Source organism: Python bivittatus, unplaced genomic scaffold (assembly GCF_059951505.1).
Source record: "Python bivittatus isolate LINGU-HERP-01145 unplaced genomic scaffold, Pbiv_v1 ctg000020_np1212, whole genome shotgun sequence".
Lineage (NCBI taxonomy): Eukaryota > Metazoa > Chordata > Lepidosauria > Squamata > Pythonidae > Python > Python bivittatus.
This window is the reverse complement of record NW_028277030.1, coordinates 63,067-135,155: the sequence shown is the minus strand read 5'-3', so window position 1 is coordinate 135,155 and position 72,089 is coordinate 63,067. Positions and strand designations below refer to the sequence as shown.

At 39.3% G+C, this 72,089-nt stretch overlaps 1 protein-coding gene and 1 long non-coding RNA gene across 8 annotated transcripts; one reads left to right on the top strand and one right to left on the bottom strand.

Moving 5' to 3' along the window:
* Positions 1 to 13,220: 13,220 nt before the first annotated feature.
* LOC148216958 (uncharacterized) lies at positions 13,221 to 17,373 on the bottom strand. Its single transcript, XR_015794539.1, has 3 exons — positions 17,221 to 17,373; positions 16,947 to 17,130; positions 13,221 to 13,962 (listed from the first exon to the last, which is right to left on the bottom strand). It is a non-coding gene; the product is annotated as an uncharacterized LOC148216958 (long non-coding RNA).
* Positions 17,374 to 17,476: 103 nt separating this feature from the next.
* On the top strand, positions 17,477 to 63,540 carry SH3BP4 (SH3 domain binding protein 4). 7 transcript variants are annotated; one of them, XM_088132809.1, is made up of 8 exons: positions 17,477 to 17,599; positions 39,259 to 39,351; positions 43,571 to 43,720; positions 48,582 to 48,840; positions 52,016 to 52,299; positions 52,530 to 54,880; positions 60,456 to 60,644; positions 62,040 to 63,540. In XM_088132809.1, exons 5-8 carry the CDS (start codon positions 52,290 to 52,292, stop codon positions 62,265 to 62,267), a joined length of 2,778 nt encoding a protein of 925 aa, XP_087988935.1. In that variant the 5' UTR covers positions 17,477 to 17,599; positions 39,259 to 39,351; positions 43,571 to 43,720; positions 48,582 to 48,840; positions 52,016 to 52,289; the 3' UTR covers positions 62,268 to 63,540. The 7 variants fall into 7 exon arrangements, 6 of the variants coding, with proteins under 6 accessions (XP_087988935.1, XP_025030239.1, XP_007440392.1 ...); XR_015794538.1 differs by lacking the exon at positions 52,016 to 52,299 and having other exon boundaries at positions 60,526 to 60,644; positions 62,040 to 62,057; XM_025174471.2 differs by lacking the exon at positions 52,016 to 52,299.
* The last annotated feature ends 8,549 nt before the right edge of the window (positions 63,541 to 72,089 follow it).

Here is a 72,089-nt window from a genome sequence, read left to right as displayed (position 1 = left end):
GCAAAAGGAGAAGGGAACAGCAGAGGATGAGATAGTTAGATAGCATCACTGAAGCAATGAGCATGAAACTGAGCAGACTCAGAGAGGCAGTGAAGACCAGGAAGGCCTGGCGTGATATGGTTCATGGGGTCACGAAGAGTTGGACATGACTTAACGACTGAACAACAACAAATGTCATAATATTGCAGGGGGCCAGAACCACCAGTATGGAGATCTGACTGGGAATTAAGGCAAAAACCAACTACCTGTTCAGACGCAGATGCTAGCTGATAACATCTGAGACCCCTAGAGATGGAATGGGAAGAAAGGTCATCTCAAAGTGTTTCAAACATGAAAGAGTTAAAGGGAGACTTAAACCTGATCTATCAATCAAATTTAAATTGCCAATCTAGATAGTGGGCAAAGACAAACAAAGCCTGGGAAAATCAAATGCTAAAAGAGCCAATCAGGATCAGGAAAATTCTTCCCTTCAGATGGGTTCCTAAAAGGTCGAAGGGGCAACTCCATTTTATCTTTCTCTTTTGCTTTTTCTCACATAGGAGAAGTAGGAGAACATCTTTTGGCTGTTCAGAGCAAGGTATACAAAAGCCGTAATGCACAGATAAAAAACAAAACAAAACATAGCAATCTAGGAATTAGTAGAGCTAGATGCATATTTGAGTTTTGGAATTTTAGTTTCAGGAACATTATTTGAGCTATAGTTTGTTGCCATTCTTTCTCTCTCTCTCTTTATGCATATCTATAATATGTACAGAGAGATATGTACAGATAATGTGTATTCCTGGCTGGAAAGCAATCTGACTGCAATGAGACAAACGTTGCAGAAGTCATTGTTTCCCTTTCTCCTTTTGGATTTCCACTCTCATTTAATCCTACTTAATCTTCATATACATAGTAAAGGCTGCATTCTATTGAATCAGGATTTAATGTTAGCACATACTAAATTAAGTATAAAAAGGAAGGAAATTAAGCTATAAAAATTAAGCTATAAAAAGGAACGAAAGCAGGGGAACGAATAGAAAAACATTCCATTACAGACTAGTGCTATTATATCAAAGTGGGTATAATGGCTGGGAGGACATCAGAAATGAAACCCAAATGATACCAAATTCCTCATTGTGTTGGATAAAGCTATTGGGGAGGACTGGTATCTAAAGATAACTTTCCTGAGATCGGAAGAAAGCAATTTGTTCCAACATCTCCTTCCCAAAAAGGAAGTAAAATTAATAACATCCAGATCTGGGTTAAATGAAAATTGCTGGTCAAAAAACATTGTTTTGCTGAGTAATACGAGATGAGAGGTTCCCCCTCTCACCTCATATTACTAATTAGTAATATTAATAATAATAATTACCAATTAGTGTTATTATTAATAGTAATAGTAATAGAGAGCTAATTAATTCAGCTCTCTCTCCAATGGCAGACTTAGCTTTTAACATCTTCCTCTATCATTCACCCAAGCACCATGAGAGTAGAGCAACGCTGTATATGGAGGAAAGGCATGAAAAGATGTAAGATTGATGGTTGTCATTAAATAATTCTGCTTCACTAGTTATTCCGTGTTGACTTTTTGTGCTCACCTTCTGTACTAACATAACCTATCCTCTCTAGAATGGAAGGACAATGAAGTGATTCCTAATAGGGCTGCTTATCTTACTAAGATCAACTATGAATATTTCTGGGCACTGTGTGGTGGGACTGAAAAGTATACTACCAATTGTATTGGAACTTTGAATCCTATGCAATTCTTGTTGAAAAAGAGTTTGTTGCCTCCTTAGTGTACCTAATGAGGACAGAGATCTTAAACTGGCTTAAAATTAGTCAGCCCCAACATGCAGCATGTATTGTGGGGGAAGGGCTTAGGGACTCTGACTTGAGGAAGTCAGAGGGGCCAACCCACTACATCCTAGGCCTGTGTGTGCATGCATCCTATCACAGCTCATTTAAGCTACTAAATTCAACTCAGTGCAGGAAGCCAGTTAAAGCATCCCTGTTAATTAGTGGTCTAACCTCTATTAAATATATACAGGCGAGTAAAGAGGAGTCCACTACTTTTCTAGGTAACTGATTCCACTAGCAAACTGCCCTTTTTCTATTTTTTATTTTGTAATATTCAGTTGGGAACTGCTTTCTTGTAATGGTAAGAGCCAGTATAGTGTGGTGGTTAAGGTACTGGGGAGACTCAAATTCTACCATTCTAGTTCATGCTTAGCCACAGAAGCTCACTAGGTGATGTTGGGCCAGTCACTCTTTCAGCCCAACCTACTTCATAGGATTGTTGTGGAAGAAAAAAAATAGGAGTGAGCACCAATGTACCTTCAGCCCCTATATGAAAGATGATGTCAAATTAAGATCTAACTTCTTCTCAGGCCCCACTTTGGAGTGATGACTAAGGACCAGGGTATTCTGTGGATAAGTCACATACCAGACAGAATCCTTCAGGGTAAAAGCTTCCTGAGGCCTAGTGGGCTTTTGTTTCTACTTGCTTCAATGTATGGGACAGTTAATGCCCACACAGAGAAAAAAGTTGTGAGACAAAGTTCATGAGAGCGCGGAAAGAATTTTACTTCTTGTGAGAACTTCACAAAGTAAGGAAATAGTGTTTTGATACCACATACCTGTTGGGTAATAAGATTAAGAGAAGACAAGAAATATACATATCAACCTTTATATGTATTTCAAAATATACAAAAGAGAAAAATTAGGCATAAAATATATCTTCAACAGCATTGTTGAAGTACAATACATAAAAGTAACAATTCAATAGTATTGTTGAAGTACAATACATAAAAGTAACAACAAACAAATAATATAATACAAATATACCAAGACAGCAGGGAATTAAGCAGTGAGCCTAAAAGGAAAATCAGAAAGCAAAACAAGTAAAAAGAATACTTCTCTTATACAGAGTTCACCACCTGATTCAATTATGTTCACAGCCAAAAAGCAATCTCTTGTTAACTCTATAATTAATTCTATTAAAGCTGTAGATCTTGCAAATATCCAACAATACCAACTTATAAATTCCAAACCTTAAGCTTCAATATCCCACTCCCATAAATGCATAGTGTTACCTACTTTATGGTAAAACTGGGGGTGGGGGAGAGATTGCTACATTTCTCTCTGTGGTCCCTCAGTAGACCATTCATTCAGCAACCGTTTGAAGTTACAATGGTGCTGAAAAAATAACTTTATAGCCCATTTACAACCTTCGCAGCATCCCTCAGTCATGTGATCACCATTCCAGTCAGTACAGTATGCATTGTCCTGTGCCTGACCTGTTTTTTTTTTCTTTTTTCTTTTCCCCTTGCAGAACAGAGAGATTGGAGAGGGATTTCAAGAGAGTAAGCTGTTTGCTCTTCTACACATTAAAAGTGCAATCGGGCTGGCAGCTGGGAACTGCAGGCACACTACACAAAACAGTTTACAGTTCTCTTGAAATCTCTTCCTCTCCAATTTCTCTGCTCTGCAATTGGGGTGGGGAGAAAAAAACCAAGCAATTTCTGTAGGCAATCTCTCCTTTGCCTGACCCTTCTCTCCCCCCAACTCCCTGCAGAGCTGAGAGAAAGAGATTTCAAGAGAGTAAGATGTTAGCTCTTCTACACATTGAAAGGAATGCAATCATGCCAGTAGCGGGAAAGGATCAGGCAAGGAGACTGCCTACAGAAGTCATTTGCTTTCTTTGAACTGTGACATCCAGAACTGGAGATAGCACTCCAAATGGGTTCTGACTAGAGTGGAATAATTAGTTCCTGGGATTCAGAATCATTCGTCTTAATGTACCCAAGATAGCATTTGCTTTTTTAGCACCTCTATCACACTGATGGCTCATATTTAACTTTTTGTTGAAAGGTCATTCAGTTCCCTTTCACATATATTACTCTCTATCCCACATCTTACATCCTACTAATCTGAGCCCACTGCTCAAGTCTGTCTAGATGAGGGTCCCCAAACTCTTCAGCTCCTTCATGAAGTTTCAGATTGTTCATTGACCTCCAAACATTTATTACATGAAAATAATTTAATAAATACTACTTTAATAGTACTATGAATAATAATAAAACAACAACAATGGATAGTCCCATCGACCCTTGGGGGTCGGTACTGATCACTTTGGAAAACCCTGATCTAGATCCTTTCATCTAGATCTGTCTAGACCTCTTTCATGTAAATTCATATCTCCCAACTTTGTGCCAGCTGCAAACTTTATAAGTGTTCCCCAAATTCCCTCATCAAAGTCATGTTGAACACAAGGCCCAGGATGTTGGGGTTGTGAAATGTTAATACAAAAACCCCGAGGAGGAAAGAAGATTCATTCCAACCTCATGGAGAGCCATGAGGAGAAGAGAAGGAAAATTATGGAAACAGGAAAAAAGGCAAGCTCCAAGCCCCTCCCAAAGCAGCAAAGTTTGGCCGCAGTGAAGCCACCCCTCCCTTTGTGCTCGTATGAGACTGGTTTGGTTGAAACCCCATATTTTCCAACACCCCTTCTTTTCAACCTTGCATGTCTCTGTGTCCCACAATATTTAATTTTTCTCTTAGTTTCTGATAACTTGTTCTCAACAACAGCTTTATGAAGATGTTCGCTGTCATGTTTCCTGTGGGACAGTAGTCTAGTTTGATTAACCCTTGTTGTTGCAACTCTCTCACCACATGATGCTTTACCTCAATGTGCTTAGTTCTCCCACCTACTTTCTCTGACTGTAAAAGTCTGATGCAACTCTGATTGTCTTCAAAGATTTGTATAGGGGTTGGTTCGTCTATACCCATGTCTGCAAGCGATAATCTAAGCCACACAGTCTCATTACATGCGTCTGTTGCTGCCACATATTCTGCTTCTGCAGAGGACTGTGCTATTGGGCTTTGCTTGTGACTTCCCCAGCTCACTGTTCCACCCCCATAGAAAAATACATAGCCACTAGTGGACTAAACGGTCAGCAATGTTTTCTGCCCAGTTTCCATCTGTGAATCCCACTAGTCTACAATTCTCAGTGGCTGGCAGTTTTAGTTTTAGGTGCATGGTCCCCTTTAGGTACCTTCCCACCCTCTTGACACCAGTCCAGTCTCTCTGTGTGGGCATGCTTGTCTTTCTGCATATAATGCCCACTGCAGCTGCAATGTCTGGTCTAGTGGTGGTGGCTAGATACAACAATTTTCCTATGGCACTTCTATATTCATCATTCTCTGGTAGGAGATCGCTGGGTTCTTGTTGCTTATGGAAAGCTGTCTTCATCGGTGTAGGCACAGGATTGGCATTTTGCAATCCTAACTTTCCAACAGTTCTAGAATCTTTTGGTTCTGACTTAGAAGAAAGCTCCCATCTTCTCTTTCGATCTGTATTCCTAAGTAGTAGCTGGCATTGCCCAGATGCTTCACTTCTACTTCTCTATTTAGTTGAGAAACAGTATCATTAAAGTCCCTCTTGTTATTGTGGCAAATCATTAAATCATCCACATAACAAAGTATATACACATCCCTCCCATTTCTGTGTCTTGTGTATAGACAGGGATCAGCTTTTCCTTGAACGAAACCCTGGTCAGGAAGTATTTGGTTTAACTTCTTGTTCCACGCTCTGGCTGCCTGCTTCAGGCCATAAATCCCCTTCTGAAGCTTGCAAACGAGATGCTTGGTATTGGGATTAGTGAAGCCTGGAGGCTGTATCATGTAAAGTTCTTCTATCTCCCCATGTAAAAATGCAGTTTTAACATCTAAGTGTTCAATGTCAATGTTCCTGGATGCTGCTAGACTTAGAAGCATTCTAATTGTGGTGCGTTTCACAACAGGAGCAAAACATTCATCATAGTCCTGTCCATATTTCTGTGAGTAGCCTTCTGCTACCAATCTGGCCTTGTACTTCGCCATTCTTGTCTTGTTTTGCCTTGAACACCCACTTACAACCTATGGCCTTCTTGCTTTTGGTAGTTTAGTTAAAGTCCATGTTTTGTCTTTGTACAGAGCATCTAGCTCCTCCTGTGCTGCCCTTTTCCACTTACTTGCCTCATCTGCTGGCATTTGCAGCACCTCATCCCACGATGTGGGTTCACTTGGTAGCGATGACCTTGTGAGGTAAGTAAGTCTGTCAGCTGGAACTCCTTTGTTGGGTCTTGATGAGCGTCTCAGAGCAGGTTAAGGAGCAACGACTGGTGGTTCACCCTCTTCTGCATCCTCAGCCTCATCATCTGTCTCCGGTGGAGTCTCTTCTTGGACTTTCATCTCCCTCTGGGTTGGTGTGGTTGTATCTTCTGCTGTCAGGATGAACATCTCAGGCTGGTAACTGCTACTTCTGGTTTCTCCGCAGTCATTATCCACCTGAGTACAGCAGCTTCTCTCCCTCTCATCAAAGTATAGCACTCTGCATACGCTTACTCTTCCCGTCTTTGGGTTCAGGATTCTGTATCCCTTGCTTCCTGGAGCATAGCCAATCATGGCCCCTTCTTCAGCTCTAGGGTCTAGTTTGGATCTCCTTTCTTTTGGTACGTGGGCATAAGCCTTAGATCCAAACACTCTTAAACGTTTGACACTTGGTTTTCGCCCATGCCAAAGCTCAAAAGGCATTATCTTATTGGCTCTGGCTAGCAATCTATTTTGCAAGTATGTAGCTGTGATAACAGCATCTGCCCAATATTTGTCAGGTAGTTCTGCCTCTAACAGCATACACCTTAACATGTCCATCAATGATCTGTTCTGTCATTCTGTGACTCCATTACTCTCTGGCATGTAAGGAGTGGTTAATCTATGCTCTGTGCCTAGTTGTGTTAGGTATGTCTGCATGGTGTTAGAAATGAATTCACCACCTCTGTCGCTTTGAAGGGCTTGAGGGGTCCAGCTGAATTTATTCCTCACCATAGCAACATGCACCTTTAGCATATCCCCAGTTTGTGACTTTTCCTTCATCAGGTAGGTTACACAATACCTGGAAAAATCATCTATAAAACATATTATGTCTTTGTTTCCACCTGCTGACGTTTGAAGAGGTCCACATAAATCAGTGTGGATAATAAGTTCAAGAGGTTTAGTTGGACGCCTTTCCCTCTGTTTGGGTATGGCAGGCCTTGTAGCCTTTCCTCCGATGCACACTACACACTTTGACTGGTATTTTTTACAATTGCTTAGTTCAAGGTCTCTTACCATATTTTCCTTCTTCATTTTAAAAACTGCATCAAAGTCCCTGTGTGCAAACTACTTGTGCCATATGGTGGTGCTGATGTCCTCCTTTCTCTGCTACTGTTGGCAGGTGAGGCTGACATCTGGTGGTGGCTGTTCACAGTTCACCTGGTACACTCCATTTTTCTCAAAGCCTGTAACATAAATCTGCCTACAGCTGGTTACTTCACATGTTCTATTGGCTTTAAACATTACATTGAAACCTTTTCTGTTTAATGATTGCACTCTCAGCAAATTGGTTGTCAGTCATGGTATATAATATGCACCTGTCACTATGAGGTCTTTGTATTTTTCTCCATTAAAACATCCCAAGAGTATTTTGCCTTTTCCTCTTATTGAGATGGAATTCCCATCAGCAAGAGCAATATTCCCTTGTGGCTCTTCATTCAGTTCACTAAAGTTATCTCTGTTCCCACAAAGATGATGGCTTGCACCTGAATCTAAGATCCATTGACTTTTGGCTTCATTAGAATTAGCTCCAAGAACATTTTCTGCTCTGAAAACTGTATGCAGAGCTAATTTTTCCTTGGAATGCCTTCCTTTTGAGAAATCCTTTTTGTTTCTGTTTTTACAAAATCTAGCTATGTGCCCTGGCTTGTTGCAGGAATGACAAACAATGGGTTTATTGTTGTGCTGATGAGCAATTAATGGCTTCTGCTCACGTTTCCCTTTTTCTGCCAGGTAACCCATGTCTTTTGTTGACTTTTTATGGAAATACAAATAATTTGGAGCAATTAGAAGTGAAGCAAGGAGACAGAAAAATTGAGACAAATTCAACCCTTGTAAATTCTGCACTGCTACAAAAGGGTAATGTTTATTAGGTAATGAGCTTAGTAGAAAAGCCATTTTTAGTCTTTCATTCATGAGATTTTGAACTGTGCTCAGCCTTTCAAAGATAGACTGCATTCTCAATAAATGCTTGTTGATATCCTCATCTTCTAACAAACTAGATGCAATCAGTTCCCTCAGTAACAAAATAATCTTCTGATCATCATTTTCTAAATATAATGTCCTCGGGTTCTCAATCATTTCTTTGGCAGTGGGAAGATCTTTTATTTCTGCCAATCTGTGATCAGGTAGTGAACTAGAAATTAAAATCATGGCCCTTTTGTTTTTCTGTTCCCATAATCTCTTGGCTTCCTCAGAATCCCCTGGTTGTGGTTGAGGGGAATCTAAACAATCTAGGCTGTCCCGAAAGTCCAATCGTAGCCTTAGTCTGTATAGCCAAGCTGAAAAATTATCTTCATTCAACTTTGGGATGGGGGGAAGCCCCTCCTCCCTCTCCATTGTTAAAAGGAGAGAAAAAGAAAAAAAATCTGAACTGAGCCTGTTTTTTTTTTTAATGTGCAAGCAGTTTCTTGGCTGTAAGACCAAAGAAACCTCCTGGGCTGATACACTGGGCCCATAACCCTATGTTGGGGTTGTGAAATGTTAATACAAAACCCCTGAGGAGGAAAGAGGATTCATTACTACCTCGTGGAGAGCCATGAGGAGCAGAGAAGGAAAATGAGGGGAACAGGAAAAAAGGCAGGCTCCAAGCCCCTCCCATACAAAGCAGCAAACTAGGCTGCACCAAAGCCACACCTCCCTTTGTGCTCGTGTGAGGCAGGCTTGGTTGAAACCCCATATTTTCCAACACGGGAGAGGCACTCCACTTGATTCTTTCTTCTAAGCTGAAGTGGAATAATTGGTGAGATCTTGGGCATGATCAGTCAGTTAATCATGAGATCACCAGTACTGTTCAGCCCACATTTTGAAATTTTATTAAGGAGAACGTTATAAGCTTTATTGAGACCCAGGGACATTATGTCTGTGGCATTCCCTTGATCTCCTAAGCTAGTATGTCAATCAAACTATTCTGGCATGATATCATTGTAAAAAAACAAAAAGTCTGGCTTCTCAGTAATCCTAGCAGACTTTCTTGTTTTTATCACCTTCTCACAAATGAAGTTTTCAGCAAGAGAGGTCAGGCATTTGTTGGACCTCTGACTCTTGGCAGAGGTAGAGTCCCAGCAGAGGTCAGGATAATTGAAATCCCCAATTATCAATATTGCATGCCTCTTTGAAAGACTGGTCATCTAAAGCATAAAGTCCTCATCTGTATCTTCTGCCTGCCCAGCTGGTATTATGGGTAGTCCATAAATTCCATCAATGGTATTATTTTTGTATCTCTTCCCTTTTAACCCGCCTGCAGCTTCTGCCGACCCACCTAGGCCCTCCCATAGCCCCGGCTGACTCACCCACACTGAAGCACCTGCCCGCAGCACCCCCACCCTGCAATACCCCACACTCCTTTCCTTGAGCTCCTGCCTCTTCCCGCTTAACAACCTGAATGGTCCTGGGGTCACAATGCCAACCAGGACTGCCAAGATTGCCATTGTTAAGCAATGCAGTCATGTCACATCGCACTTTACAACTGCATTGCTTAGCAATGGCAATTCCAATCCTAATTGCCATCATAACCCAGGGCTATGTTCCAATAATGGATGTTCTCCCACCAAATTTCACTGATGCCTATAACATCCTATCTATGTTAGGATTTCAAGTTCTCATGTTTATTTCCCATACACTGTACTAGTGTTCTCCACCTGAATCTCTGAATAGTTCCCCCTATTGGCTTTACTATTAAAGTTTCATGTCAGTCACTAAGTATTTCCTCTATGTATTGTCGAAGGCTTTCATGGCTGGCATACAATGGCTGGTGTGGGTCTTCCAGGTTGTGTGGCCGTGTTCTGGAAGTTTTGTTTCCTAACATTTCGCCAGCATCTGTGACCGGCATCTTCAGAGGGCAGGAGCACAGACAGGAGCAGTTCTCTCTGTGCCCAGGATGATGTGACCCTTTTGTGGGTATTTATAGAGATCTGAAAAATACAGCCTGCAAAAGGTCAACGAATTCAGCTCAACCACCAGGACGTGTGAACAGTTCACACAATGAACATGCTAATCACCCTCAGCAGCCACTCGTTAACAACTCAATAGAAGAAAAAACCCTGCCTAACCCCCAGGAAGATACACACATATTCTGACACCAAAACAAGCAGCCACTTGTTAACCCAAACCAACCCTAACCCCCCAAATCCCCCCATCCCCCCCCCTTCAGATCTCTATAAATACCCACAAAAGAGTCACATCATCCTGGGCACAGAGAGAACTGCTCCTGTCGGTGCTCCTGCCCTCTGAAGATGCCGGTCACAGATGCTGGCGAAACATTAGGAAACAAAACTTCCAGAACACGGCCACACAGCCCGGAAGACCCACACCAGCTATCTCCTCTATCCTCATGGTTTGGTCTTTGTCTCCCACAATTCTTGGAAGCAGATTAGGTTTTGGGCTTTTTGCACGTTCCCCTTTTTTTCTCTAGTTATAACTGAATCCAAAGCATTGCATGGTCCTAAATTTTACAGCATGTTCACTCTATGATCTCATCCTCATCCTCATATGGGATGGTAATGAAAGCCATAATTAGGATCCATTCTTTGGGAATAAAAGATCCCTGATGTTGCTCCCCAAGCCTAATACTCTCTAGTTACCATCAATCCTTGGAATATACTTATTATTTATTTGTTACATTGTATTTTTAATTAATATTTATCTTTTCTGTAAACTGCCCAGAGTCACTTTTTAATGAGATGGGCAGTGACAAATAATTGCCAAAGAAGACCAATTTGTTTAAAAAAATCAGAAAAGAGAACAAAGCTAACAAACTGGTCTTATCTGGGCTAACATAACATGAAATGTAAAAAGCTTGGCTACAAGTGCTCTAAATTTATAGGAAAAAAAACCCATGAAATTTAATATTCTGAATAAAAAATGATAGTAACTATTTTTTTCCTAAATTATATGCCATGAAGTAGGGGAAGAAAGATATCAAAGGATAAGAATAAAGAGAGTAAAGTTCATTGCTCTTATTAATCAAGCAATATATTTACTATTGTCCATCAACAGTTTAAAACTCTATATTTCTCAATATTTATATTCATTTATATTTATTTATATTTCAAATTTGTCACCACCCATCTCACTGCAAAGTGACTCTGGGTGGTTTATAGTAAAAAGAATAAATATTAATTAAAATAGAATAAATATTAATTAAAATGCATTAAAATACAGCAAGATTCCTATATAAAAGAGAAATAAATAGCTTCCAAGGAACTGATGTTAACTAGAAGTTATTTGACTCAGTATACATTACTTCTTTTGTTCAAATTGGATTTATCTTGCACAAAGAGCAGAGCTTAAGAGCTACCAAGTTAACTTTAGTATCCTCAAATATATTACAGGGTTTTGAAGGAATGAAATGATTGTTTCTGCTAATAAGACTGAATATGAGAGATAAGCTCTAGAATCTATGTTACCACTTGTACAGTACTCAGATTCACAACCCTTTATTTCTACTAAAGAGGTTAATCTGAAGAATTCAAATGTGCCTGGAACAAAATGCGGCTACCTCTGCCATTACCACTGAGGTGATTCTGAACAAACATGAGCTAACATCAAAAGCACGTATAGTTGCAAGAAAAAGTATGTGAACCTTTTGGAATTTCATGGTGTTCTGCATTAATTTGTCATAAAATGTGATCTGACCATCATCTAAATCAACAGTATTGACAAATATAATGTGCCTAAAATAATAACACAAAAACAATTCTGATCCTTCATGTCTTTATTGAGAACAACCATAAAAACTTCATAGTGCTAGTGGAAAAAGTATGTGAACCCTTGAGTTGATCTCAGAAAAGCTAATTGGAGTCAGGTGTTAGCATACCTGGAGTCTTGTTAAGCCTTGGAGGTGTGGACTAGAGCTATATTGACTGATAAAAACCACTCAAACTTTTTGAGTTTGCTCCGCACAGGAAGAATACGCTTATGTGAGCCATGCCTCACCAAAAAGAGCTTTCAGAGGATCTACGATCAAGAATTGTTGATTTACATAAAGCTGGAAAGGGTTACAAAGTGATTTCAAAGACCTTAGAAATTCACCAGTCTACAATTAGGCAAACGATCTACAAATGGAGACACTTTGGGACTGTGGCTACTCTACCAAGAAGTGGGCACCCGGTCAAAATGACCCCAAGAGCACAACGAAGACTCATCAATGAGGTAAAGAAACAACCCTGAGTGACAGCCAAAGATTTGAAGGCATCATTGGACCTGGCTAACATCTGTGTTCATAAGTCTACAGTATGTAAAACATTGAACAAGCAGGGTGTCTATGGCAGGATACCACGAAGGAAGCTGCTGCTGACCACAAAGAACATTGCTGCACACCTGAAGTTTGCGAAAGAGCACATTGACACTCCACAGCAGTATTGGCAAAATGTTTTGTGGACTGATGAAACAAAGATTGACCTATTTGGAAAAAACACGTAGCACTACATCTGGCGTAAAATATCATCATGAAAACATCATCCCAGCTGTAAAGTATGGTGGAGGAAACTTCATGATTTGGGCCTGCTTTGCTGCATCAGGGCCTGGCCAGCTTGCAGTCATTGCGGGGAAGACGAATTCCCAAGTGTTTCAAAAAATTCTTCAGGATAATGTGAGAATGTCTGTACGTCAGCTGAAACCCTGTAGAAGTTGGGTGATGCAACAGGACAATGACCCAAAACACCGGAGCAAGTCCACAACAGAATGGCTTCAGAAAAACAAAATCCACCTTTTGGAGTGGCCAAGTCAGAGCCCAGACCTCAACCCAATAGAGATGCTATGGAATGACTTGAAGAGAGCCATACACATGAGATGTCCAAAGAATATGACAGAGCTAAAGCAGTTCTACCAAGAAGAATGGGCTAAAATCCCTTCCGAACGATGTGCAGGCCTGATCCACAGCTACAGGAAGCGCCTGGTTGAGGTTACTGCTGGCAAGGGGGGGGGGGGTGTCAACCAGTTATTGATTCCAAGGGTTCACTTACTGTTTCCTAGCATTTTGAATGTTGAATGAGTGTGTTCAATAAAGATATGAAGGATCAGAATTGTTTTCATGTTGTTATTTTAGGCACGTTATATTTGTCAATACTCTTGACTTAGATGACGGTCAGATTACATTTTATGACAAATTAATGCAGAACACCATGAAATTCCAAAAGGTTCACATACTTTTTCTTGCAACTGTATGTACAAATAAATAAAACAATTCACATTAGCAACATATATAATGTGCTGATACTTCTCAGAAATCCACAAGTCTTACTTGCCGTTCAGTAACTTTTTCTGAAGCTTCAAGAAGTTGATAAGATGGAAAGTTAATTATTAAACATCTAATCTCCACTATTCTACCATGTCGCTTACAAACCAATTGCACTCTGGATTGCAATTGAATTTAGGAGGTCTAAAGTGCTTACAATAATGGTAACTAAGAATCTCTAAAAACTTCTAAAATATATACTTAACCTTAGCCCAAAGGAAAATAATACTTACCCACTTGGGCAGAATAACAGCTCTTAAACTCTATCAACATTAATCTTCCTTTTCTATATAACAGCAATTATGATATAAAAGTCATAACATCCAACATCAAAGGGAAGGGGACAGAGATATTTCATATTTGGAGAAGTGGCAATAACAGCCTTTGAACTGGAATGAAAACAGATTGATAATACTCACTGTTCAGGACTGCTCCATTTTTTTATTTCTTACCCATCAATGTTTGAAGCAATAGAAAATTATAACTGGCCTGTAGACATGGAAAAGGTAATTCTGTCTCCTGACACAACTGGAACAGAACTTGAACAGATTTGTGAGATGGGGAAGAACCAACAGGACTTTTCTTTTCCTTTCCAGGAACATTTAGGCAAGAGACTGTGCAAAAGAAAGAGCTGTTTAGAGCTGCACAATCTTCTGGAGATTCATAGATATGGACAAGGGGGAAAATACTATGGTGACTTACAAGGGATGTGCCATGTTTGTGTTCCTGTCTGAAGAGAACTCCAGCTACAACTCCACCAAGTGCAAATTTATTATGCTGCTAGAGGAGAAAGTAGAGGAGCTGAGGTACATGTGGACATACTGAAACTGATCAGGGAAGACAAAGAGTTTCTGAATATCATAGAAGGGTGTCTCCAAAACTGACAGAGGAAGGAAAGCAAAGAAAGCAAAATCTCCAGAGGAAGCGGGCTGGCAGCATGTAACTCAGAGGACCAAGAGAACCAGGAGGCAGTCTCTGTTGCTAAAGCTGTGCTATCAATTTCAGGTGTGTTCTCTGGAGAGTGATTTGCAGGCTTCAGGAGAAGGATTTTCACCCGGTATCCCAGAGAAAGGAGGGAGAGAATCCCAGAGGTCTGGTAAGGAATCCAGCAACTGACCCAGACAAACAATCATATGGGGGTGACTCTCTGCTGAGAAGAACAGACAGCTCAGGGTTGAACTATGGAGTCTTTGGTGCTCTCTGAGGTAGGTTGGTTGGTTGGTTGCAGACATTTCATTACATGACTAGGTAACCTCATCAGTGTTAGTGAGTGTGGGGTTTTCTCCCTGTTTATATACAGTAGCATGCTCTGCCAGTGTGAGTGGGGGTGTGGTTTTCTCCTTGGTAGTTGCTTGATTAGGGTATTGTTTTCTGCTTGATTGTTTGTCTGGTGTTAATCCCTGCTTATCTGGGTGTAGGCTGCTGGAGAGTATGTGTTCTGGTCTTTTGTTTCTTTTTTATTGTCTCTTTTGGATATTGTGTAAATGTGGTTTATCTCTTTGTGTCTATTGATGGCTGATTTGTCTGAATGCCAAGCTTCCAGGAATTCCCTAGTGTTTTTGGATTTAGCTTGGTCTAGGAAGTTCAGTTTCCCAGTTGAAACTATGGTTGAGTCTGTCCATGTGTTGTGAGATTAAGGAGTTTTCATCTTGTCTTTTGACTGCTGGTTGGTGTTCATGGATACACTCTGCTAGTCTTCTGCCTGTCTGTCCTACATAGTGGCTGTTATAGTCCTTATATTGTACTGTATGTTGTAGATGACTCCTGTTTTTTCGTCTTCAGCTACTGGGTCTTTTGGTTTACTTAAGATGTTTTGGAGGGCTTTAGTTGTTTTGTGTCCTACAGTGATCCCATGTGGTTGCAATAGTCTGGTGTTTCTGAGACATTTTTGATGTATGGTAGTGTTATCCTTTTCATAGCTTGTGTTGATTATGCTGTAGTGGGTTGAGTGGTCAGGCCCTTTTTGATAATTGTCATAATTAAATTTATGAAGTACTGTGAGGACAGAGTTTACATGCTACTTTTGGGTGCAATGGAAGAGGTATTTGTATTTCCACAATGATAGATGAAGTAAGATTCAATTGGCAGTGTGCTTATTTTCTCTAAATGGAGAGGTGTGAATTAGAAATTCTACCGTGTCTTTCATCTGTGTACCAGGGTGAGTCCTGACTGATTGAAGTCCTACACATTTCTACTCAAAGTGAACCTCTTTGAGTTTGAAGGGATTCCTAGGTGAGGAGATTGTAGCACAATACAGCAAGCTAACCTATGTTGTTGGGAGGAGGGGCTGAACACATACTGGATTGTGCTGTGAAAAAAGACAAAGTGCATGGTTGATGTGAAAAGACAAAGCTAAGCCTGATTAGTCTATTTAGTGGTACCTGTGCAATTCAGTCCAACATGTGCTGCATGATGTGCAAGATAGACCCTAGAGATTCAACTGGGACTCACTTCTTTTCTGCTTGTTAAAGCAGCCGGGGTGAGGCAACCGTGCTATTTCCAAGGACCACAATATTGATGTTGTGGGGATGACAGCTATAGGATGGGACATGTAATTTAAAGCAACCACACCACACACTGGAGTGGAACCAGGAGATTTCAGACTTTTATATATTTGGTTATTTTAAAAAAAAATACTTTCGAATGTAATATGTTCATTTCATAGCCTAAACTATACTTTTGGTGTGTTTCATGGCTCAAAATGGCAGGAAATACACAGTATTTCTTTTCAGCTATTACAGTCTGAGCAAATGGGTGCAAAATGTACTGGGGGCTGTTTGCATCCTGAGGCAATTTTTTTTTTTACTTTAGACCAGCACTTGATAACTGCATAAATCCTTTTGATTTCTGCTCACACTTTTCGCCAGTAGAAGTTAAGTTCAACTTCTGTCACACCACTCTTAGCAAACAGGAAAGCTCAGCAGGCTGCATCCCCCACTTCTCCTATCACAGCTCCCCGACATGTTGTCATACAGCTTGACACACTAGGCGATAGAGAAGGATTCAGCATCTCCCTTTTTATAACCACACCCACACAGGGTTGTGTGGTGGAAGCTGGAAAAGGGGATCATAGGTGTGGGCAAGGGGGATGTTGAGCCACAGATGTGGCACAAGGAAGGTCAGCAGTAAAGACTGGCATGGGACAGACTAGATCCAGAGTTCTTCACACTAGTTTGGGTAGCACTAAGGCAAACAAACAAACAAACAAACAAATAAATAAATAGCTAGCATCAAAACTGGAAGCAGGAGATGGCAAGGAGAGAAGCAGTTGGCAAGGAACAAAAGGAACAGAGAGTAAAAACAGCAGCCAGAGAGACAGGTCAGAGGAAAAGGAACACTACACAGCAAACCTCCTTCCTTAAAGCTGACAGTAGGAGCCTGCCTGGCCTGACCAGGAGGTGGCTGAGACAGTCAAGGGTTTGAGCCCTGCAAAAGCTGGCTATAGGCTGAGAGGTGAGAAACTAATTGGATCCCCTCAAGCAGGCCAGGATTGTAAAAGTCAGTTGAGCCAATCTGTTCTTCTAAGTGGTGGAGAGGAACTACAAAAGACAGCTTACATGTGAGTAAATGTATTTCTCAGAGAAAGCAGAAAACTTACTTCCAAGAAGACCCGTTTGTTCAAACAGAGATAGTTAGGAAGGAAACCTTGAAACGTCCACGACAAAGAAAAGGAAGAGGCTGTGTAGGAGCGCTCATTTAGTCCAGACAGTGCAAACTTCGCAAGCCATCGCAAGTATTTTTTCCCAGATCCCATCCATGGTCGGGAGCATAGAGATAAGAAACTATAGAGAGAGGATGATGTAAGGCCGATCAGGACAAACAATAGGAAATAATTTCCCCTTGCCATACTCAGAGTCTGGAAAGTAACGTACTGTATGGTTGGTAGTGGAGCAGCCAACCGAAACTTCGTCTGTAGTCTGCATCCACCTAGATGAACCCTCACAGTCCCTTCCCCGCTTTCCTTGAGAATAGTCCCGCGAATTCCACCTTCCTCCGGTGTAGCCACTTCGACGGCCCTCCCTCCTGCGTTTCCCCTCAGTGACATCAGTAAAGTCGCTGGGCGGATGTCGACCGCTCGCCAATTCCTAGGAGGGCCTTGCCTTTTAGTTGGCTCCATTTCCTGCTGCAGCGGACGAGAGGGAGAGGTCTGCGAAGCTCGCTATTTGCGGTCAAGGACGTAGTTGGGGCTTCTGCTGGGATAGAGCTGTGCTGGCGTGGATGATGTGATAGAGGAGATAAGCTCTTAATACGGTAAGAAAGCCTCGGATTTCTGTGCTTTGCTAATAGACATCCACTGTGTTGGTCTCACAGGAAAGGCAACGTAAAACTCTCTGGAATGGGGGAAAGACTAGTTCGGAGCGGGCAGGTTGAAGGCAGACGCAACGTTTGAAGTGTGATGGAGGAAATGCGGAATGAGCAGAAATGCTACTGTATCTCGCGGTAGCGATTTAGGCATTCCAGCCTCTTCAGGAGCTACGCCTCTTCTCATGCATGTGGACTAAAAAGCCTGCCTGAACGAGGAGGAAAATAGCTGGTTAAGGATTCGGAAAAAGACTCCTCTTCCGGAGTTTTGTGACTGAAGTAGAAGTATCCGTTTATTGTGAAGCATCTACAAATCAAGTTGGATTGGATTGTGGATATGGGGCACAATTAGAATTCCTGTTATCTGTATATAGTAGTTGCTCCCGGTAAATCCGTACAGGTCGGATTAGAAAATATTGTAATTAGGTGTAGAAAGAGAAGGCAGATACAAAGACGAAGCTCCTGCATTCCCTCAAGAGAGCTCCAATAGCTTGCCTTGAATTTCTTCTTTTTTATGCGTTTCCGGTAACTAGCTGTTGTAAATGTTGCATTTTGTTTCTTCTCAAAGAAGAAATGAGAGCAATGACTTTCGTGCTTTGCCTTCTACTGAGGTCAATTCTTCCCAAAGGAAACGGAGTATTTGGTGTGTGTTGTGACTTTTTCTGTCTTTTTAAACCAGGAAGAGCAGCAGTGTGTAAAGCCTGATTGCAGCCCAAAGAATCTCTAGTATTACCATGTGGAAAGGATAGTATCCTTAAATTAAATTAGTAACAGTGTAATGCTTCTGGAATATACACATTATTATCATGGATTTGAATTTTTGATTGGTCTGTAGCGTTTTCAGTTCACTGAGGCAGCAACCAAGTAAGTCCAGTTGAAGCAGATGGGACCAAACATCAAGGTGTGAGCCTCTGAAAGAAAATCTACCTTCTTTATCTTGTTTTAAAATAAGGACGTTTTTTTAAAAAAATTGTTTTTCTAATCTTAACTATTTAATTAACCCTACTTCTGATGCTTTCTTGAGAAAATAGAGGGAAAGGATATTAAACTTAAACTATATAATAAATATATCCCAATTTTAATAAGAGATCTTTATTTACATCAAAATAAAAGATTATAAACTGCTTGCAAGCTTCTGATTTCAGGTACTGGAAATATTAGCTATTCATCCAAGATTAATACATAATATTGCATTCCTGATTTAAATTTTTCTGTAATAATAATTATTTATTCAAAATGATTACATATATTTCTGAATGTGTCATAACTACATTTGGTTTCAAATTTACAGCATTTTGAAAGGCCCAGAAAGCAATTACCAATATAATTGCTTTACCAATTACCAATGCATAAATTACAGCAACCTGCATAAGATTAAAAGTGAAGTCTCTTTGAATCAGATTTGACTTTTTGGATATATCCATGCAGTTTCCTTGTCAGCAGTATGGAAGTGGTTACTGTCCTCTCCTGAGAGATTTTGTTTGTTGTCTGTGGTTGTTTTTAGATTTTTTTATCTTGCCTTTATTTTTTATAAATAACTCAAGGCAGCAAACATACCTAATCTTCCTCCTCCCATTTTCCCCACAACAACAACCCTGTGAGGTGAGTTGGGCTGAGAGAGAGTGACTGGCCCAAGGTTACCCTGCTGGCATTCATGCCTAGGGCAGGACTAGAACTCACAGCCTCCTGCTTTCTAGCCTGGAGCCTTAACCAGTAGACCAAACTGGCTCTCAGTTTACTCTACAGTTCCAATATTCCTTGCTAGTTTCCTATCAAACTATTACAGCCAATTCTGCTTAACTTCCAAACCCCAACAAGGCTAACCAGGTGCTGCTGCCACCTCTTTTTTTTTTTACATTCCAAAATAAATCAAAAGCCTAAGAATTTAGAAGACATTGGACTTCTCATAGAAAGTAAGATGACAGTATGAGCCATGAGATGAACACATGGAGGGGAATCAGGAGGTAACATATCTATTCTTCTAGTGGGCAAATCATGGTTCAATTTCATCTTCCTATCTCTGCTAGCTCTCTCAATAGTAGACAGTATAGGAGAAGGTAAATTTCCTGCTCAGAGTAACTTCTGCGGTGTCTAATTTCAAATAGGATCACTTAAATTCTCTTTGCTCATTGAGGAAGTTGTCCAACATATAAAAATTAGATGATTTACAAATATGGGATGCTATTCTACAATACACCATTAACATATTGGAGAACACTGAGACTTACTCTTGAAATACATGCTATAAATGCCACCGTGGGTGAAAACTGTTAGGAATAGTACCCTTAAACATGGAGCAACTGAACACTTTTACATAAGAATTAATGTTGATAATATAAAAATAACATTCTGTTCCAACTGTATGGACAATTTGATAGTGAGAATTTTCCGATTAAAATGTTCTGATATGCTCTGTGGAAAGCAAAACATTTGCAATCCTACTTGTACTCATGAGAGAGTAAGCTTATATCTGAATAAGCATGTAACAGCACATTCTGTAAATGTTCAGTTATAGTCTCCTGATTTTAAAAATGGGACATGTTTTTTCATGCATTTTGGTAGATATGTAGATGTCAGGTTCAGCCCAAAGAACTCCACAAGACAGTGCAGTACAATTCTGTTGCGTTTATTAGCTTCACCTCAATACAGAAATCTCCCCAGACTGAACCTAAGTTCCCCAGCCAGCAAGCCACAATACCCTGAATTCCTTAGCATGGTGCCAGTCTCATCATCTTAAACTTACCACGCTCCTGTTGAGGGCTAAGGAAACGCTTATCTCCCTGAGCGTGGCCTTCATAACACCATTCCATCACATCAGAATACGATTCTGAGACCACTTCTCTGAGGAATCTCAAACAGAATCCTGGAAAATAGGGAAAGCAGTATTAACTAATACTAGTAATAAACTAATAACTTTATTGGGTGTGATAATTTATAGAAACCATAAAGATCTATTCTGAGTTCTAATAGTTTTGGATTTAAATAATATATTATGGGTAGTCCTCACTTAAAGACTGTTCATTTAATGATGGTTCAAAGTTTCAATAGCCTCAGAAAGGGTGCTTTCCTGCCTGTAAAGCACTTCCAGCTGTCGTACAACATCACGCTGCCCCCCCCCCACAGTCACATGGCTGCATTTCAGCCACTTGGCAACTGGCTCACATTTATGACTGATTGCCAAGTGCCCAGTGATCATGTGATTGCCAGGGAAGATTGCAAGTGGAGGGGGGTGTGGCAGTGCAGGAACGTAGTTCAAATCCTGAAGATTTGAGCTCCATTCCTCCAGCCCCACCAAGGATTTCCCCTCTGTTTGCAGAGGGGAGGAGAAACTCTTCAGTGGGCTTTAGGAATGTTTGAGAGCAAAAGGACTGCCTGCTGGGAGGATTTCAGCTCAATGCTCAGCTGAAATCCTTCAGCAGACAGCTTTTTCGCTCTGTCCACTTAATGACCTGGGAGATCCTTAATGACCACAACTGGGAGTGCCCAGATTGTGGTCGTTGAGTAAAGCAGTCACATGAGTATCTCACTTAACCGCTTCGCACAACAACCAATACCAATTGTGGTTGTTTGGCAAGGCCTATCTTTAGTTTCCTTTCATTACATTTACTTAGAAGCTCAATTAATGTTAGAATGTAATTGATGCTATATTTGTCTCTACAATTGTACCAAAGTTTTAGATATATGGGAAGAAGATTGCTTTAAAAGGGGCATATATTATATGGTATATATTTTTATGTTGGAAGCAGGAAACGTATAGAAAAGGAAGAGTGATGATGAATAATTATTATTAAATGAAACTTAATTTAAAGAAGATCAAATCAAATTTCGTTTGTATTCTGGCTACTAATTTGTATCCCTACTACTTTTTTGAATGTACAGCCTGGCACACCAGTCAAAGTATGACTGTTGGGCCTACATCCCCATCTTAGTTTCAGCTTTCTTTAATCTGTTTTGTAATCTGTTTAATCTGTTTTGTAACTCTGCTATTTATTTTTTTATTTTCAAGAAGTGATAACAGGTTCTGTACCTTTGGGATTTTTAAGAGGCAATATGGGCTTCAAGATTATCAAGGATTATGAAGGTATTATTTTCTACTCCTCTCTGGCCTGAGTTAGGCTTGAACCAGAATAGGAATAAAAGTAGATTTTGGAAAGATGATAATGGAACTGTTTGGCACTGATTGATTTATTGGCCATTATGTTTGGCCCACTTACAGTCCAGTTATCTAAATCAATATCAGTAGTTTGCATCTTAAATTCTTAATTATATTAAATAATTAATTATATAATTCTTAATTATATTTTAGTTGAAAATTAATCTGATCTCTCTGATGATGCTGCCTAATCTACTGGCAGGGCCAACATTGAAAGAAAGTACAGCTCATAATAAAGTTAGACAATATGGTACCCAGTGGCACCAGTATGTTCCCAGACATCTTCAGGCTCCTTGAGTTTTTTAAAAAAATAAATAATTCTTTTACTCAAAAAGTCAAATGGGAAACTGACACAATGAAATGCAAGTGATTAGAGTTTGGAGCAATCTAAGTTCTCTGGTTGACTTCTCTGATCAACCATGGAGCCTATAGATTGATTTGGGGCTATTGTTGTCTCAGAAAAACTGGTGTTTAACCCAATTAAAATGCAGGGTACCCCTTGTATGCTGCCTTGAATTCCTTAAAGTAGGATATAAATGTAAGAACAAATATAAAAAGAACCCACAGGGCTGATAGAAAGCATCTTGGCAGGCTACCTTGTCTTTGAAAAGAGTAATCTGTGACTAGCCATCCCAACTACCATTTTATGAATAAGCAAGTCTCCCATGTCAACCATTTTGTGAGTGCAGTCCACTAAATGTTCTAAAAATTCCATACGTGCTCTTGACACCAAAAGTTTGCCTATTCTGGCTTTCAAGGGCAAAAGATAAGATGGCAGACACACATGCACAATGATACATTAGTCACACCAGCAAGCTCTTCAGGTACCAGGCATCATCCCACATATCAATGAATCTCTCTCCTCCAAAACCCATCGAATAGACTACAATTAGGGAAAATAATTAGAAGAATTATTCTGATTTGAGGATGGATTCCTGTCAAACCCTGAAACAGTCACCCACTCTACTAAAATGTTATATGCACAAGCACCAGAAAGTACTTGAAAAAAGTGTTGATGCATTCCATGACACTCTTCCCTTTCCAACATGCTGATGCATTCCATGACACTCTACCCATTCCAACATTACCCTATATATCAGAGTTGAGGACACAAAAGAGAATTTTGTATCCAAAGCAATGGTGAGTTAGACATCTTGAGGTAGTACACAGCCTTATTTCCATCAGTTCAGAGGAGTTAGAGACCTCATTTGTAAATACATGTCTAGTTTAAATGAATTTCTACTAGACCAGAAATTTAGATAACTGAAAAAAATGAATGCCATGTTTAATTGAATGCTATGTTTTACTGATAGGGTGATCTTTCCCAGCTTTGAGATGCCTACTCAAATGATTGCTGATCATTGAGGACATGTGCTCACATCAGAACCTCCACCTTGGGACCAGCCTGCCACTAAGACAGGCTGAAGCTTGATTAAAGTAATCTGCGGGAAACTAGGGGTTTCCAGTGGAAAACAATACAGTCCTATCTTTATACGTATGAATTGTGCGAAGTCACCCATTGAGGGAGGTCAATGACCTTCTGAGCTCTCACTGGCCAGCTGTAGGGCTTCCTCTTCCTCTCCAGGCACGGGGCTCTTGGGCCCATTGAGGCTATTTCTTCTCTGGATGCTGGAGAGAACAGAACCTTGCCTGGCAGTCAACTTTTCCCCCTCCCCCTCCCTCCCTCCCTCCCTCCCTCCCTTCCTTCCTTCCACAAGGAAACCTCTGCCACCTCCCACCATAACAGTCCTTACCCTTACCTTCATGCTTGCTTGTTGTTCCTTAAAATGTGTAAATTAAATCCTTAATTGAATACTTAAAAATCTGTTTCAAGCCAAAAACAAATTACTAGAATTTTTTTTGCCTTGACTCAGAATAAAAAAATTATATTTATGACATTAACATTTTAATTAGTAACAAGCAATGAGAAATTTGAACCTCAGATCCCAACTATCTTGCCCAATAAATGAGCAGGAAGATGTCAGAAAATTAGCATTTCATGTAGGATTCACATGATTTTACAGCATAGCAAATTATAGGAAAAAAGTATCATTAAAATGTACCTTAGCTACTGCATTGCAAGAGAGGTGGAGTAAAACACTAAATCCAACAACTAAATTGATGGAAAGGTTAATTTTTAATCTGTAATAAAAGAAAAAGGAAACATATTTACAATAATAAATGATAATACAAAAAAAGCAGAACACAGATAAACAGAAAAAGGCAATAAAACAACTATGTAAAACAAAACTCAAGTTTTAAAACAACTTAAACCTTAGATCATACAGAATCATTTTGATCATACTTCCCATTATGTTGATAGAAAGTCAATTTATAGAAAGATTAGATGTGCTTGTGCTTGTGAAAAAATGCTATTGCCAATAAAAGGTATGAAAATATAAAGTGTTGTGAGGAATCTAAGCTATTTCACAGGCAAAATCCTCATTTGTGACTTAGAAGCTTTCTAATCCAGTTAGCAGAGTTGCCTTCTCCTGCAAGGCTTTCTTTTCTACAAAAAGGCAGGGAAACATTTTGCTGCGATTACTCACAATGCTAGCTGTCAACCTTTGCAAATTTGAAATATCTGCAGTATTTGAAATAATATATGGGTATTCACACAGGAGGTAATATATTGGGAGTCAGCTGAAATATTAGGTAAATATCAGTATTGCATTATAAACATCAATATGAGTTTCTTGAAAACAATTGATGGAAAAGTAAAAGCTCTAGATCCATCAGCAAATGCTCAGTTGATAAAAAGAGCACAGGGATATCTGGTGAGCACTACTGTAATGTAAAACTGGTAACAGGATTCAATAAGCAAATGTATTATCTTATATATCTTATATAAGATGTTAGCACATCTGCTCATTTTTAAAAAATGCTCTTTCCACAACAGTATAAAGAAAAGCTAGTTGGGCAAAATGCCAGGTCATTCTTTTAATATCTTGTCACCAGTCCTTTAGAACTATTCTTAATTATCTGTTACATAACATGGTTTCCCATGCTATTTTTTAATTATGAAAGGAAAAATAATTCATCTAAAGCTATATCCTGCAGCATTAAAAAACTTTGCAGGATACTGCAAACCAAACAATCCATTCTTGGTAAATGTTCTTGTTCGTTTTTAAAATACATTGTTAAATATTTCCTGTGGCAAATGAATAGCTGAAGATTAGACTAAGTGTAGTTACGACCTTTCTCTTCAGAGGTTTCAGACTGATACAGATTCCATGTCCTTTCCCTACTTTAAAAACTAAATCTCCTAAAGTGTGCTTGCACTCTTCTGAATTAGAACTGTGAGCTCAGTTGTTTGAGATGTATGTGTGTGTGTTTGTGGGGAAATTGCTAGAGAGAAGCAACTTACCTGTCTGAAACCCATCTACAAATACGTATTTGACGTACAGGATTTTTGTTGCCCAACTCCTTGAGATCATCTTTCAAATAAATAATGATTGGAAGAAGTAAAACTTCATTTCACAACAAATTAAAAAAAAATAAAAAGATGGTTCAGAAACTTCCCTTAGCACAAAATATTGTAGCAAGAGTACTAACTGAAGCTGAGCGTGATAAACATGTTATGCCAGAGTAAGGGAAAGGAAGAAGCAAGGAGATTGAGGGAGATGCAAGTATGCAGGCCTTGTGGAGGAGAGGGAAGAAGAAAAGAGCGAGATGAGCAACTCTGCCTTTCTTGAACTTATAAGACCTTTCCAGATTTATCTTGGTCAAAACCACCAAGATAATAACTTCCACTAGACAACAACACCATCCAATATTGTTCTGCAAAACTCCTGAACTTCTGTGTTTTCCCCAGAACAAAACACATTTTTGTAATCCCTCCATTAGAGATTAATAACAACACTTTGAATTGGGATGAGAAGCAAACTGGGTGAAGATCATTTACAACTGGCATAACATGTTTATCATGCTCAGCTTCAGTCAGTCCTCTTGTTACAATGTTTGTGCTAAGGGAAATTTCTGAACCATCTTCAAGGGCAGCTCCATGTATGATGCATTGCGGTAATCTAAAGAAGTTACCTGGGCATAGATTTCTGTAATGAGGCAATTTCTCCCCATGTAGAGCTGTAACTAGTGCACCAACCTAAGCTCTTTAAGGTCCTTTATGCCATTGGAGTTTTTGTGCCATTGGAGTTACACATGCCTCCAATGATAAAAAGGTATACAGAAGAACCCCTGAGCCATGAACTTGATCCTGTAAGTGGAGTACAACATCTTCCAGAAAGGACTGAGCAGCACTCACCTGGACAGATAAATCCACCACTAACAGTTACTCTGTCTTCTCCATCTTGAATTTCAGTTTGCTGGCCCTCTACTAATTTATTACTTTTGTCAGGCACTGATTCAGCATTTCCACTGTGTCATCTGGATCTGAAGAAAAGGAGAGAGAGAGCTGTGTCTCACCAACATACTGATGATACTTCATGCTGTATCTCCAAATGTCATTTGGCAATTTTGTAGAGATGTTAAATTGTATGGGGGATAAAATGGAATCCCACAACCCAGTGCCTTTGGGTTGAAAAGAAATTCCCCAATGCCAATTTTTGGAGTCAGCCAAAAGCTAGTCCAGTGTTTCTCAACCTTGTCAACATTAAGATGTGTGGACTTCAACTCCCAGAATTCCCCAGTCAGCATGCTTCTGAGTAGACATATAGGTCGGCTGGCTGGGGAATTCTGGGAATTGAAGTCCACACATCTTAAAGTTGACAAGGTTGAGAAACACTGAGCTAGCCTATACACCCTCGCCAACAGGAATAATAGAGTCTAAGGGGTGGAAGGGACTTTGGACTGTACCTCTAGTCCAATCTCCTGGATACAGTTGTGGTTAATGGTATCAAAAGACATTGAGAAATCCAGGAGAATCAATAAGCTTAAATTCCCCATCCCATACAGCAACCAAGGAAGATTCAGTGCCAAAATCAGGCATCAGCCCCTATTGAAGGGAATTTAGAATGGGGTTTTTCAAACTGGGGCCCACAAGGACTTGGATGGGCTCTACAGGACTAAAGGGGGGAAAACCCTCACATAGCATTATAGCAATATGCGTATGTTTGAAATGGAGTTTACCTCCTAGGTAAAGATACAGAGAATTTCGGCTTTATAACCTACAGTATATATGCCTATTCAGAAGTAAATAAATACAGTAAGTATTGGTAAGTGTGTATATTGCAATGTTAATTCCTCAAATATATTTACACAAATAGGTAAATTACTGACAAATGTTTATGGCAGACTAAGACCCTCAAATATCTTTGTCCAAATTCAGATTGTCCTGTGACAATGGGGGCTTTAATTTACCAGATTTTCAGCTTCACCACCAGGCTTTTATTTTAACATCTATATTTCTATAGAAAAAGAATGTCTCTAAATATTACCTTCTTTGGGCTCAACTGGAGAGTAAATATGTGACCTCTTTGAAATCTTGGCCAGTTTTAGAGTCAAGATAAAGTAAACGGACTTTTTTTCCTGGCCCAGAAAGCAGCTAAATACATTTGGTTATTGAGAGGCAAGTCGTTAAGTTAATACAATTCTGGAGGAAAAATAGCTAAAGATTTAAATGTGATGTTAAATTATATTCCAAAAATACAAAATTTGTCATTTTATGAAGAATTTTAGCTTTATTGAGCCTAATAGAAAAGAATACTTTTGCATAAATGGAAAGAAACTTATCCTCCTCATGTTTAGGAATGGATTCAAGTTATATGTATGTTATGTCCTTACATTCTAAAAATGTAACATGGAGCAATATGTTTCCATATGGTTTAGATTTAATGATAAGTTTAAGAACTGAATTAATATTTTATTGCTACTACATGAACCTTATTTTTATGAGGTCTTTTTTCTTTTATGTTTAGTTTATTTTGATCACTATAATACAGTATATGTAGTTTTTTCACTGTACAATCAATTGTGGTATTTTGTTGCTATTGTAGTTGTTTGTGTATTGCATTTCACCAATACATTTTTTTAAATTAAAAAGGTAAGCATATACAGAACAACAACTCACTGAAATATATAAAGAGATTGTGTAAAAAGGCAATATTTTCATTTAAGTTACACCCCCCCCCAAAAAAACAAACAGTACAGGAAACTTTTTTTTTACTTTTATTCCATTTATTCACCAGGTAATTATATTTTTATATATAAATCTGTATTATAGACTACATTAAATCTAATTATAGCCTATTTAATGTTTTAATTCTTTAAAATTAGAAATATGGTCCATTACTTAAAAAATACTGTGGCTATTTAAAATATTTACCTGAATTTGGTGAGATATATAAACTACTCATGTCTTTCTGTCAGGTCATACTGATGTGACTCAAGACCAGCATGCACTGGCAGAATGTATCATAAAGTGTTTAGGGACTTGGAAAATACCAGTAAAAAAAAGAAAGAAATTGAAATAGAAATATTGTGAACTATTGTTCTTGGTCTTATCTTTTGTTTTTGTGTAGATACACTTCTGCCCAATAAATTACAGTAATTGCAGCAATTGTATCCTACCAAGATTTTTTTTTAAAAAAAGTTTTCCCTTGTGTAAAAAATGAACCAAGAGTTTGTTTCCAGATGTTTATCAATGAATCCTACAACTTTTTTTATTTTTGTGACAGCCAAAGCCTTTTTAAAATTTTTGCTCATTGGGGCAAGGGGCACTTTCCACTGTGCTTCATCCCCTGAAACAGTATACAGTAAAAGATGCGATGAAGCAATGTTCTTCCTGAATCACTATTTTGCTCTGAAGAATGTTTATGTTGATTCATTATTCAGTTTACAGCTTGCTTGGCAGTCCTTGGGAAATAGTTGCTTCTTTCTTGAGTTAGACTGGTAACAGCAGTTCTGTAACAAGGGAAATTATATTTTCTGCAAGATCCTTAAATGCTTCCACCAGTTTGCAGGGAATCAATACCGTACAATTTGGACAATTCCTTATGATTGAGTTTAAAACAAAACTACTTCAGCAGGATGTCCTAGAAATGAAACATCATCATTAAATCCTCATGTTTTAAATGCCAGTGATATTTTGAATAACATACATTTTACTTATAGTAATTTAATCCAATAGACATACATGCACTGCCTTTCTGTTGGTTTTTTTGTGTAAAAATCAAGCAATCTAGCCTTCTTCCACCCCTTTTCTCTTTGATTCTCAAAGTGGAACTGTCAATACCTGTAGATTTGGAGGCTATGTCTGGATGAATCCAAGACTGCAGAAATGGAAGACATCAACTCCTCTGAGCCTTCATGATTAGTCACTGGCTCTTCTGGACCAGACTGCACTGGTTCCTTATTTCAGCTCCTGCTCCTTTTCTTCAGATGAATAACCATTATTGTATCTTGTAAACATGCCCTTACACTAATTCCAGGAATATATAGAACTCTTATTCAGTGTTTTAAATACTGTGAGAAGCTATGGTCAACTTATTGAGCCATCTAAAGTTTTGCCTCCTCAAATTGGCAGATATTCTTCAAGTCTTAGGTAAAAGACTTGAGATTCTTTTCACTGGGGATAGAAATTTTTGAATTGGAACCATGTGCATGCAGAGCATGGATTCTGCCCTTGAACTATGGTGATGTTCCATTTTGAAATCAAATGACAAATCTTTTGATCATATTTAATCCTGATGCAAATCTTGAGCATTCCACCTCTAAAAAGCCAAAGCATGGGCCTTTCTCTAAATGAGTTCATGAGGAACAAAAAACCTGTAGGAATATTAGCTGCAAAATGAAAATAGAAATCATGAATGATTCAAGCTATAATTTCTTGGTGCAGCTACTTTGCACTTAATTTTTTGTTTCTGTTTGTTTAATAGCTTCACGTAACAATGTTATGCAAGGTGGCAATTTATTTAACTCTTGAGTAAGGCTTTTATTCCAGTTATTGAATCTACTGCTTTCAGTGATATGTACATTTTAAAATCTGCAAAAATCCTCAGGCACAAATATTCAGAGCAAAGTTTCCAGAGAAATGTTTAGGGTCTTTTGGTAATTCCATGAACAAAACAGATGGCCTAGTTTAGCTCATATGAGTCTATCCAGAGAAACAGAGAACTTTGAATACAGATTTCAAGACTTCCAGAATGTATGGTTTTAAAAGTTATTACTTTTTATCTCAAATTTCAGATAAAAATCTTGTATCTTCATTAGCATATTAGTAATTGTTTGGCAAAATTGAACAATAACATATGTATGCACCTAATGTAATATGAATAGGTTTGCTGGGATAGCTGACCTAGGGCATATTATTATTATTATTATTATTATTATTATTATTATTATTATTATTCTGCAGAAATTTCTGGGAGCATGTTAACAAGAGATCTGGTTTGTGGGACCATAATATGACTTATTTAGATGATGAACTGTGTGGTGGGTTGTTCCTCAGAAGTTCTGGTAAAAATGTTTGGTTAGGAAGGCTTTAAATTAGAGAGGAAAACCCTGAAGCAAGGAGCTCAGATAAATACTTGAGCACTAGAAAGAAATGGGAGTTAGTAATGTTAAATCATATACATTATATGAAATCATATAATGAAAAATCAGAAAGAATTGTCTATAAGCTATTGCTCAGAGTATAGGGATGAGCTTCAACTCTTAGTACAGAAGGGCAAATATGATTTAATACAGTAGGTATAATAGAGGCATAGTAGAATGAGTTTCATGCTTAGAATATACAGGGATACATTTTGTTCAAAATTTCTGAGAAGTGGATACTTTTGACATAGGAAGCAGTTCTCCCTCCCCTCCCCTCCCCTCCCCTCCCCTCCCCACATTTTTTTTAACAAAATGGAACAGAAATAATGGGGGGGGGACAACTGCCTTATATGTTATAAGTATCCACTTCTCAGAAATCCAAGTAAGTGAACTGGACTTACTTAGAGAAATCTCGAAGATTTCTGAGTTGAAATAAATGAAGCAGTGTTGTTGTTGAAGTTTACTGTTGGCCACCCATCCAAGAAGTTGTGGATGATGCCTTCCAAAAGCAGATTGCATATTTTTCAAAAATGTATGAAATTATAATGATCAGGGGCTTTAATTATCCAGACCTCTGTTGGCAGAAAATAATTGATGTACTATTTTTTCCTGCCTATTTACATGCATTGTGATACTATTGCTCTCCTTTGGCTGCTGTGACAATAATTAAAAAGTACAGATACTGAAAAGTTGCCTGCCTTTTCCTTAGAACCCTTCCTCAAATGCCCCTGAAAATTAATGGCAATGTGTCTTGCCAGCTTTGATATTGGAAATGATCTGTATAATATTTACTATTTGGTTAGCATAAAAAGGTTGATAACTGAAAAATATCCAAGAAGTAAAAAATCTAATTCATGTAATTATTAAGCACTAACTGCTACTCTATACCTTTGTTTTTTGTCCTGGTCCCACTCACTATCCCCTTTTGGCCTTGTCCAGCCCCATTCTGAGTAGACTTCAACATGTAAGGATGCAGATGGAAAAGAACAGACTAAAGCTAAATCCTAATGAAATGTATTTATTGTTTATACTTGGGGTTTTCTGTTGACACCAATGTTCTCTCTGGATGAGCAGGCGCTACCCTTAAAAGAGCAGGTTTGCACTCTAGTTTTCCTCCTGGATTGATGGCTGCTTCTTGAACAGCAGTGGATGTCGGGCCTTCAAGTTAGGCCAGGTCAGGAAACTGACACTGCAACAGTTACAAAAATGCTTCTTCACTGTTACAGGGGATAGCAACATAATCTTGAAAGCCTACCAGAGATTCTATCCTGTCTTATACCAAACAAAATCAATGCAGTGTTATTTTGATTCTGCTGCTTTCCCAGGACTAACTTGTCATGTTCCCTCCTTCATCCAGTTATCTCCACGTTTCTGTGGCTAGGGGAACTTTTCTCAGCTTCAGTTGGTTGTACCAGTTATGACTCTACTTGGTGCTACAGTGATTCATGCCCTTATCACCACATGATTACATGGGGCTGCCATCGAAGAACACTGAGAAAGAGCAGCCTCCCCACTTAGCGACTCCCAACATTGGGAATGTATAACACCAATTTTGCAGGACCAGCATTGGTTACTGATAAGTTTCTGAGTAAAATTTAAGGTGCTGGTATTGACCTACATGGCTTAGCTCCTGGACTGCCTTCTCCCAACTACATCAACCCAACCCATGAGGTCTCATAGAGAACAGCTGCTAGTGATTCCACACTTCCAGGAGGAGAGGAGAACGAGACTAGACGATGCTGCTTCTCTGTAACTGTATTGTTGCTTTGGAATGGCCTCCCATTGGAATCAGACTCACTCTTTCCCTACTGACTTTTAGAAGGCTATTAAAAACGGAATTATTCTGGAATGATTTTACCACTTTCTGGTAAAGTAGACATGGGGGAAAATGTTTCAAAGGCCATAGCATGCATTTAGTAGGAGAGTATGTAATCATGTAATTTGTTTATAGAATGGGGATGCCTGCTTCTTTGTTTTTTGGGGCTGTGGTTCAATTTAAGAAGGGTTAATGAGGCTTAATCATTTGAGCACTTAGAGCTATGTTGATGAAATTCTAAAATAAACAATATTTCCATGACTTGTGATGACACACTTGTCATGTTATGTCAATTATACCCTAGAATAAATATTTTTCCAGTCAAAGTTTTCACCTCTGACATTCATTAGAAAGGATGACTTCTTTAAACACTTGTCTGATTTAAATACTTTTTCTAAAGAAACCTGTTCTCTTTAAACGTGCTAAATTTGAATAATGTGGAATATTATACACTAAATATTATACACTAAAAAATCTGTTCTGGAGTCCAAATTCAGTAACAGATAATGAAAATATTATTCTCTACATTAGCTAACTTATATTCATCTTCATCCCTTCAGTTTTATGTCATGTCTTAATTTGCATATTGCCTCATTATGATTTCCTCATTCAGTATACAGTCAGGTCCAGAAATATTGGGACATTGACACAATTCTAACTTCTTTGGCTCTATACACCACCACAATGGATTTGGAATGAAACAAACACAATGTGCCTTAACTGCAGACTGTCAGCTTTCATTTGAGGGTATGTACATCCAACTCAGGCGAACGGTGTAGGAATTACAACAGTTTGCATATGTGCCTCCCACTTGTTAAGGGACCAAAAGTAATGGGACAATTGGCTTCTCAGCTGTTCCATGGCCAGGTGTGTGATATTCCCTCAGTACCCCAATTACAATGTGCAGATAAAAGGCCCAGAGTTCATTTCAAGTGTGCTATTTGCATGTGGAATCTGTTGCTGTCAACTCTCAAGATGAGATCCAAAGAGCTGTCGCTATCAGTGAAGCAAGCCATCATTAGGCTGAAGAAACAAAACAAACCCATCAGAGAGATAGCAAGAACATTAGGCGTGGCCAAAACAACTGTTTGGAACATTCTCAACAAGAAGGAATGCACCGGTGAGCTCAGCAACACCAAAAGACCCGGGAGACAACGGAAAACAACTGTGGTGGATGACCGAAGAATCCTTTCCCTGGTGCAGAAAACACCCATCACAACAGTTGGCCAGATCAAGAACACTCTCCAGGAGGTAGGTGTATGTGTGTCAAAGTCAACAATCAAAAGAAGACTTCACCAGAGTGAATACAGAGGGTTCACCACAAGATGTAAACCATTGGTGAGCCTCAAAAACAGGAAGGCCAGATTAGAGTTTGCCAAACGACATCTAAAAAAGCCTTCACAGTTCTGGAACAACATCCTATGGACAGATGAGACCAAGATCAACTTGTACCAGAGTGATGGGAAGAGAAGAGTATGGAGAAGGAAAGGAACTGCTCATGATCCTAAGCATACCACCTCATCAGTGAAGCATGGTGGTGGTAGTGTCATGGCGTGGGCATGTATGGCTGCCAATGGAACTGGTTCTCTTGTATTTATTGATGATGTGACTGCTGACAAAAGCAGCAGGATGAATTCTGCAGTGTTTCGGGCAATATTATCTGCTCACATTCAGCCAAATGCTGCAGAACTCATTGGACGGCGCTTCACAGTACAGATGGACAATGACCCAAAACATACTGCAAAAGCAACCAAAGAGTTTTTGAAGGGACAGAAGTGGAATGTTATGCAATGGCCAAGTCAATCACCTGACCTGAATCCCATTGAGCATGCATTTCACTTGCTGAAGACAAAACTGAAGGGAAAATGCCCCAAGAACAAGCAGGAACTGAAGACAGTTGCAGTAGAGGCCTGGCAGAGCATCACCAGGGATGAAACCCAGCGTCTGGTGATGTCTTTGCGTTCCAGGCTTCAGGCTGTGATTGACTGCAATGGATTTCCAACCAAGTATTAAAAAGGGAAAGTTTGATTTATGATTATTATTCTGTCCCATTACTTTTGGTCCCTTAACAAGTGGGAGGCACATATGCAAACTGTTGTAATTCCTACACCGTTCACCTGAGTTGGATATACATACCCTCAAATTAAAGCTGACAGTCTGCAGTTAAGGCACATTGTGTTTGTTTCATTCCAAATCCATTGTGGTGGTGTATAGAGCCAAAGATGTTAGAATTGTGTCGATGTCCCAATATTTCTGGACCTGACTGTACTTTCAGTCTAGGTGTAAGTGTACAATGGTACCTCTAGTTACGAACGCCCCTCCTTACGAATTTTTCGAGATATGACCAGCTCCGGCCCCAAAAATTTACCTCGACATGCGAACTCCACCTCGAGATACGAACCAGATCCGCGGCCATTTCCCCTGCTGCCACGCGGTCGCGGCTTCCTGTGGGCGAGATCGCGGTAGCAAGGAGACGTTCGGTGAGGCTTGTGTGTTTTGTGGTGTTTGGAAGGTTTTTGTGGCGTTTGGAAGGTTTTTGAGGTTTAAAAATAAAATGCATATGTTTCAAAACTGTTTAGCCATATTTACATTGAACCTTATGGGGGAAATTTACCTCGGGGTGTGACCAAATTCGGAGGGCGGATTAGCCGTATTTACATTGAACCTTATGGGGAAATTTGCTTCATGGTGCGACCAAATTCGGAGGGCGGAACGGATTAACCATATTTACATTGAACCTTATGGGAAACTTTACCTCGACTTGAGACCAATTCGAGTTGCAATCAGAGTCACGGAATGGATTAAGTTCGTAACTAGAGGTACCACTGTATTTATTATGGCTTTAAAATCAAGCCAGTCTCCCTCTCCTCATTTTACTAAATAACCAGCCTGATGAAGCATTCCAGATAACTCAACATTATGCTCAGCATTTTGGTTACATCTTGACTTAACTATTGAAATTGCCCAACATTGGATTTTTAAAATTTCTTTTAACAGACCAGTATTTTTATTTACCAGATTAGTATATTATTTTTTGTTCACCAGATTAATATGTCTCACTAATTCTAAGGTATGTTGTTTGACATTCTGCCCAAACCAACCTTCATTTGCCAGAATCTGTCAACAAGGCCTTTGGGAACATTCTGCCCTTCTAGATATATGATCACTTGAGGCTGAAAGAGGCAACAGCTTCATTACATTCCAGCATGAAAATAGGGACATTGGCTAATTTCTTGCACTAGCAAGATAGGGGCACTGAAGGAAAATAGAAGGGCTCTATGTGGTTTGAATGGGTGATTTGAGTCAAACAGGTTCAATCAAATCACCCTTTCATCAATTTGAAGTACCAAATTGAATCGGGTGTCTTTGAACTGCTTTAGAAGGATATTTGGAAATTTATGGACTTAAATGTTTTAGTTTTTCTCTTACATAGGTACTGGGAGTTGGTTGAGTGGAGCACTGAGCAGTATGGCTGGCCAGTGAGGATTATGACCTCCATAAACTCTGCCATTCCAAGCATCTGTAAAAGTGCAGTTCTGTTTGTTTCTTATCCTTCTGTTAGGATTTGTTGAGCCAGAGAAACTCAGATTTATTTCACTGTTTGTTTGTTTGTTTGTTTTTGGTCACTGGAGATAGATTGCTGACAGGGACAGATTAGATCTCACTTCTGTAAATGGTAAGGTGCAAACAAATTTCCATCCTGAGAGGTCAATCTTGGCTTAACTTCAACTTCTTTACCTATGACAGGTTATAGTATCATAGAATCATAGGGTTCATACCCTAAAGGTAATTTAATTCAATCCCCTGCTCAATGCAGGGTCTATTACAGTAACTCTGACAGAAAACCATCCAGGCTGTTTGAAGATCAGGAAATCTTCAACTAAGTTCTCCTAATCTTGCCACATCATGTGTTAGTCTATTCTGCTGGCTGACAGCTCATATAGTCAGAAAGTTCCTTGTAATGTCTAGCCTGAATCTTCTTTCTTCTGCTTTTAACCCACTGATTTTGATCCTCCCCTCTCTTAATTAGGGACTAATTCTACCTATTTCAAGTATTTGAAGACTGTTACCATATCTGACGTTGGATGACTTCAACCTTTTTTTGGGAAGGCTTGAGATTGCCTGGCTTCCCTGGTAACCATAGGCTTTTCCCAGGTAATCTCGAGCCTGATGCACCTTGGTGGGTGGACATACTCTGGACCTTGCCTTTGTCTCAGAGCAATTGTCCTGTGATGTGGATATGGAGGGCATATTCATTGTCATGGTCAAATCATTTCCTGCCCCAGATGAGATTGACTGTGACCTGTAACCTCCATGGGGCAAATCAGGATGGTCTGCCCCAAGCACCTTATAGATTCAGATGGATTCTGGCAAGCACTTTGCAAAATTCCCAGCAATCTTATAAGTGGTCCTATTGAGTGCCTGATTGCCTGCTGACATCAGGAAACAACCTTGGCTCTTGACAACATTGTTCCTTAGTGGAACTATATGCATCAGTCCCAGATGATTACTTGATTTACTGAGGAGCTCCAAGAGATTAATCAACAAAAGTGATTGTGGAGACTGACAAGCAAACCTGACCATGCAAGTTTGAGCCTACATTGTGATGATAAGAGAAATACCATAATTGCTCTGTGTGTTGCTCTTGCTTTATCAGAGGGTAGATGGAGGTAGTGCACCCCTCTTCCTTTTGGACCTCTCAGTGGCCTTTGATATCATTGACCATGGTATCCTTCTGTACTTCCTGGGAGGGATGGAATTGAGGGCACTGCTTCTGCTCCTTCCTTAATGGTCAGTTCCAGTTGGTGGGGGTGAGGGTGGAAAGACCAGCTAGGTAGTTGCTTCTTGTGGGATGCCATCATAGGGCTTGGCATTCTACCTCCTGCTTTTTAACACATACATGAAGTCATAGGGAAAGATGATCAGTTTGGGGTGCATTATGCCAATGATATGCACTTGTACATTGCCCCAAGTTAGAGAGAAGATGCTATCAATGTCTAGTCCAGGTGTTGGTAGGCTGTCAGGATCTGGATGGGATGAAACAACTTATCAAAGTACTCTGATTGCTCTTGATGGGATAGCAATGTTGGGTTGGGTTTGTTTTGTTTTGCCCTTTTCTGAAAAGTTCATATTAACAACCCCATACTTTTACCTCCAAACATCAGCATACTCGCCAGCTCCAGAAACAAGAACAATCCAGTCAAGTTCCCTGATAGCACTTTTGGAAGTCTCTTTTTTCACAGCATTCTGTCCACATCCCCCCAAATCACCCAGCCCAGCCATTTGCAGCTGCTATACAAGACAAGATGCATGTTTTTAAACCCATGTGGTAAGATGCAGAACAATACTTAACTGCATTGGATCCCTCAAAATGTGAAACAGTCGCATTTTGTTCTAAGTATGGAACAAAACATCATAAAATCATAGCTCTACAATTCTGGGGTTACCATATTTTAGCTTTCAAAAAAGATGACATTCTGAGGAAGTTGTTTTTGTAATGTTCCAAAAGCAGCACAGAATAAAAGTATTTATGCTCCATCATTGTAATTAAATCAATGGTAGTTCCTTTGATTGATCTCTCTAGAGTTAACCAGGCCTAAAGCATTGTTTCAAAGTTTAAAATATATGCTACTTAAAAGCCATTATGGAATTGCAGGTCTCTGACAGCTAAACCATTATTGGTAGCATGAAATCAAAGTCTGCAAGTTAAAGTGGTATTTATGATATGAGATCACAAGTCTCTGCTACTTCCACCACTTTTTCTTACATGATAAATCTTGCCTTCATGATAAAGCATTCATGAGTATGAAATGACAAGTCTCTGGGTTATCACCTTATTTTGTTTGTGTTGAATTGGATTGTTATCTTGTACACTGCCCAGAGTCTGGGCAGTTGGGCAGCCTATAAATTTGATTTATTTTTTAAAATGTAGATACATTAAACTACTATTGCAGTATGAAATCTCAGGTTTCTACCATAAAACCAGTGTTTGTGGTAATTAAATCAGGAGTTTGTATGAGCTAAACCTCTAGCATGAAATCACAAGTTTTTTTAACTGAAAACTAGTACAGTATTTGCAGTATAAAATTGCTACCAGCTAAATCAGGGCTTCTGATATGACACCACAAACATCCACTCCTAAAGTAGTGAACAAATTAATTTTATTACAGCCTTTAGCCAATCAACAGAATAAAATAATACTTAGAATAAATAAAATTAATATACTTGGTGCAGTTGCATCAACAATAACTTCGTTTCTGTTTTAGTAGAATATAAAAGAACTTTGCAACTGTTTTATTGCAGTTATATTTGAGCTTACATCTGCGAGACAGTAAGTTACATAAAATAAATCATTTGTTCTTGAGAACCTCAAAAGTAGTAGTTTTATATGTGCCTTCCTTATATTCCAGTAGAGGACAGGAGAATATGCGAGATGGTCTCCAATATAGGAAAACGTGTTAACGTTTCCAAGGCAGCAGTCACAGGGACAGATACCACTTGGTGATTGGAATGAAATTCTAAAGCTCTACAGTTCAGCCATTGCTTGCAGCATAAAGTCATGACAGCTAAAGCAGTGTTTGTAATATGAAGCCTGAAGTCCCTGCCAGATAAATTATTTGTGGTATGAAATTAAATTCTTAAATCACGATGAAATCCTTACTCTCAGAGAACTACGCCATCGTTTGTGATACGAAATCACAAACCTCTGCTACTGAATCTGTTGTACGAAATCACAAGTATCTGCAATTTAAACCAGCGTTTGTAGTATGAAATCACAAGGGTCAACTACGTAAACCCCCGTTTGCCATGTGAAAGGACAAATCCTTGTGGACAAAACCAAGATAAGGAGATACGAAATCAGGCATCGGCGCGACCTATGCCCGTCTAGGTTACAAATTTCTAGCAAGCGCACCAATCCAGCCAGCGGGTAGCCGCTAGGCCCACCTCTGTTCTCTGCCTGCCGGCGGTTCCTTCTCGCCTCGCTCCCCCAGTCCGGAGGCTGGGGCGGGGCGGGGCGGGGCGGGGCGGGGCTGCTGGTCCAGAGAATACGGCAGGGAAGCCCCGCCCATGTCCCGGCAGAGCGGTGCGCGGCGTGATGTCGGCCTCTTCTAGCGAGATCGTTTCGGAATATTTTTTCCTTCCCTGCAGGACAGACAGAGGTGGATGAGCCTGGAAGACGGCACGCTTTGGGGAGCTCTTCATAACAAGCTTGGAATGGAGTCCATTTGCTTGCGATAAAAGGTAACAAGAAAGCAAAGGAAGTGAAACTCAGATGTGAGAGGATCTCCTACTGCTAGCCAAGTTTATAATTTTCAACCCTGTATTTGAAACGTAAATTAATTCTGTTCTAATTCTAGTCTCGTTATCCTTGGAAACATACGAACTAGTAAACAATTGTTCGGCCACTGGAAAACCTTTAACATCCCAGCTTCTGACTGAATTTGATCGTGCCTATTCAAAACAATGGCAAATGTGAAATGAAGCGTGGGAGGCATAATTTGAGTCTAGTTTTACCTTGAAACGCGTTCTACTCAAATTCAGTACTTCTCTGGTGTTAAGGGAAGGTTTCCTTACCGCCCAAAGCTTCTATAGAGGTTGTGATCTGAAAGGCCAGTAGCAGAAGAAAGCCTGCTGGTATTTAACTGTAGTTGGGAGAGTAAATATCACTTTCATTTAAATTCCTCTCCCATTTGCTGGTTGATATCCTTACTATGGTAAACTTATTCTATGTATTTCGTCGGGGTCACACATCTCCCCAATTTATTTGAGAAGTCCTGTTGCAGGGGGTTGGGATAACTCAGAGGCCTGCCCTGAACATCTCTCAATCATGGGAGTGGTGTGGGGTTGAAAAGAACTATACAAACTTTTTTAAAAAGCCACCTTTGATAAGGCCTCAGTGGAAGAACTGAAAAACCTAAGGCAGCCAGAATTCCAGCATCCCAAAATGCACAAAATACAGGATCATGAGATGTAGCTGTCAGTTCTTAAGGTAAAAACAACTGTTACTCAGAAAGGCCTAAACACATACCATTGAGGCAAATGGAATGTGTCAGCCTTGCCAGAAATCACCTTCTTACAGAGTAATTAACACTGATATTTACATTAGCTATGTAGTTTGCTTACATCTAAGTAAGCAGTAAGTTTTCATCAAAGTTTTGAATAAAAGTTTTCTTTTTGGAAGCAAGATTTACAAATATATGAAGTTCTTTCAGACAGCCTTAATTTCTAATGTAGCTTGTCTGGTGAGGCTGCTGCAGGGCGGGGTTGCTAACTGAAAATAATGCAAAAGGAGCAACTCCTGATTTATACTGTCACACTATTCCCTTTTGGAGTAAGCAACATACAGCAGAGTGGAAGAAAAGACCAAGAAATTAAAGTAAAAGCATGAGATAAGAAAAGGAAATGGGGCTAAAGCTAGTTTACACCTATGCCATTTATTATACCTCCATACTTTTCTGTCTCTGCAAACCATTCTTGTTTCCACTACATCCATATGCCTTTTGTTTTGTAACTGTCTCACTTCTCTTTTTTAGGGTCTCATCAAACCACGACAACTTTCTTGTTTCTCCCTTTTCTCTCAATCCTTTGCAGTTCAAACCTCATTCTCTATATAACCTTAGTGTACTTCTTTCATACTGGTCTCACACTTCTGTATTCAGTCTACATTCTTTCAGCACCCATACATTCTTGATCCTGTCTCTTTGTTTTATCACACGTACTTCTGAAGTACCCATTCCCACTGCATTCAACTTTTACGGTTCTCCTCATATACTCAGTTCTCACTTGGGTTGGAAGAAATACTCTTTTAGATTATTATTTTCACTTCTTTCAACAGGCATTCTTCACATGCTACCTATTGCATTTCTACCAATATTTGCATTCTGTTAAGGTACATAGATTCATATAGTTGCTCTAATTTCTTGCCGCTGATGTATAACTTGAAGTCATTCACCCGATTTTCCTTATCAAGCCCAATTACCTTGGTCTTTGAAAGATAAATTTTCAGATCCATGCTCTGTGTAACTTCGTACAGCATCCCTAACATGCACTGCAAATCATTTGAGTTCTCAGCCATCTGCATACAATAGTATACATACATTCATGTCCCCAGATAACCTATGTCTATTATTACATTTCATACTCATTTATCTATAAATACATCAAGCAAACACAGATGTCTTTGTGGTACTCCCTACGCAATGCTGAAGCTTTCATTAAGCATTTATTTTCATGTAATATTTACTAACATAATATATCACTCTTTTGACACCCAGCAGCCAACCTTCAACTCTGTATTCATGGAAATATTCTATAATTAATATTCTATCATTCAAGCTTATTCATTTTATCATATTGTTTCTCAAAATCAACAGACATATAATCTCTTTCACATTCATCCATTTCTCAGTGATGTGCTGAGAAGCAAAAATCTGGTTTCCATACTCTCTGTCTGGCATAAAGCCATACTATTCTTTCATTTTGCTTGTAAGCATCTTTTGTATTCTTTTCATTCTGCCAAGCCCCTAACTTAATGAATTATTTCTTCTGTAGATTCTGCATTTGTTCTTGCTCCTTTCCCTTTTGAACAATAACAGTGTTCTTCTAACAGGTAGACAGATACAGTCTTCGCACAAACACATTAAACAAGTCATGTCTTTTAAAAATTTCTCCAGTTACAACTTTTATACCTGCAAACTTATTTTTCAATATTCTCACAAGTATTTATTACTTCTTTTTCAATGTTTTTTCTTGGATGGTAATATTTATAGTATGCATTGTAATTCCACTCTTCTGCACAGCAGTATCTCTCACAAATCTCTAAAATACCTGTCCAGTATTTCTTCACTTCAGTTTCATCCCAGATTATTTCATCACTTTTATTTTTAATTCATTCACTTTGCTGGAGGCTCCTTATTTTCACCCACTTCCAAACAACATTTTGTTTTCATGAATATCACTCTGCATTTTCTCTTTTTCTTTTAATCTTAACTATTCTTTACTGCCTTTGTTTGTATTGTTTGGAACTATCTTTTCACTTCAACATTTCATCATTCTTTTTCATACTTTCTTTTAGGATAATTCCAAACACTTCTGTAGCTCTGTGGAACATATGCTTTTCACTGTTCAGAGCCTCTTCCTCATCTTCCTTTTGACCATTTTTCATTCTGTCTGTTGAGAAATTAATCTATAAACTAATACTTTTTCATAACAAGACCATATGAAATCATTCCTCCTGCAATCTTTTGCTTTTACTCTTCTTTCTTTCAAATAGTCACTGAACAATCACCATTCTCCCTCATTCTGTGATCTTTGAATGACCCAGCTGTACTGTCTTGTCTCATTCCTATTCACACTAACTTGCTGAATAATTTTCCCCTTGGACCACATTACTTTAGAAGGTTGCACAATTCCCCCCCCCCAATTTATCCTTGCTTATTCCATTATCACCATTCACTGGATTATAATGTGCAATTATATTGCTAACCTATGAATTCCTATTTTCATATGTATCCATTAAAACCTAGATGACACCAATTCAAGACATACATTTTATCCCTTTCATTCATAATTAAATCTATACTTTTTATTTCCTACATGTATTTATCAGCTCTACTCTGTAAGATCAGACCATCTTAATTCAGATCTTCCACTTTTTCTTAATTTCACAAACAGGCAACATATCTTTTTTTTTTTTCCATTAATTAATTAATGCTCTCTACCAATTTTCTCCTCTTTCATTCTAAGTTACCTGGTAGGTTTATAGATACTGAACTCTGCTACCATCGTGGCTTTGATCAAAGAAGGCTTTCACAGAATGTTTTTTAGTAAAATAGAGAAGGTATTGGTCAAGTTACTGGCCTTAATTTTCTCATGGCATGTGTAGCATTCTCTGTTAATGTTAAGGACAGGATCAGACAGTTTAGACACGTTAGCCAGGATGCCACAAGCACAACTAAAGCCCAGTTTTATCTCAGGCTTGCTCACACTATGCTGCCCAAGCTAGGAGCTCTATTCCAGAGCCTCCCTGCAAGCCAACATACTATGGCTTGCATCCCACCAGTGAAGAGGTATATACACCCTCAGGATACACTCTGTTTAGCACAACACTGTACAATGTAAATTCCCAACTTCCTAACACTTTAGTCAGTATTCTAGGTCATCTTATGACAAGCAAGACAAGATATTTCCTAAAGATAAATTATTAGAGAAATCAAAATAAGTCCAACTAGTCATAGTTCAAAGCTTTTTTGCTTATACCAAAAATAACCTTCCATTTATCATAATTAGTGCAGTTGTGTGACATATCTAGACAAAATTGAAAAATCATTTTTTCAATGAATTCTGAATGAAAACAATAATTTGAAAATTAATTGAGGGACCAAAGCCTGATAGCAATGGTTTGCCTGCTTTGACATGGAACCCAATCTTACTAGGGTTGTTTTTATTATGCTTATATCAGGAGTAGAAAACCTTTCTCAGACCATGTTCCGCTTTTAATTGGGTCAGAGCTGAAACGAAAACCTCTCATTTCAAAATAACAAAGGACATCAGCTGATCTGCCTACCTACACAGAAGTAAGACTCACTAGTTAGTGTGGCTTTATTTGAAGGTAAGTATGTATAAGATTTCAGCTTCCTTACAAAGAATTATATTTGCCATATAAATAACAAAGGAGCAGGCCCTGTACCCCACTGTTTAGATGAGCAGTTCAGCCTGTTTGCACAATGTTTGTTCTGATACAAGTTCAATCAGGCTTATTCCTGTTAAGAGGGTAGTAGGATTGTAGCTTTTTTAAACAGAAGTAAACAACAGAATCAGACACCACTGATTAAATTTGCAGCTGCCTGTGAGACATCCCCTTTCTGACCAGGGGATTATAATGTGTAACTAAAATATCATCAGGAAAAACACATTTATAACGTTTAGGGAAGCCATACCTTTCAAAACATTTTTGGCAGAGATCATCTTCAAAGGAATTCCTTAGATCGGTAATTGGTTGAACAACAGAAAACAGAGTAGGAATAAAGGAAAGTTCACAATGGAGGGAAGATAAGAAAATGGGATCTCTCAAGGATTTGTTTTAGGCCCCATGCCTTTCACCATTTGTAAATTATTTAGAATGAGTGAAAGGGCAGTATTTGTAGATGTCACAATTTTTGTTGTTGTGCCTTTGAATCATTCTTAACTCCTGACAACTGCCTGGATAAGTCGCTGCAGTTTTATTGGCAACATGTTCAAACGTGGTTTGCCATTTTCTCCTTCCTAGGGCTCAGAGAAAATGATTGGCCCAAAGTCACCCAGCTGGCGTGATGTCTAGAACTAGACTAGAACTCATAGTCTCCCAGTTTCTAGCATGGTGCCTCAACCATTACACCAAACTGGCTCGCCACAAAATTATTTAATGTGGTAAAAATACTGTGAAGAACTCCAAAGGGATCTCTCCAAACTTGGTAACTACGCCACTAAATGGGAAATGCAGTTAAGTGCCAGCAAGTATAAAGTGATGCACTCAGGACCTGGGAGTCCATGCTTCACTTACAAAATGATGGGGGCTGAACTGTCAGTGGCTAACCAAAAAAGGATGCAGTCATTGTAGATGATTCAATGCAATTGAAAAAGTGGTAAATAAGTCAATTCCATGCTAGGGGGCCATTAGGAATAAACAATAAAGAAATGACTACATGAATCTATGGTGTAGCCCCATTTAAACATTGTTTATGGTTCTGGTCACCACTTCTCAAGAGGAAAAGCTGGAGAAAATGCAGAAAAGGACAAATCAAGATGGTCAGGGAGCTTGTAATACCTTCTGTATGAGGACAGGACAAAGATACCAATGAAGTTTATAAATAATAAAGAGTGAACAGAAATAAGTTTTTTCTCCATCTTTCATAATACTAGAACCATCCAAAGAAACTGACAAGTAGAAAATCTAAAACCAGTAAGAGGAAATATTCTTTCACACAACATGTAATCAAACTGTGGAACAAGATTTGGTGTGGGCCACTAGTTAGTCCCTTTCAGAAGGGGACTAGATAAATTCCTGTTACAGGTCAGTCCATGACTACTAGCCTTGGAGGTATTGCCTCCAGCCAGAGGATCAGTCTGCCTCTCTACATACTAAATGCATGAGAACAACCATACTCACACCACTGGAACAATTGTGTGATCCACAGGTCGAATGAAATATTTTTATTTAGTTATTCATTTTATTTATTTATAGCTTATTTTATCCCAAAGATCTAGGGAGATCTTTGGTAATATATGAATTACTCTTTCTAAATCATAATCACTAGAAAGTAGTTTAAATAAAAGAAAATTTACATTTTTGCTGGAAAGCACACTATCCAGACTCCAAGTTAGTCTCTAGTATGGCTGGGTGAAAGTATATGTTTCTGTTTTCTTAAATATTACATTGCAGGTAGTCCTCAGTTAATGACCATAATTGGGACTGGAATTTTAGTTGCTTAGCAATGTGGTTGTAAAGGGAGATGTCATGTGACCGCATTGCTTAGCAACCTCAATCCTGTCTCTCCCCATTGCAGTCATTAACCAAGAATTGTGGGTTGTTAAATGAGTACCCACCCCAATCCAAGACATTCCAGAGTTGGTCCCTCCTAGCCCTGAGCCAGCACCCTCCCCCCACCTGCCTGTCTCCCGCCCCATCTATGCCCTTTTGGCTGCCCTGCACCCTGCCTTGGGCAAGCCTTGGCAAGCAGCAGCATTCACTCACGTGCCGGTATTCATTTACTCTCCCCAAGCGGGAGCCTCAGGGAGCCATGTGTTCTCCAGAGAAGCTGGGTCTGAAAAGGAAGACGGCAAAGGGAGCCAGGTGTTTCTGCTTTGGCCAGGGTAGCTGGGCACAAAAGGAGAATGGTTTGGTGCGGGGAACTGGGAGAGAAGGCACCTGGGGAGCAAATGAATGGTGGGGCATGAGCAAATGCTGCTGCGTGCTGAGGCTTGCCGCCGGGCAGGGTACAGGGTGGCCAAAAGGGCATAGACAGGGAAGATGGGGGAGTTGGAGCGCCCCTGCAATTGTAAATGTGGGCAAGCTGCCAAGTCCCCAAATTTTGATCACATGATCACAGGGGTGCTGCAAGGACCGTAACTTTGGGCACAGGTCATAAGTTCATTTTTACAGCACCGTTGTAATTTGAACAGAAGCTAAACAAATGGTCGTTAACTGACAACTACCTGTAATTTGTATTATTGGTATACTGCAGTGCCCTGAATGTGTTCTAAAGAAACTTAGAGCTAGTTCATATTTTTGGAATTTGGCAATATAACTGTAGAGGGCATAGGGAATGGCTTTGAAGGACAGGAGGAAGAGCAGCTACCAAGGCAATGATCAGACAAGCATGGCTTAAGTCCATCCCAAGAAACTAATTTGAGAAAACATCTCAGATGGGCCTCTCCCTAATTCACAAAAAGATAAAGTGAAGGAGGAAGGAAGCACATTCAGACTTGCAAGATTCTGTCATTGTAGCTAAAAGTAGTTTTAGACCTCCATGGCATTGATTTCTTTGTTTGGTCTACTTTATAGGGCTGACTGATAATCTTATAAATTATTACTGTCAAGTTTACATCTTTTCTTTTTTCAACAAAGTAGGGTTAGCTGCACTACTGACCTGACCAGTTAAGAGTCACTAAGTGCAACTTCTGAATAGGGATTTGAATCTAGATTTCTGTGATCAAAGACTGAATAATACATGTGAACATTAAATTTGCATGACAACATATCCACCCAAAGTTTCTATAACTCCTGTGAGTTCATTATATGGAAGGGTTTTTTTTATTTTTTATTTTTTTTGGAAGAAAGAAATGTGTTCTGGCCTTGGCATGTATCATCTCTGAGAGTTTTAAATCGGACAAATCTTGTCTGCTAATTAAATAATCTTCTTCCATAATTCATAAATTTGTTAGTTTACGATGAAAATATGCCCCTTCTTGGTCAGGGCTTCCCAGGAGGTGGCATGTGGTTGGGTTCAACTTGTGGTTAATGCCTCTTTGCAGGAGGCCATCCTTGGACCCAGCAATAACTTTCATCCAGTCACCAACCTCCTCTTTCTAAGGAAGGTTGTTGAGAGGGTGTTTGGCGCTCAGTTTCAGAGAACCCTAGATGAAGCAGATTATCTGGAACACTTTCAGTCTGGGTTCAGGCTGAGGTACAGTACTGAGATGGCATTGGTTTTTGCGGATGACCTCTGGAGTGCTTAGACTGACATAGTGGAACTGGCCTGGCCCTCTTGGAACTCTTGGCAGCTTTCAATACCATTTATAGTTTTTGCTTTCTGGACTGGCTCTGGGGATTGGGAATTGGAGACACTTTTGCAGTGGTTCTAGTCAGTGTTGATGGCAGCGTGGGGTGGCTCAGGCTCAGGTCTCTCACTATACTTTAACATCTATATGAAATCACTGGATGAGGTCATTTGACGGCACAGGGTGTGGTTTCATCAGTATGTTGGTGATACCCACTTGCACATCTCCACTCTTGACCAGGCACCTGTTGCAGTGCTGACCCAATACCTAGAGGCTGTGAGGATCTGGATGGGGAGGAACCAGCTCCAACTCAACCCTAGAAGACTGAGTGGCTTTGAATTTATGCCCTCCCCTCAAGGGTCTGCTGATGTGTTATCTTTGACTCTTGATTGGGGTACCACTTCCTCAGAGCAGGTGCACAATTTTGGGGGCCCTCCTGGATTTTGAGGAGCGGGTAGTAACTGTGGCTAAAGGGGCCTTTGCATAGATTCATCTTGTTGTACCCATCTCTGGATCAGGAGGCCTTGCTCACAGTGACTCACATGTTGGTCACTTCCTGGTTGGACTACTGCAATGCTTCCCCTTCCTAGTTGGATTGCTGGAGTGGGTTGCCCTTGGAGACCACTCAGAAATTACAGCTGGTCCAGAATGCAGTATCAGCACATGTAGAACCTCAGTTCACCCATATTACACCTCTGATGTGCGATGTGCACTGGCTCCCAGGTATTTTTCAGGTGGAGTTCATAGTACTGGTTATTATCTTTAAAGTTCTACATGGCATGGGGCCAGGTTATTTGTGGATCCTGTTCCACCAGATCAGATAGAGTTGGCACACTCTAGATCCCTTCCCTTAAATCTTGCCATCTAGGAAGAGGCCTTTTCTGTAGCAGCTCCTACAGAGATGGGTACAACAAGATGAATCTGGCAAGCCCCCACCCACTTAGCCTTCTGAAAGGCCATAAAGAACTGACTCTTCCCCCAAGCTCTGGGATAGGGTGAGCCTGGAACCTGAAGATGCTTGTGTTGGTTGCATCAAAGGCGAAGTGTCCAGTTTTTGGTTTTATTGTGTTTTGGTTTTACTACTGTGAGCCTCCCAGAGTTGTGTCTTTTAAAATGGATGGCCATATAAGTCAAACAAACAAACAAAGTTTCTGCAATTTAATCATACAAAAATGCATATTTTTTTTAAATGTTGTGTTCTTTTTTCTCTTCAGGTATATATTGTGGAAGAAAATATTGAATGACATTGGTAGTTGCAACCTTTGAAAATAAATGGCACAGAATTTGCCACATCTCTTCTAGAGAAGATGATTCATTAGATTTTCTTATTCTTAAGAAACGGCACATATCTTAAGATGGCAGCCCAGAGGATTCGTGCTGCTAATGCCATTTGCCTCTCACGATGCAAATCTGAGGGGACGCTGATAGATCTGAGTGAAGAATTTTCAGAAACCAGTTTTAGTTCTGTCAAAGGTGAGCTTTTTCTCTGTTAAATATAGATCCTATGTCATTCAGTCAGAATGAAAATGTTGGGAAGAGAATGGGGTATTATATACATATTGCAGATTCTACAGATCATACTATAAGTTGTTTACTATAATTTAGAAGCCAAATTATGATTTTGGCATGCTTCCTCTGCCCACTTCCAGGCTCGTCCCAAGTGGTTACTCCTACTCCTTTAGAGGATGAGTTCTCAGGGTATATTAATTGTAAATAAGAAGAGAAATTTGTCCTTTTTAGTAATCAAAATTCCAACCACCTAAGTTCTGATCTGATCTGGTTAGTTACCAGAGGTACAGGTTCGATATAGCTAATGAGCATTTTTCACCCATTCTTGGAGCTATCTCAACTAAATAAAGGCAGACTAAAGTCTATCTGCTCCCCATATTCTATACAATCAGAATAAGAGTTTGACCTCTCTAGATGGGAGTAGGGCTACCTTTCCTCATCAACCTCCTTTCTCAGTCACCCTTTTCTTTCCCTCCTTTGTTGTCCCCTCCATATTGCTCTTCTAGCAACTAAGTAATCTTCAGCTAGGAGGACTGCCTTAGTTATTATGCCTGGGTAGATTCAGACCCGATTAGGTTTTTTTCCTGGTTTGGTGCAATTTTTGCTGTTGGCCTTGATTGGCACTGAGCTTTCTGCTTCCTTGAAGCTGTTTATAGCCATTGATTTGTGGGCAAAATTGCTGCTGAGCTCTCAGGCTGAGTTCCCAGGTAGGGTTGCTGCTGAGCTTCAAGTCTGAGCTCCAAGCAAGTTCTGGGCAGTGTTGCTGCTAAAAGCCAATATTTAAGGCTTTGAAAGGCCAGAGGGTGGGGAAAAGAGAAATGCCTTCCCTTTCCTCTTAATTCCTTTTCTTCTCCCAGCTCAGGCTGCTTACCCTCTTGCCCTAGCAGTTGGGATAAGTCTTGCTGCTGCTGCTGCTGCTGCTGCTGCTGCTGCCCTGCTGTCACCTCCACTTCCATTGTGGCTTCCTTTTTCTTTCATCCTCTCTCTTCTTTGCCCTTCCTTTTATATAAAGGGCTTATGTGGGATTAGGTGGAGGCTAACCTGAACAGTTATATCTGTGAAAAGGCCAGGATGTGGCCAGACCAGCCAGTTGGGAGGCATGGTTAACATATGGATGCCAAGGAGTATGCGGATTAAGCGTTGCTGGGCTAGTTAGACTACTTTGACGTGGCTTGCTCTAGTCGTTCCAGTTGAACCCCTTTCCAGTGGGGAAAACTAGTGATTCTAGTCATGCTGCTCCAGCATGGCTTTGTGAATGAACAGAGGGAAAGGCCTAAGTATGCCAGGGCTGCTTGGCTCCTGTACTATTTGAGGGGGCTGGTTTGGGCCAGACTCATCAGGCCACTGTCACATGGCATTCATGAAGCAAGGAATAGCCATTTGAGCTGTGGCAACTACTGCACTGATTGAACTGGTGAAGCATCGACCTTTTGAAGTGGGAAGGGTCTATGTGAGGAGGCAGCAGCAGCCAGCTTATCAAGTTGAGCCAAGGAAAAACCTTGGGAGCTTTTTCTCCCTCATGTGTTTCTTTACAACTTAGGTAAGACAGATATGCTGTCTCCTTTAATTATGTTCAGTGATGACTTCTCAGTACCTCAGCCTTGAGTACATTAAGAGCTCTGTAAAGCTTTCAGTCTCAAGTTTACAATCCATCTCTTTGGCTTGCCATTCTTGATAGTAATGGATACAGAGAATTCCATAAGGGTATATTTTCCCCTTATCTAAATTACATTGAAGCATTGTATTATCATGCAGTGATTCCTGTTGGGCATTGCATTCTGTGCATTTTTCAACAACTGTGAAGTGCATTCTTTCCTCATCTTTTGCAAGAATAAATTACATTTCATATTCAGTAATGTGTTTGGCCTATGATTTTTTCCTTAAATCTGTTGCTCCCTTGAGCCTTTGTGGTAAGTCAGTTCACATATTGGAACATGGAAAATAACACATATAGGCTTCCTTATTGAATAAATCATCTGTTTCTAGGATAAAATCATTAACTTTTTTCAGTTTGGATCAGTTATTTGCAATCTGTATTTCTGTACAGGAAATTGTGAAAGAATTCTGAAGAGTATCCTTTTGATTTAAGGAAGGACAGCATGTTTTACAGTTGCTGTATGTTCAGATTTGGCTCTTGTTAGTCTACATTCAGATTTCCAAACTAATTAGGCAAATATTGTATAAAAATAATCATTTATATAGGGACAATTTGGTGCTTGTTTTGTGTGCATATGTCTTTGTCACTCTTGACTCCTGGTGACTGCCTGGACAGGTCTATGTAGTTTTCTTGACAAGATTCTCAGAAGTGGCTTACCAATGCCATCTTCCTAGGGCTGAGAGAGAGTGACTGGCCCAAAATCACCCACCTGACTTCATGTCTACGGCAGTCTCCCAGTTTCTAGCTTTTAAGTACTATACCAAAATCACTCTTACTTGATGCTTGCAAATGCAAATATATAGCAAGTATAGATTACAATTTTGCAACTATTCTAACCAATATAATAAAACTGAATCACTTCCTGGTCAAGGCAGTCTTATTTTTCCTATCATGTCTTCATTGCTTGTCAAAATGTCATCTGCTTCATCACAAATTCAGCACATTTTTCCAATAGGGAAAAATCCTACACATGCCTATTCAGAAGTCACGGACAATCCTATTGAGTTCAGTGGGATTTATACCCGGATAGTTGAACATAATCTAATGCCAGATAATCTTCTAGGTGATTTCTTGTACAATAATACTTTTCTCACACATTAACAAAAAAGATTATATAGTTTAACGTATTCTAGGGGAGCTGTATACTTGCTTCTAAATCCCAGTGAAGAAATTTGTAGATTAGAGATACATCCCAAACTTTTGGGGCTAATTTACATTTTATTTTGCAGGTGGGGACACTTGGGGAAAAAAAGGGAAAAAACTAGATGGGGTTTTTGACAAATGTATTGCTATTTAATTTAAATTACATGAAATAAATAAAATTAATGTGATTATCCCTGTACACTGGTACCTCGGTTCATGAACTTAATTCGTTCTGCGACTCTGGTCGCGACCCAAATTGGTCGCGACCCAAATCAAATTTCCCCATAAGGTTCAATGTAATTACGGTTAATCCGTTCTGAACCATGTTTTTTTTTTTAGAACTGCAAAAATATGAAACAAAATACAGTACGAAGAGAGAGAACGCTAACCTTGCTCGATGCGACTTCTGGCGTGGAGGACAGGAAGGCGGGTGGGGAGGCGGTTATTGCTTGGAGGGAGAGTCCCCCTCCCTACAGGAAGCCACGACCACGTGTCACGAGAGGGAAAATGGCTGCAGATCCTGTTCGTCACCCGATCCAGTGTTCGCGAACAGAGGCAAAATTTTGCAAACGGAGCTGTTCATGACCCGAATTGGTCGTGAACAGAAGCGTTCATGACCCGAGGTACCACTGTTATATATCTTTTGTCACATCAAGTACAATTTGATGGTATTTGAGGGAGGGGATTCTGGAAGGTACATCCAATTTTTTCAAGCTCCACATGAAGCCTTTGAGCCTCTAGTTCTGCATCCTGATTTAATAGGAGTGCTTCATTGTTTGGTGTAACTTCTTGTAGCATTTATTAGTTATGTCATTTGTAGTTTCTTATTTTTGGTCCACTATTTTCTTTGTAGTGCCTTCTCCTGGTGCCTTGATGGGAGATAGTCCTACATCATTTGGAACTGCAAAGGAAGTTGTAGCTATTAAAGACTATTGTCCAAACAATTTTACTACATTGAAGTTTTCCAAGGGAGACCATCTCTATGTCTTAGATACCTCAGGAGGTGAGTGGTGGTATGCACACAATACCACAGAAATGGGCTATATCCCATCCTCCTATGTGCAGCCTATAAACTATTGGAACTCTTCATTAACTGACAGTGGAATGATAGACAATCTCCTTGAAAGTTCTGATGAAGGAGCAAAAGAGCTGGACCTGCTTGGAGACTGGTCAGATGTGAAGTGGAACATAACTAAAAGCAATCCTTTTTTGAACAATACTCAAACTACTAACCCTTTTCTGAATGGAAATATGAAAGGAATGTCAGAAAAAAACAAAGAGGGTTCCCCCCGAATCACAGTGGATTTGTTACTGTTTGATACAGTGCCTACATATATAGGGTCAAGTTCTGCAGCAAATAGCAGTATAGGTAATAATCTTGATAAAGTGCCATCAGTGAATGGTGACTTTGAGCAACCAAGCAGACGAGACAATCCTTTTTTTAGAAGCAAACGCTCATACAGTTTATCAGAGCTCTCTGTACTTCAGGCAAAATCAGAAAGTCCATCTTCATCAGGTTTCTTCACTGGATTGAAATCTCCTACCCCAGAGCAATTCCAGAGTAGAGAAGATTTCAGAGTTGCATGGCTAAGTCATCGGAAACTAGCAAGATCATGCCATGACTTGGATCTGCTGGGTCAAAACCCTGGTTGGGGTCAGACACAACCTGTGGAGACCAACATAGTTTGCAAACTAGATAGTTCAGGTGGTGCAGTTCAGCTTCCAGATACAAATATTAATATTCATATTCCTGAAGGACATGTGGCTGATGGAGATACACAACAGATCTCCATGAAAGCTCTGTTGGATCCACCTCTGGAGCTCAACAGTGACAAATGCAGTACTATAAGTCCTGTGCTAGAAATTAAGCTGAGCAACATGGAAATCAAAACTCCCATTATATTGGAAATGAAAATTTCAGCAGAAGTTAACAATGACATTGTGAGCAAGAATTTTGTAGGAGTACAGTGCCTGCGGAGTGATGTGAAGGAAGGCCCATATACTCCAGTGGAACTTAGTTACTGCTGCGGAGACACAATCAAGATTCAGTTGGAGAACCTGGAGCCCTGCATGTATATAGCTGTTGTAGCCCAAGGACAGAACATTTCATATCCTTACACAGTTTGGGATTATATCAATAAAAAAGTTACAGTTGGGGTCTATGGTCCAAAACACATACATCCTTCCTTTAAGACTGTGGTTGCTGTCTTTGGACATGACTGTGCCCCAAAGACTCTTCTAGTGAATGAAGTTACACGTCAAGTACACTGTGCAGCACCTGTGGTGCTGCATTTGTGGGGAAAGCACCAGTTCTCCTTAGTAAGGCCACAAGACCTAAAACTTTGTATGTTTTCAAATATGCCTAATTATGAGGTAAAAGCCAGTGACCAGGCAAAAATGGTGAGAGGATTCCAAATGAAGCTTGGCAAAGTCAGTCGCCTCATCTTCCCCATCATGTCACATGATCCTAATGAGCTGTCTGACTTTACATTAAGAATACAAGTCAAAGATGACAAAGATATTATACTGACTCAATTCTGTGTGCAGACACCTCAGCCACCTCCTAAAAATGTTACTAGGTCCACTGGACAGCGAAGGTTTCTGAAAAAAAATGAGATTGGGAAAATAATTTTGTCCCCTCTTGCGACCACCAGTAAATATCCAGTTTTCCAAGATCGGACTGTAGCTGGTTTAAAATATGGCAAAATGCTGAAAACAGTAGTGAGGCAAAATAAGAACCATTATCTCTTGGAGTATAAGAAAGGAGATGCTATAGCTTTGCTAAGTGAGGAGAAAATCAAATTGAAAGGTCAGCTCTGGACCAAGGAATGGTACATTGGTTACTATCATGGTAAAATTGGCCTAGTCCATGCTAAAAATATTTTAATTGTTGGAAAAGTCAAGCCAAATTATTTCTTTGGACCTGAGCTTACCACAAGTATGTTGCTGGAGCAAATCCTGAGACCTTGCAAATTTCTTACCTATATTTATGCTTCAGTAAGGACTTTGCTCATGGAAAATATTAGCAGCTGGCGTGCATTTGCAGATGCTCTGGGATATGGGAATTTGCCACTTGCTTTTTTCTGTCGAGCAGAACTGGACAGTGAGCCAGAATGTGTTGCTTCTGTGTTGGAGAAATTGAAGGAGGACTGTAATAATTCAGAAAGTAAGGATAAGAAATCTTTCCAGAAGGAACTGATGTCGGTAAGTATTCTCACTGCCCAGTCTTTTAGCTTTTGGTTGGGCTAAGAGTGCAATTAAATGAATGGGGAAGCATGCATGTAACCATGAATAAACATGCAAGTATCAAGGCAGAAACCTACTGCTTGCTTCTAAAACAATTCAGCTAAAAAGAACAGCTTAAAAAACAACGTAACATTTATATTAAGCATTTTTCCTGATACTTGTCCTAAAGTTAGAATCACTGGAATCATGTTTTAGTAACCCTTTGAACAGTATCATCAACAAGAACTTGACTGTGGCTAACAAATTGAAAAGTACTATATGTCACTTTTTTTTATGCCTTCGAGTCAAGGTTGACTCCTGGCAACTACCGGGATTTGTCCCTGCAATTTTCATGGCAAGGTTTTTCAGAAGTGGTTTGCCATTGCCTGTTTCCTAGGGGTGATACAGAGTGATTGGCTTTGTGCCTAAGATTGTTAAGCAAAGTGGTCACTAAGGGAAAGTGCAACTGTGCTTATGATCTTCCTTCAGCTTTCCTTTACTTTACAGACCTGCAAAAGTCGTAACTGCAAGGATTGGTTGTAAAATTACTTTTTCATCACCGTTGTAACTGTGAACAGTCACTAAACAAGGCAGTTGCTAAAAAAGGACTACCTGTACTATAGCTGGCTAATGTCACTTCTCAGGAGTATAGAAAATAGTTTATGACATGACAGAATTGTGTTTACCATATGCCTAAGGGCTATATCAATCCCTTGAAGTATGCTTCATGTTGCTGACCTGCAAAAAGAACTGGCACTTGTTTCTAAGTAGCACTTTAATCACTACTGACAGTAGAAACTCTATGTATAACAAACAGCTGTTCAAGGCACATTTGCCCCAGCCCATCATTTTAGTCCAACCTGTCTCAACTCTTGCTGGTAGGAGGGTTTTTTTTAGCTTACACAGCAGCAATATGGGTGGCAAAGCATCTGTGTTTATTGCAGATAGATAGATAGATAGATAGATAGATAATAAATATAATCATATTAATTGGCTGTATAAATTAAATAAATCAATCTGCAGATTCTTGCTCAGCAGGTCTGTGTAAAATAACTCAGAGCCTTTGGGGGAAGCCCTTGCAGGCTTAATGTATGACTTTGCCATTCCTTTGTGCTGGATAAAGTCGCTAGTTCCCATTCTTGATTGGGCACCAGAAAATGTGAACTAGCGACTTTATCTACTACATAAATCACAGCCTGGGATTCTTTGGAATTTTGGGAGACTGAGCAAGTGAGTAGGGCCCTCTATAATTGGAATTTTGCCATCTGCAGGCTCAATCTATGCCCCTCCTGCCTTCTTGGGGTGGCCAAGCATGACTTGAGCTGCTGGTTCCAGGACATTATCAGTGCTTCCCTGTTGCCTACTCTAAAAGGGGTAGTGGTGCACTCTCTTGAAAAGGTCTTCCTTGGATCCAGCTGTTTTTGAGATCATACTATCCATTTCCAACTTTCCCACCCTTGCAAAGTGACCTTAAGGTTGTGGTAAATCATCTACAAAGGAGCCTAGATTAAACTGATTAATGGGATCCTTACTCTAATGGAACCTGCCCATTTGAATAGATAATCAAGAGAGGTTCTCCTTTACAAGGTATAGACCAGTTGACAGGTCTTCTCATTTACAGCACCTTCTCTATAGAATCTCTCCCCAACCCCCAGATTCAGATGGCTTTGACCTTGCTGGCATTTCATAGACAAGTCAAAGCTGTTTTGTTCCGGCATGTGTTAAGCACTTAGATTAATTTAGGAGTAGGTGTCTGTAAGGCTTACTGACATTATTTTAATTGTTGACTGGTGTGGGTCTTCTGGGCTATGTGGCTGTGTTCTGGAAGTTTTGTTTCCTAACGTTTCGCCAGCACCTGTGACCGGCATCTTCAGAGTGCAGGAGCACAGGCAGGAGCAGACTGCACTCTGAAGATGCCGGTCACAGGTGCTGGCGAAACGTTAGGAAACAAAACTTCCAGAACACGGCCACACAGCCTGGAAGACCCACACCAGTCATCGTATGCCGGCCGTGAAAGCCTTTGACAATACATTATTTTAATTGTTTATATTTAGTTTCCATTTTTGTCTTGACTTCATTGTCTGTCAGAACTAGAGCAAATTATGAATATTGTCAAATAAATTAGCTGCTTTACCACATGCAGAATAGTGTTTGACCAACTATTGTCTATGCCCAACAGTCATCCAGGGAAACAAAGTATGCAGTCTGCACATTAGAAGCAACATGCCACTTCTTTTTTGTAAGGCTGCTTTTAGGAGGTGCTTTCCCAATTGGAAGTGCCCTGTGGGAATTAGGGCACAGCTGTAATATTTAGAGTGCAGTCATGTACTATTGAAAAATGAATAATATTAACTCAACATAAGAAAAAGAGCCAACAAAACATAATGTAGTGTTAGAAAGCAAAGACTGGGCAGAATTATTCAGAGTTACTGAGAAGACATGACAAGAAGCAACGGGATTAAGTTACAAGGAAATAAATTTTTGATAGAGATCAAGAAAAAATTCCTAACTGCAAAAGTTCAGTGATGGAACAGTCTGCCTCAGGAGATGGTGGAGGTGTTCAACCAGAGGCTGGATGCACTTCTGCTAGGGATGCTTTAGTAGAGAGTGTCTGCACTAGGCAGGAGGTTGGAACCTTCAAGGTAATGCCCAGCCCTTACATTCTATGCTTCTTGTAAATTCTTAGTACAGAAAGGCAAACATGACCAAGAGGTGGGATGAGTGTCCTGACTGAAATCCAGCAACAGAAGAATATATTTTGTTTAAAAGAAACATAAGCAAACAAAAGGGAGAATTGCATTGTATGTTAACATATAAAGGAATGAACTTGGTAATACTGTAGAGAACATTTGGGTTAAAATAAATGAACAAATTAAAGCAATATTAGTCTCTACAATTGCCCACCCGACTAAGGAAATGTGGATGGTGCTCCCTAAGAGCAGTTGCAGGTCTTTCAAAAAGGCATAATGTTGTAATAGGGGACTTTAAATGACCCCAGTATCTGTTGAGAGACAAACTCTGCCAAGCATGGTTCTTCCAGGCAATTTCTGACTTGTCTTTCTCATTCAGAAGATGGAAGAAGAAACAAGGGAATCAGTTATCCTTGTCTTGATCCTAACTAATAGAAAAAAAATAGCTGAGGAAAATGAAGATTTACTGCTGAAACTAATGCTGAGTGTAATCAAATACATCTTGGTCAAAAGCAGATTTTAATAAACTTAGAGCAATGATAAAGTAGGATTCGTAAGAAAAGCTCTAGGAAATGCAATTCAAGGGGAGTGGGAATTTGCATTTTTGCAGTACAGATAATCCTTGACTTATGACCATTCGTTCAGCAACCATTCAAAGTTACAACAGTGCTGAACAAATGGTGGTTATAATTGGCCTTGGAGTTATGGCCCTCCCAGCATCCCATGGTCACGTGATTGTGATCTGGGCACTTGGCAACCCATTTGCACTTACGACTGGTTGCCAAGTACCCCACTCAATGGGATCAATGGGGAAGTTGACAGGGAAGGTTGCAAGTCACTCCCCCACCCGTGCACTCTCCCCAACCCATATAGTGCCTCTCACACACCCTCGCATACCCCTTCCCTGACCTGCATAGCACCTCTCGTGCACTCCCATGCACCCTCCCCAACTGGCACTGCACCCTCCACAACCCATGCACCACCTCATCCTCCCACACCCTCCCTGACCCACACGGTACCTCTTGCACACCCCTACACCCCTCCCCAACCTCCCCTGCACTCCAACTCACCACCTCACTCCTTCCCCCACCTGGCAGCAGCCAGTTACCTGCCAGCCTGGGACTTGCAGCTTCCTGACTATGATTGTGGGAAGCCAGCAGGAAGTTGTCTTGCCTAGTGACCATGGGATGGCATCACATTGCAGGGATTGCCGTTGCTAAGTGATATGGTCACACTTTACAACTGCATCACTTAGCAATGGAAATTCCATTCCCAATTGTCATTGTAAGTTGAGGAGTACCTGTACAGTTTTACTGCTGAATTATTCCCACCTTTTCACCTGGGCTGTTCCTTTTTCACATGTGTACTGTTACCAAACTATTCTTAGTTCTATTCCTGTGCCTTTTTTTCAGGAGGTATAGGTGACATATTAGCGCACTACGATCACACACTTTCCGTTAGGTTGGGCTAAGATACAGTGATGGGGCTAAAGTAACCCAGTGAGGTTCCATGGCTGAAAGTAAACTTGAACCTGGATCTGGTCCTAGTTCAAGTCCAACATCGTAATTGTCTCAGCTGTAGTATGCTTGGCGTACAGAGCAGTGATAGAATCCCAAAGGCCAATGACTTTAAATGTTCCACTTTTCTCCTTCCAACTCCCTGCCAGCTTTGCTCAGAGAGGTCCCCCACAATCACCCAAAAGGCCGAGAATTGGGCAGAGATTAGGACAGGAGGGGATTCCATCAAAAGAATTAACAAGAATTTAAATTACTCTTTTGGTGGGAAAAAAAGTGGAAACAGAAGGTAGGTGAATATGGCAGACTACTGTCAGCAGAACAAGGGTTTGCTCTGCCAGTCACCTTTTTACAACTTTACTATAGCTTCTCATAATAAATTTGGGTCATAAACTTATCTTACAGTAGGAGAAAGGTGTACTATCCCTTTTATTTGTATTACTCTGTGTGTGTGTGTGTATTCTCTTGAGAAAGAGCAAGACACATTTTTTTTCTATCCGATTTTGAACACTAGATCCATCCTAGATGGGGGCTGTTTTTGTTTTACACACATGGAACCACTGAAATAATCCACACCAGTATTTTTTAAGAATAAAATTATTTGAAAGTTCTGGAGTGAAATTTTGATTGTGCATCCAGCAGTGTGGGCTATAATTAATTGTAAACTGGTTCAAATTTTGTTTAATGGGAAGAAATATTTTAAATGAATCCAGTCCATTAGAGAAATATAGATTCAAAGTCTATGCCAGCAAGAATTGTGCCAGTCTTTACCTCTGTTGCCTGAACTTCAGCTGATCCTAAGAATAAACTCTGGAAGTGATCTGCAAGTGATCTTGCCCAGTATATGATTCCACTATTAGCCCCAACACTTGGCCATCTAGCCACTGTTTCAACACCTCCAGTAAAGGAGAGTCCACCACATCCAGTAGTTCAGCAGCTACTGCCATTAGGAAATGTTCTGAGATGTCTATCCAAAAATCTACTGTACTTCCTTGTAATTTAAACCCACTGTTTCTTGTCCTGTCATCTGGAACATCTCTGAACAATTCTGCCCAGACTTTGGCTTTTTCAAACTACATTATGCTGGGTTGACTTACTAAACTTTGTATCAATCAGCCTTCTTAAAGGTACAAACTGGTAAATTATTCATTTTTCAATAATGTGTGACTGCCACTCTTAGGATTGTGCATATTCTTTGCTATTAATGTAGTAATGAATTTAAGAAAAGTGTATTTGTATAATAAGGTATATAAACAAAACAAGCGTGTGTGGGTGTATCTTGCCAATTATCAAATTTCAACAAATTCTCCAGAACATCATTGACTGATCTGGTCTTTTCTCTTTTCTCAGGCATTATTGAAAATGGACTGTCAAGGCTTGGTTGTCAGGCTAATTCAGGATTTTGTTCTTCTGACTACAGCTGTAGAAGTGTCTCAGCGCTGGAGGGAACTTGCTGAGAAATTGGCCAGAGTTTCTAAGCAACAAATGGATGCCTATGAAGCTCCCCATCGGGACAAGAATGGTGCAGTAGATAGTGAGGTAAATATATATACAGTATATCATGGGGTATGTTCAGGCCATACTGGAAGACTGCATTAATACAATAACTTGGAAAAGGAGTTTTATACTGTGTTCAACTGATTTTTCCCCCTCTTAAAAGACAGCCAACCTAAAGAATCTAGCAATCTGTGTTTTGTGGTCACTGCAGTGGAAAAATATAGTCATTCTTCTAAGATCCGCAGAGATTTTATAGTAATTGGGAGATGCTGGTGTGATCATATTACAAGTCATGCATGCAGAATGGATCAATTCAACACACTCATGTTTAGCAGGAATAAATCATTAGACTGATTACAATATATAAGAACAACAGCATGACTTGAATAACTTTCTATACTTGCAAGAATAGGAAGGCTTTATTTTTTACATGCTTCTTTCCAGCTGGCACACAACAAAAACAGATATCAAAAACGAATATACAGGAGCAGGCCCAAACTTCACATCCCCCAAATGCTCTTTCCCAGAGCTAGGTTTTTCACATCCCTGCAGTAATTAATTGGGGAGATAGTAGTCTGTATATATGAAGGCCAGCTGTTCCACAGGAGGAGAACCATAATTGAGAAGGCCAGACTACAAGGGTCCTTGCAGGTAGAACTCCCTTGGTGACAAGATCCTTAAAAGTCTTCTCTCCCTATTCATTCAGGATAGGCTGATGCATTTCGGAGCAGGCAATCTTGAAGATAGTCAGGGCACATAGGGCTTTAAAAAGGTAATAACCAGCACTTGGAAGTGCACTTGGAAGCTGACTGGCAGCTAATGTAGCTCCTAGAGAGATGTACAGATGCAAATCTAGATGTGACAATCACTACCAGACTGCTGTTTAAGCTTCTGGATGGTCTTCAGTGGCATCCCCATTTAGCACAAATAGCAATAATCCAATTGTGTGGGGACAAGAACATGAGTACGCAACTCCTACTGGTCTAGAAAATATTGCAAATGATATGCAAGATATAGTTGTGCAAAGGCTTTTCCTGGCCACAATGTCTGTCTTCTGCTCAAGCAGGAGCCACAAGTCCAGGAGATCCCCCAGATTGCAAACTAGCTCAATATGAGGGAGTGCCACCATCCAGAACTATGTATCAACCATCTCTGGATTTATTAGGCCTCATACCCACAGCCACTCTGTCTTAAGGTTCAGCCTAAGTCTGTTCCTCCCCATCCAGACCTAACTCTGATAGATTGGGGCAGCCTATAAATTTCATAAATAGACATGGTAGGAAATGGTGTTAAAAAAAACAGTGTGGTAGCACCTTTTAATAACATTTGTTAATTGAAAAGTTGCTACCAGATTCTTTCTGATTTTTTTACCACCATATAGAATTAGTGGTAAACAGTCCTTGTTGTCTTTGTTAATGTTGGTTTTTTGTCTGACAGGCAATGTGGAAACCAGCCTATGACTTTATGCTAACATGGAGTAATCAGATGGGAGACAGTTACCGTGATGTTACCCAAGAGCTGCACATTGGTCTTGATAAGATGAAGAATCCTATTACAAAACGTTGGAAACATCTCACTGGCACCCTCATTTTAGTAAATTCCTTGGATATACTACGAGCAGCTGCTTTTAGCCCACAAGAAGAGTATGATGATTATGCAATCTGATGGGGACTTTAGCCTTGTCAGTTCTGGTTGCTATTTGTTATTAATCAATTCAAGAAAAAGCTGTTCTGAAAAGCCGAAGTTTGGAGTATGATCCCTGAGCTAAAAACTTAGATTTTCTCTTCCCCTTTGCAGAAAATTCCAAGGCCATGGTCTTTTCTATATTCCGTAGTGGACAACTTTTAATATGTTTAAAATTGAACTATTTTAGACATTTGGAAGTACCAGACTGAAAGCTGAAATCATTTTGATAAAGACATTGTCATTTTTACATAACATGGAAAACAGTTTCTTCCTTTTTAAATTATCACTTTGAATCATTAATATATAGAAGCACAAATATAATGTCTCCTTGTGAGGATCTGGATTATTATTATTGTTACTGTTACTGTTATTCTGAGAATTGTCTTTCAATCAGTTTTTATTTCAGCACCTCTTGTGATCCTGACAATGATATAACCATTCTGTATGATTTCTTTTTTTGTAAACTATTTTTGTGAGAAAGGATAGCCACACCTTTTCAATTTAACCCAGAATTTAGCACTGTGTTCATGTGAAAGATGTGTTTCACTCTTGTATGCTTTAGATCTATGTCCAGATAAGCAAAACAAATTTGCCCTAAACAATTTTCATTAAAAATAAATAAACCTTAATGAATGCCATTTATGGATAGAAGTACTACCTCCCTACATTACCCCACAGTTTATCTAACAGTAATGTATATTTGTCTTCTCTAATAGCAGATGACTCTTCAGAAGTTTACAGTGTTGGGCTGTATTTAAAAACATGGAAGATGTTCTGTTTTTCTTTGCTCTTTTGGGGCTGCATCAGTTCAAAATTGGAGGCTGTATCTCATAATTAAGTCCTGCTATATAAAAATAAATATACCACATAAAAATTAGGCCAGAGAAAAATCTACATTTGAATTGTTTTTGTGATCTAGACAAGGGGTCTCCTTTAAAGGGAAAAAGGTTCCATTATGTGTAGGCATTATGTGCAGTTTTTGAAGTGTACTTAACCTAGAATATAGATTTACTAAGTATTAGGCCTATTTATAACTGGGAACCTAATTGGCCAAACAGAAGTGCTTGACTTGACAGTTGTTTGTTCATTTGCAAGTTCTAGGTCAATATTGGTGTTGGCAATATATGTTGTATGATATGTAGAATTAATATGGGCAACCAAGAATTGAAATGGCATCAGTTCTGGGGCTTCATTTAACCATATAAAGCTATATTTAAGTAAATAAATCCAGTTGTACTGCTTTCAAGTAAAAGTTTTGTGAAACCACTTCCAATATATTTAATTTGGGAACTTTTTTTCATTTTGTTTTTTGGTGGGGAGAAATTCTGGCTGAATGTTTAGTTCTTATGTAAAATTTTTCTCATATTGTAGAAAATATTAAATATTTCCAAATGATGAGGTGTTTTTAAATGTTTTATGTTAGGAGAAGGGACATGTCTCTGTGTGACCCCCAGAACTTACCAGACTTACCACTGACATAAAATATGGTGCAAAAGTCTGCCTTGATGATTATAGCATTCAGTTCACTTTAATATTGTTCAATATTTTATTTTAATTTTTGTTATTTATTTTAATTTAATTTTTTTTATTTTTCCCACCCCAATAAAATTTGTGTGTATTGTACACATAACTTGCATGTATCTTGTATGCCGCACATATATCATGTGTTGTTTTTGCCCACTTTTGTATACAATTTTTTTTTTTTTCAGACAGAACTTTGAGTCTGAGATTGTGGCTAATATAGCTTTTAAATTTTCTCATCCCCAAAACGATTTTATTCCTTGGAATATTGCCTTCAGCCAATTTAGATTACCCAACGCTACTTTTTCTATTTGGGAATTCAGAGTTTCATTAAATCAGAAACTAATTTGCCAGAAAAGAGGTTTTCATCCAAGCTTAATTCAATTCAATTAATTCAATTAAAATTTACTTTTAAAAAGTAAGTGTGCCCAACTCTATTTATTCTATTCAAGCTCTGTCCAATGCAAACCAGTTTAAATTTTGACATAAGGAACTGAAAAATGTCTTTGCAAGCTTTCATATTATTTGGGTTTTTTTTCTCCTTTTGTACACAGTCAAAATCAGAGTCCCTGTTTTTACATCAACAACTATCATGTGGCAAGTTTATCACAAAAAAGTTTCATAGATTCATTATGAAGCTGCTGAGCTGGATTTCATTGTAAAATTAACACCATTTATCATGGAGACAACAGTTTGTGATAACCAGCTCAACTGTGTAAGAATGAATTACACCCAACTACTGTCTTGTTATTGATCATTATCTGTCAATTCTTTTACCTCTTTACTTTATTATTTCACTTCCAATAAGGGAAAAACTCTTCCATGCATATGCTAAAGTGGATTGTGACCTGTGAAGGTTCATGCAATAACACATTTGTTCTAGTCAAAATTGATTCACATGAGATAGTAAATAAGTTTGTGGTACTAATGGACAAATTTGCATATTGTGTGGCATAAAAAATGAGGGTTAGAGAGCTAGAAGTGTTATAGGAACAGAATAAACACAAACTGATTCAGTTCAATATCGGCTTCTTTTACACAGTGTTACTCAGATTGAAGCTAGGCCAAGGAATGTTTAGTATCTCTATATGTACTTTTTACATTTTATACATGGTGGTGTAGGATATTCTAGACTTATACACAGATGACAGTCCAGGCTTATACATAAGTACAAATGTTGTGGTATTGGCAAACTTCAAGCTGGTGTTCCTGTACTTGCAGGAATGGTCTTATTCTTCCTCTGGATCAGTGTGAGCAGTGCCTCTGTTGGCTAGCAGTCTTGGAATTTGTAAGCAGAACTGTGGGTTACCAGATCTGGGCTGCAACAATCCAGACAAATGCTAGACAGCAACCAGGGAAGTTTTCTGTATCTGCTGCCAAAATATGGGGCCGCTAAGTTTTATGGACTCAGTAACTACATAACTAGTAGTGGCATTTTAAAAAAGCAGAATTAGAGCCAAAGCAACTAATAGAATTTTAAAACAAGGCATACGTTATTTTTTAAAAATGAAATTAAACTACAACTTCTATAACTGCTGGGGTGGGGGTTGCACTTTTGCCATTTTTGTGAAACTGCTTCAGATCTTGTACAAATTATAATGTAAAGACTAACAGTATCCCCAAAGAATTGCATTATTACCCTGTTGAATCTACAAAAGTCTGATCTTATTAAGGTGATTGGTATTTTTTCTGGTTTTCATTAAAATGTACTTACCAGAGTTGGTATATTGTTCAGCCAAATAAGTATCACCTTTAACATATATGCTACAAATATTTCACTGTATTTTTTTAAATGCTTGTCAAAAACCATGCAATTAAAATATATTTTAACACAACTTTGTTTCACTTCATTTCATGGAAGTTTGATTCAGGTTCTTTTTAACTACTTTGAATCAAAGAGTAGTTTGTCCTCTCAGAGACAGGTTTTTACTCTTGTGAAAACTGAAAGTACAAGAAAACACCATCCCTTTTGTTGAATGGTCTTGGTCCAATTACAACAGTTTGGCTTCCATCCTCCCAACTTTCTCTGAGTTCAAGGCTTTATAAATAAGTAAATGGAACAAATTACATTACAGATCAGGTGATATCAGGGTTCATAGTAATTAACTTCCCAACTGTGGACTTGTGCTGGACTTTGGGATTGTGAAGGTTGGCGTTGAGCATGATCACGCAAAAGAGGACATAACAGGTATCTGTAAACTGAAAGATCTCTGGTTAGCATCATACAATCAATCTTTTGGGCTTCTTCTGGTAATCAAAAACTCCACAGGGACTGCCTGCTTACACTGGGTTAAGGTCCGTAAATTACTGCAGATCAACAAAGGCATGGAGCACAGCAATATTAAACTACTCCCTTTCCCCAAGGGAGTCTCCAATGGCTGTCTTGTTGAGGCTGTCCCCTTTATAGAGGAAGCAAAAGACATGTGGAGCATAATAGTTCATTTTCCACCAGGAATTAGATTCCTTTCTGGGGATTCATCTTGAATTTCTTCCACCCTGTCTCCATCTTCTGTTTCTCTATAGAGTTTTACTTCTGTCATTGGCCTCCAGCCCCTCCACCTCATTCATAGCTTTGCTGAGTTCATCTTGCAAGTGTTGGATTTCCACCAGGAGCTCCTGCTTCAATCACTGGATGTTCTCCAACTCGAGTTCATCCAGAAAGGTAGCCCTGAACTACATTTTTTTCTATTTGACATTATTAACCAGAGTAAGTGCAGGATTTATGGATCACAGTATTAACATATGTGATGTCTTTTAATTTTCAGTACCAAACTGCAGTTATTTCACATAAAAATCCACTTCTAGTTTTGTTCCATTTTAGCAGCCACTGTAAGGTTGAAAGGAGACTTAAGGTTAAAAATTCCTCCGAAGTTTCCTGTTAGTGTGCAAATTCAAAACTTACAAGCAAGGGCCACTGTGGGGTTGGGCTTAAAGTGCTGGACTAGGAGCAGGGGAGACTCAGGATCTAGTCCACCCACACCCAAGGAAGCTCAGCCGTGTGTTCTCAGCCCAACCACAAGGTTGTTGTGGGGAAAAATAGGAATCAGGAGCACTGGGCACACACTTTTGAGCTCTGTACAGAGAGAGAGAGAGAGAGAGAGAGAGAGAGAGAGAGAGAGAGAGAAGGGATTTAAATAAATAATCATCCCATGTTTATTTGAGAGTCATTTTGGTATAGGGGTTAAAGCCACCAGGCTAGAAACTGGGAGACTGTGAGTTCTAGTCCTGCCTAGGCACGAAGCCAGCTGGGTGACATTGGGCCAGTCCCCCTCTTCACTGCTGGTTTTTGACAAGCAAAGTCAAGGGGAAGCTGGCAGGAGATTGTAAATGGTCATCATGTGATGTTGCACCTAACAATTGCATGGGATTTGCTTAACAACTGCAACTGGAACTGCCAGAACAGCCACTGTGAGTCAGTGTGGTCACATGACATCATTCTTTACGACCATGTCGCTTAGCGATGAAGTTCCCAGTCCCAATTACTGTTGTTAACCAAGAACTACCTGTAGTTCATTGTTTAGGTCAGTCACTTGATACCTTGTTATCCATAGCTATTGGTAAAATTATTTAAAAATATTGAAAAGTATTGAAAAGCTCTGTATCCAAGTAAAAAAACTAAAGCCACAACTCTTCGTTTTTAAAACTGCAAGCATGAAATTGTCAAATTGTCAAAGGCTTTTTCTGCACCAAGAAAAATTGTAACAACTTTCTTGTTGTTTTTTACTTATCTTGTTGCTAATGTTCAGAATGTGTCTAACAGTATCATAAATTCAATCTGGTCAGAATGTATAATTTCAATTTAAAAAACCATTTATTCCCTTTTTGAGTATTGCCCTAAAGAGCTATTATAAACTGATGGATTGAATCTTTCCTTTTTTTATACATAAATCAAAGCGATAAAAGCTTCTTTCCATGAGGAGGGAAGTTTTCACATTCCTAATTCATTACTTGAGTTAAAGGTTTAATCAAAATTTCTTGGAATGTCTTATGGTTTATTACAGAAATTCCATCAGATCCTGGAGCTTAAAATTAATTGTATTAATTATTGTATTAATGTATTATTTTCTGAATCTTTTTCTTTTCTTGATTTATGACTTTATATTTTAGTTAATTAATTATTAATTAGAATATAAAGTCATAGATCAAAAAGAAAAAGAAAAAAGATCAAGAAAATAATATAGAATATCTCTTAAAAACTTATTCATACTCTAAGTAAGCTTATAGTCAGGTCCAGTAACTGTCACTGCAATGGCACAAAATGTGGCTACCATTCTGGAAACTTTGCAATCCTGGTTGTTTAGAATGTAATGTGCAATTGCCATTAATCTAAGTAGTTTCTGATAAGAGGGAAGGTTATCATCCAAGGATAGTAAACGGGGCATAGCAGAAGTACGGGCACTGCTGTTTTCACTTGAAGTCTACGCAATACATAAAAATAAGGAAAACCATGAAATCTTCCCAGCAATTCCATTGCTGGAAAAGCATCCAAGCATGTTAATGTCTTCCTATGTGATTGGACAAGTAAATAATAAGAATATTTAAGGATGGTAAAGGGAAAGTGCAAGAGTTCATGATGTGAAATATTAATTCTGTTTCTTTGTATACCAAGGTCAAAGATTTTCTGCTTGACCTCTCTCCAGGCTCTGTCCAGGCCCAGCATGGACAGGGTGGGGTGTGAGAATATTTTGATTTGATACATGAGAAAAATTATTGAATTAATTTATGAAGAAGTATCAACTTTTTGAACTTTTATTCTCTGAAGTACCAGTTTCAAGATCTAATTTTTGGTCTTTTTTCTATCTTTATTCCCCTGTTCTGTTAGAGATAGCTTGCCTGTAAAACTTAAAGATTTTTATTTTGGTATTCTGCTTTAGTAGAATATCAGAATAAAAACCTATTGTTAACAGCGTCCTTGAGAGAATAGAATTTTATTTGTAAGTCTTGATATGTTCCCTCAGTTTAGAGACATTATGGTGTATGCAGCTCTCCTGCAAGAAATTCTTCATGTTGAGGAAAAGTAGCAAAAAGATCAATCTCCACTTCCTCCATTTTGGACTCTTTTCTGCTTTGTTTCCTCATACTCAGAAAGACCCTGGGAAGAATATCAAGGAATAATAATGTACAATCTTACCTTAGAATATCTATAGATATTCTATATAACATTATATAATTATACTATATATATTATATATAATATATAATATTATACATAATATTATATATAACATGTATAGGAGTTGGATAGCAAAAGGAAGGTCCATTAATATTCAATATTGAAATATATGGATGACAAAATAGTTCAGTATCACAGGAAAACATAATGAAAGCCTTAATATTAGCTTTGACAACATTAAAAATAAATTCCATTACAATTCTTAACATACAACTAAATAGTTCAAGTAATTTCATTTCATTCCTTATGTTACACCTCCATCTGGTGGCCAAAAGAAAAAGCTCAGCTTAGCTGGTTTAATCAGATTGGTCAAGATTGGAACAAATGAAATAATATAATGTCCAGAGCAAGACATTGCTCTATAGCTTCCAAGTAAGTTTGGCTCCAAACTTGAAAAACATCTGTTCACTTTATATTACTTTATTTGCTCCAACAGAAAACCAATCTCTTTAAACTTGCTAAGGTTGGCTTTTTCCTTTTTTCCTTCAGCCACTAGAGGGACCTCTAACATAAGGAATGTAATGAAATTACCTGGAATTATTTGGTGGTATACAAAGTACAAATCAGACCTGCCTTAATAAAGCGATGTTTCTCAGGTTTGTTGTTTTGATCACTCTGAAGTCAAAGACAGATTCATGAAACCAAGTCACATTTCTGAATCTCCTTGCTAGGGATAACAAGACTCAACATCTCTTTTTCAAAACACTTATTCCATTGGGTTGGAAAGTGTAGTGTTGATAGATGTAATGGTGAGTACTCCTAATTGAAATTTTCAATTGGATTTACTTGTCTCAAGGTTTATGATTGCGATATTATTCATTTCAGAGCCACACTAGGGACAATCTTTGCACAGCATCCAAGACCTCAGTATATAGAATTTTTGTGGTTTAAGAATTGTAGTGTCTTCTTTTCATCTGACCAGAAGAGGGCACTAAAACATAAGAAATGAATACACTCTTGTTTGAATCTTGTCTTGTTTCTTAACTTTTTAAAAATCCAGTAAAAGAAAAGAAAGCAAAGGCACTTCTAACACGAAAGGATCCAGTTAGACACCACAGGATCTTCTACATGATCCTAAGAGGTATATGTGCATTTCCAAAGTAATGCTGCACTTAACTTTCCAATGCTAACAGTTAACTTCTGCTATGGGCTCCATTTGGTGACCTGCGCTCATAAAGCTATGTTTTTCAGAAATAGTTGTTTTGACCACATTGTGGTCAACCACATTCTACTACCTCGGGAGAACATGAATCATCAGCAATTTTTCAAATCTGGTGTTTGTCTGAGCCGGGAACCTGAGTTCTGAAAGGGCCGTTTTGCCATTGCAAGAATAGGCCATTTGAGCAATTGCGGCAACAGGCCGTTTCTTCTATTTACTTGTTGGGATCACTCTTCAGGCAAGGAGAGATTCATGAAACCACGATGTTTTTCTGATTCTACTACCTCGGGAGAACATGAATCAGCAGCTCTTTTTCAAATCTGGTGTTTGTCTGAGCCGGGAACCTGAGTTGTGAACGGGCAGTTTTGCCATGGCAAGAAGGGGCTATTTGAGCAATTGCGGTAATAGGCCGTTTCTTCTATTTTACTTCTTGGGATCACTCTTCAGGCAAGGAGAGATTCATGAAACCACGATGTTTTTCTGATTCTACTACCTCGGGAGAACATGAATCAGCAGCTCTTTTTCAAATCTGGTGTTTGTCTGAGCCGGGAACCTCAGTTGTGAAAGGACAGTTTCGCCATTGCTAGAATATGCCATTTGAGCAATTGCGGCAACAGGCCGTTTCTTCTATTTACTTGTTGGGATCACTCTTCAGGCAAGGAGAGATTCATGAAACCACGATGTTTTTCTGATTCTACTACCTCGGGAGAACATGAATCATCAGCTCTTTTTCAAATCTGGTGTTTGTCTGAGCCGGGAACCTGAGTTGTGAAAGTGCAGTTTTGCCATTGCAAGAATAGGCTACTTGAGCAATGGCGGTAATAGGCCGTTTCTTCTATTTTACTTCTTGGGATCACTCTTCAGGCAAGGAGAGATTCATGAAACCACGACGTTTTTCTGATTCTACTACCTCGGGAGAACATGAATCATCAGCTCTTTTTCAAATCTGGTGTTTGTCTGAGCCGGGAACCTGAGTTGTGAAAGGGCAGTTTCGCCATTGCTAGAATAGGCCATTTGTGCAATTGCGGTAATAGGCCGTTTCTTCTATTTTACTTCTTGGGATCATTCTTCAGGCAAGGAGAGATTCATGAAACCATGATGTTTTTCTGATTCTACTACCTCGGGAGAACATGAATCATCAGCTCTTTTTCAAATCTGGTGTTTGTCTGAGCCGGGAACCTGAGTTGTGAAAGTGCAGTTTTGCCATTGCAAGAATAGGCTATTTGAGCAATGGCGGTAATAGGCAGTTTCTTCTATTTTACTTCTTGGGATCACTCTTCAGGCAAGGAGAGATTCATGAAACCACGACGTTTTTCTGATTCTACTACCTCGGGAGAACATGAATCAGAAGCTCTTTTTCAAATCTGGTGTTTGTCTGAGCCGGGAACGTGAGTTGTGAAAGGGCAGTTTTGCCATTGCAAGAATAGGCCATTAGAGCAATTGCGGTAATAGGCCGTTTCTTCCATTTTACTTCTTGGGATCACTCTTCAGGCAAGGAGAGATTCATGAAACCACGATGTTTTTCTGATTCTACTACCTCGGGAGAACATGAATCATCAGCTCTTTTTCAAATCTGGTGTTTGTCTGAGCCGGGAACATGAGTTGTAAAAGGGCAGTTTTGCCATTGCAAGAATAGGCCATTTGAGCAATTGCGGTAATAGGCCGTTTCTTCCAAATTACTTCTTGGGATCACTCTTCAGGCAAGGAGAGATTCATGAAACCACGACGTTTTTCTGATTCTACTACCTCGGGAGAACATGAATCATCAGCTCTTTTTCAAATCTGGTGTTTGTCTGAGCCGGGAACCTGAGTTGTGAAAGGGCAGTTTCGCCATTGCTAGAATAGGCCATTTGAGCAATTGCGGCAATAGGCCGTTTCTTCTATTTTACTTCTTGGGATCATTCTTCAGGCAAGGAGAGATTCATGAAACCATGATGTTTTTCTGATT

What these genes read in the sequence shown, in the direction of transcription:
- SH3BP4 (XM_007440330.3), top strand. Translation starts at nt 48,723, where the DNA reads ATGGCAGCCCAGAGGATTCGTGCTGCTAATGCCATTTGCCTCTCACGA. An exon ending in TCCAGAAGGAACTGATGTCG is followed by an intron (nt 54,881 to 60,455) that starts GTAAGTATTCTC and finishes CTCTTTTCTCAG; the next exon opens with GCATTATTGAAAATGGACTG. An exon ending in ATGGTGCAGTAGATAGTGAG is followed by an intron (nt 60,645 to 62,039) that starts GTAAATATATAT and finishes TTTGTCTGACAG; the next exon opens with GCAATGTGGAAACCAGCCTA.